Consider the following 60,948-nt stretch of genomic DNA (forward strand, 5'->3'; position numbering starts at 1 on the left):
CAAGAATTTTACTCAAGTAGAAGTACAGCTATTTCAGTCTTAATATTACTTAGAAGTTAAAGTATGGTGTCTGAAAACTACTGTCTGAAAACTACTGTGAAAAGTACAATTTAAATGTAACTGAGTACTACCCACCTCTGAAAACCATTCCCTGATATGATGTCTGTGTAATCCCTCAGTTGTCCAGGTCTGATTCACAGTAAAAGAAAAATATAAAATCTGTCAATGGGCCAAAAAGTTGTAGGGGTGAAGACATTTTGTTGCTCATCTAAGCTGCTTCTACAGTTGGTCAGATTACTGGTGGACACTCACTCCTACAACTTTTTGCCAAGTTGACAGATTTTATATTTTTCTTTTACCATTCCCTGATACTACATTTGGCAGTGTACATGTATATATATATATATATGTATATAATCTTGACTAGACTTGCACACAATACTTGTTAATCATGATGATAGTTATACAAAACAAAACACATTGATAAGCATTCATAGCGATCACCCATGAGTTCATCCATATTTCACGAGCACAGGGCCTAGAGTCCAGTTGCCATGTGTCATCATCACAACTTTTGCATCAGTAAAATATAATTGGAGTTCCATACAGTTTTCTCTGTATATCACAAATGTAAATGTTATTTATGTTATTTCATTTTTTTTTATTACTGCCAATTACATACAAACAATATGCTCATTGCTGTTGCTTTTGTGCACCAACCCCCATCTCCCTCATCTCTTGTGTACTTAAAGCAGCACAATCACTTCATCAGTCTCCTTCTTCTGCTCAGTTGCTCATCAGCGCTTCTTCATATTTTCACACAGTAAACACACAAGATGCAGCTATAAAGACTGACTTGACATAAATGAATCTTAAAATGTACTGTAAAATGAACCACAAAAGGGCAGAAATATCACTTCATATCCTAATTTGAGGATTACACTAGATGTTTCTGTCTCTTATTAAGTTCCTTTTTAAGAGTTGTAATTATAAATGTTATACTCAATATTGTAAATTTTCATCTCCAAAACAACAATTGCGGTATTATCCATTTTTCAAAATGCCTCCCTCCTCTGCACGTAGACATTACTTTGTCCTTTGTCAAGTCCTTTGCCAACAGGAGACATGTCTGCAGATATTTTCTATGTAAATGAGGAGACAAAATGCCACAGAGCCCCACATCTCCATATTTTTGTACAACAATGATGACCTTCAAGCCCAAACCAGTGCCATTTTGACTGTCAGTCACAAGACAAGACATTTACACAGGCTAAAAAGAAGTTTCTTTCCTTTTAAAAAATGTCCCTCCATTGAATATGTATGTTATACTTCACTCTTCCTAAGAACATGATCTTTTGGTGTTAATGCTTTGATGTTACCTTGTGAATTTAAAAATATCTGGTAGATTTAAGAAAAGTATAAGAAAAGTTTTTGAGCACCTGACTGCTTTCATAAATTTCTGTGTGGGTTTCCTCTTTTTAAAACATGTGTATCTATGTTTGCTTCTACCGCTATGTAAACAAATCCAGTATATTTAGCCTGTCAAAACTTGTTCCATTGCAGTAAAGACGACTGTTGACTGTTTTGGCTGTAGGTGGGCAGAGGATGTTAAAAAGTTGTATTTAGCTCTTGTGTAGGTCTGTGGGTGTCTGCAGGTATCTCTTTTAGCTTGCTGCCTATAATACCTCTCCTCCTCCCTTCATCTCCTCTTCCGCACTCCTCCTCCTCCTCCTCCTCCTCTCTCCTTCTGAGGACGTTTCTGTCTTTGCCGCGGTTCTTGTGTTGCAGAGTTTGATCCTCGGGGTGGCCTGTGTGTGACTGCTCCACTCTCTTCTGAAAGTCAAGCGCGCGCTGATATGAATAATTAAAGCGCTGGGGAAGGAAGAGGCATTCTTCTCTTTCTACAAGTCAACATCCCGACAGCACCAGCCTGTTTGTCTAAAGTTTTGCTCAAATTGTTTATGAATGTGCTTTGTGATGTCGTTTGCTTTTTTGTCCTTTTATAGCATAATCAGTCAGTACAATAAATGCAAATTAAACATTGTGGGAATACTGCAACAGCATCAACTGCCAGGTCTATTGAGAAACGGTGCAGTATTATAATTTTGTGTGAGAGTTAGAATTAAATGGGGCTGAATTATATCAATACATTTATACTCGACATCTTTTGTTATTGTGATAAAATCAAAAGTTTCTGGTGCGAGAATACAGCCCAGACACTTCATCTAAGTTTTATTATATACGTTTTTGCTATGGTACACTGTGTTTGTATTTGTTAGAAAGTGTGTTCTCTACATTTGACCCAGCCATCAGAAGTAATGGGTCGACCACAGAGCATTGCCTGGGGACCCATCTCCAGATTTTGAGCCAGTCTGTCTAATTCCTCATTCGATTAGAAGTGGTAGTAGAAAAAGTTTCAAAGGGAATTATCTTGACGATGCTTTAGAATAGGCAATAGCGTAGGACAAGGTGAGACTTTGTAGGTTATCAGCTGTGAGGGAGAAGCTATTAGAGAACAATAGAGTGGCAGTTTTAGGCTATAAATCCTCTTTTTGGGCAAAGCTAATCTAACTCAGAGCAGTTTAAATGTCTAACTTCACAGCCCAATAACTAACTTCTCTCCCTAATACCTTCAGATTGAAAATGACTTCCAGACAGACATATCTATGTTTCAAAAAATATTGTCCAGATGATTATTTTTGTAACTTCTTCCACCATCTTGAGGTAGGTTTGGTCAGTGTCAGGACTGCCTTGCCAGATGGTTTAGCATAATTTGCATGTGTTGAACTGGATGGGCCGCACGCTCAGAAAACAGTGAGTAGTGAGCCTTTCAAACTACGGTATATATTAGAATTTTAATCAATAAGTACTTGTCTAATGAGATCTTGCAGAATTTATAGTAAATAAATGCAGAAAGGTCCTTTGAGATCATAATAGATTTGTATTTAGCAGTGATTATTATGTAATGACTGTCTAATTTACAAGCTTTCTATATAGACAGCACGTCTCGAATCACAAAGGAGCTACACTGGGCTTCTTCTTTAGTCCATATCTCCCACTCCTCGTCCTTACAGCTGCCGTGACATTCGTTTTTTAATGCTCACCCGCAGCCTCTTCTTCCTACAGCAAGATAGAGGAAAAGGCCAAGGCAGAGGTTCAGTTGTGATATGAAATGTTCTGATTGCAGCCCAAGTCTCTAGTCTCCTTAAGAAAATTGAATTGACCGGCGGTTACGTCCCTGTACAGTGGGCAGTGTGACCTCCTTCACCTCTGCCTTATCTGCCCAGCCACAGACTGTCCTATTGGTGTCGCCTGAGCTCTGTGTCCTTTCTTACATCTGACAAAGTGTGCATCCACCGGCTACATTTTGAAATATAGGCCTCAGAGGAGCAAAATGCTGCATATCACTGTAGCAGAAAAGCACACCTGCTTAGGAACATCTAGTGGCTTTTTAGCTTTTTATCACTTATAACACAAGTCCTTTTTGCGATTAATTTTCTACTAACACTGCACAAAGTCTCTTATATCATACTACACTTTATTTGTTGTCATATCTCTTTATACAATGCAGTTTCTCTATAGCATATACTCACGGCTCACTTCCTGTATTCACTACCCTTCAGTGATCCATTTTCTATGCATGGTTTTAAAACTCAAAGCACATAATTGCTCCCTGTGGCCCCTTGATTTTCTAGTAATTGCTATCAATGGTTCTCACAGCCTGCTAATGTCCCTAATGCTCTAGTTTTTACCTGCGGTCATGTCCAATACAAATGAAATGAAATAGACTCAGATGATTCGCACAGCTCCCCAAAGGAACAACTCTATGTTCCTCACAGCAGGGATAGGCTGTGACTGTTCTGTGCGTTGTCTCAAGTTGTCACCAGAAAAGTTGATGTAGTGCTCTCCAGTTGATTGTTTACTGTCAGGGGCTTTCTTCTCTTGTCTATCAACAGAAACATGTGGAATCTAATCTCAGCTCTGCAGCCTCACTCAGAGCAGCACCAGCTACAGTGTGACACCACTGCTCCTGAGAGACTGCAGCATTTTGGCTTCACCTGTTGTTTTCTCTGAATCAGTTGATGATGCCATTCAGTGGCTATGGAGCACTGCAGGAGACAGGCTCAGGCTGTGCACAGACTGGCCAATAGTCTGAACAAAACAAGGACTCATTAGAAATAATAACTTTATTCTGGAAAATTTTAATTTCACAAGGGATTTGGAGGTGGCCCAAACAACAACAACATCCATATTTATTATGTCACATTAGGGTGCTAACTATTCCACTCTCCCCCAACTCAGCCCTCATTGGGCAGTGATGGAGTACCTAGCAGACAGGTGGTGCAGCAGGGGCCTGGCTCTGAGGGGGCTCTGCCAGTGTGATGTGGCTCCCTCCTGTGAAGAATGTAAAATTGATAAAAGCACATAGACAGAGGGAAAACCCTCTGACTACCTCAGTGGCTCCTGCTGCTTGTTGTTTTGGGGAAATTAATTTAATAAGTGGATCAGGAAAGTGCTGTGATGGCTGCCCAAGCTTCAATTTGCATATTAATGTAGCATGGAGCCGGCAGCCTGCAATGTTTATAGATGCAAGGCTGAGGCAACGGTCTTTAATTACCTTTAGTTTGTATGCCTTTGGAGGTGACAGAAGGAGACACTGTGCAAGCAGACAGACAATACTGTTGAAGACACTGACAATAAATACATTGTACTACATTTGCATGTTTGTTTTAAATGACACTGGTCAGCTGTCGAGAGGCTTCGGTGATACTGGTATTACCATTCAAACAACTAAATCATCATGTATTTGAGTGAAGTGATTTCATGGATATGTTCCACACAGATCAATATTTAATTGTTTGTGTTTTCGGAGCATTGCAGCTTCAATCATCAACATATAATGGATACGACACAACAAGGCCAAGTATGAGGTTGATCATAATTGCAAAGACAAATTAAATTGTCTACACTTTTGTACTTTTACATAAGAACAGGTGAGTGAATATAATACAAAGAAAGACACAGAAAACCACATTGTTTGAAGTCACATGTACTCTATGTATGTAGGTGTATGTAGGTCGAGCTCATCCCATCCCTAGTGAAGATTTTGCTGTAGCTGTTGTCGAGCAACACTTCCTTAATTTCCCCTGTTTCTGTCCCATGTTTTTTGACCCTGCTATTTCTGACAGTCATGTTCTGTCTTTGTGAAGCACAGATCCAAGTGGATGAGTCTATCTGTCAGCGCCTCTGCTTTGATCTGCAGAGTCTCGTCACAGTGACATACAGCCAGAGCAGAGCTGTGATCTGACAGTTCAAACCTGCATCTCACTTCACCTGTCACACTCTGTCTTTACATTCCTCACATCTCCTTTTGATTTTACATTGCACTGCAGTTATTTGTTACACAAAATAATGCTTTTTGGGTAATACTTAAATCTGATGGTATGATGGTAATCCTTAAATCTGAATAAATGAAAATAGTTTTTTGAATTAAACTGTTTTAGCCTCTTTAAACTGCCCAAATCTAAAATTGCCCTAAACTCTACTTTGACCATGACTGTGTTTTGTGACAATTTGTATCATTATTCATCTATGTTTCATGGCTGTTCTTAGCTTAAAGGCAGATGTAAAACCAAGAATAGGTCTAGATTTAGGCAGCTTGATATACTAACCACTACTGTGAACAATGCTCTAGCCAAGTTAGCTTGGCCAATGTCAGACTTAAAGGGAAATCAACTTTAGTGGGACTTCTACCATGTTAAAAGATTGTTCCCTCATCAAAAACATGCCTGAATTGGTTTTAGATGTATGTTTTGCCCTATTCAAGCCCTCCTTATGGTTAGCAGTACGATTCTGTCCAATGCTCAGTCTACAAGTCTACCTCACTTATGCTCCCCCACAGCAATTTTCCATATATATATAAACAAAAGCATGATAGAAATGATGACTACAACTTCACAAACCTGATGTGATGTGCATTTGTGGGATGCACGCTGATTGTGTTGTGATAGCGCTCTGAAGGGGGAGTGACTCAGTGCAGAGAGCAAAGAGCAAACAATAAGCTCATTAAAACCCTAATTTTATGGTAATCTTTTTTTTTTTTCTAATTTCAACCGTCATTATCATTCAGTGTTTGCTCTTTCTCTACACATTTGCACCATTTCTATGCAGCATGCTTTTCTTTTTACTTTGTTTTCATAAGAGATTACAAGATGTTGTTGGATATCCTGGCGTGCGGTGCTTTGATAAACACGATCCTGCTTTGTTTATGTCTAGTTTGGAGTCTGCACTCAGGGCACGGGCACAGAGGGGAGGCGAGGAGGGCTAATAAACTCTGCTTTTATAAGCCCCCGGGTCACCACATCATCTGTATGCTGCAACCAGTCCTGTCCTCACCTCACTGCACACTATCTCAGTATACGCCTGTAGGAAATTACATTCTCACCTGCAGTATTCATCACTGACTTTTAATTACATGGTTAAAAGTATAATGAACAAATTTATATAATTTATGGAAATCAGTTATGCATATTTATCATAATTTTGGAAAGAAGTTAGTAAGTAAGTAAGTAAGTAAGTAAGTAAGTAAGTAAGTAAGTTAATAGTTTTAGGAGAACTTAAAGGGCCAATATTATGTCATTTTCTGATCTATGTTATCTATATCTATATCATGTTGTTTCTTCATCACAAACAGACCTGGAGTTGTGTTTTGTTTCATTCCCACATGTTTAACACACAAACCCTGCATATAACGGTTGAGTTCTTGTCTAAAACTGAAAACACTCTGTTCCACCTTGTGATGTCATATAGTAACACAGGAAGTGCTCCAGTGTTTTTTGAAATTCCAAAAAACCTTCATTAGAATCATTTGGATGATTTCAGCCCTGGTATTGCCAATCTCTACTGAACTTAAGGTAAAAGGAGCTGTTAACTTCAAAACTACCACTTCATTACATCACAAGGTGGAACAAAGTATTATGACCTTTGTAGATGTTGACATACTACTAATAAATGTTACTCAGACATGTGTAAATGAAACAAAACAGAACTCCAGGTATGTTTTTGAAGAGGTAACAACATTTTAACATGGGTTAAAACTCACAAGGGTCAATTTGGTGTAATCCAGGACCTTTAAGCATCCCTCTTTTTCTTGTGAAACCATTGTTTATGTAATAACTGAATAATGAAGTATGTTTTAAGATTAAATTCACTATCAAGGACCAAGGACCACTCTACTAGTCAAAGTCAAAGTAGTCCCTGACATGGTGGCTGCAGTTTCATTTATTAGTATGTTTTTTTTTTTGGTTTTTTTTTATTGCTAATTTGTTTTGAAGGAATTTAAAGAGCTTCAGAAATAGCATGCCTCTTCAAAGTTCTCAGTATTGCCTTATGCTTATGCAATGCAGCAGTCTGTGAATATATTAGTTGTTTGTTAAAAATTAGCCTGGGACTGAATACATTTACATGAACAACTAATCCTGTATTTCCCATAGAAAAGAATGTGAGCGATTGTGTCTCGCTCGTTCCTGACCAGCCATTGCCTCAGCCTCCTGCAACCCCCAGAAAAGCATAAGCAGTGAAAAATGAACCCATAACTACTAAAAACTAAAATGCATTAAATTTTTTCCTCTTTCTTCAATACAGCAGTTGGACTTATAAGAAAGCAAGCAAGGCAAGGCGAGTTTATTTGTATAGCACAACTGGTACACAATGTAATTCAAAGTGCTTTACAGAATAGTAAGGATATTAAAATCACAATACAACAAATCAAAACATAAATTTGCCATATGCGCAGCTAAACAGAACCATTTTGCGCCTGGATTTAAACATTGTCAAAGTAAATACTTAGAAGAAGTGAATTGCTGCCTCTTTAAAGGAGACATATTATGCAAAATAGACTTGAATGAGCTTTTAACCATGTTATTATGTTTTTTCCCATCATTAGCTTGCTCAGAGCTGTATTTTGATTGATTCACGCATGAGTAATCCTGTATTGTCGTGAATTTGAGCTTAAAGTGCTCTGAAAATTCCTGTCACCTCCCTCCTAATCCCGCCCACTTCGCTGTACTTACTTGTGATTATTCAAAACATTCAAACACCAGGTCATATCGTGTTCAAAATATCACGTAGCCATTTTTGAGCAATAAAAACCTATAAATGAAAATCTGATGCTCGCTGCAGTGAAATGCTACAACGAAGAGGAGGAAGTCAATGGATCCGTTCCAATTGTTGAGCTGTTTTAGATCAATATTGCAGTTTACAGTGAAGAAAATGTAAAAGTTTAATGATAATACCTGGGAAAATATCTTCTTTAAGGTGTTTTTTTTTTTACTTTATGCCAAGAAACTTTTTATTTACACACATCAAATCAAATTAAACGTGCATATTTTGAATTGACACTGAATTCTATGATGCTATTCTTACTTCTGCTTTTCCCAAATCCGCTACATATGAAATGGTCTGAACATGAAAAACTCTTCCTCAGCTGCACCCAATAACCTTGAATTGAGAGCTGAATCTCTTGAGTCTGGTTTATTGCCCAAGAGCTTGATTGTCCTCATCACCGGAGCTGGACGGAAATATCATTGGTATGAAGGGGAATGATAATGCCCCATGTCACAGCCAATCTCGCTCACATACTCAATTCTTCTTGTATGCTCCAAAGGGACGGAAAAGGGAATGTGCTGTGCCATTACAGTGAAAAATAAGTTAGATAAATGGTGAATGCTGTAGAAGATCGTTATCATGTTTAAGGTCAAGTTTGTACTAGTGTGATCAGCGCTGCACAAGCTTATCAAAAAATTGTTACCTTTTTATTAGGGCTGTGTGATTTGAATCCTATTTAAATTCAGAGTGCTATAGGTGGTTTTCTGATTATAGAATGAGATGATGTCATACTCCCAGACCATTTTCCTTAATGTATTTTTTATTTTTTATAAGAAGACTCAGAAAAAGTAAAGTGACAGTGAAGTGTAGTGACCTCATTTTATTGTGTTGTTCCACAGCTCTTTTGTTCATGTCTTTATTGTTTTGGCAAATGCATCTCTATGAAGGTTTTACATGGTTGCAGCAAACATGGCGGTTTTTAGCAATAATATTTTGATATTTATCAAATGTTGTGATGTCATTTGAAACTCAGCAGTTGCCATTGCTATAAAAAAAAAGTCTAATCATGAACAATTTAATGAACAATTAGCAGTTAATGCTTTTTGTGAAGATCCATGGACTCCTGTTCTGTTTTACTTTCATGTTCCCCTCCTCATAATTGTACTATTGGTCTTCATACCATTTGGCCATTTTGCTATGCAGTAAAGTGAGGGAAAAGTGACACTGACTACTTATTCAGCTAATTGTGATGCCTTTGTTGTAATTATAATATAAATGAAAATATTCAGATGTATGATGCAGGGCATGTATTCTGTTAAATGTGTCTTCACAAATGGGGCTGCAAAAGTCCATTAGAGATAATTAACTTAAAAATGCAGTTAAGTAGGGCTGCTATCTTTGATTGTTCTCAGCTTAGCAGTTCATACATGTTAGACGAGAACTAGGGGGATTTCAGTTGAAGCATGTTCTTGTTTGATTTTGTAATTTTCATTTAAAAGAGCAGAAATATCCAAGGATGAATCATGAACTTTATCGAATCAAATGTTAGGGTTCTCTCAAGGCTTGCATGTTGTGATACTGCTCTGGCCGTGAACTTTATAACTACCTTTTTCAATTAGAGCGAGTGCATATGATGGAGCTGCTGTTTCTGACTCTGCTGTCTTAATGCTATTTGTCACAAAGATGTCTCTAAAGGTGAATATAACCTTTCAATTAAATAATCCTTCTTTCAAACTTATTCGGTCTAAGAAAATGTACTTATTCCTTAAGGACTTGCATCTGAATTACTGCTACATATAAGACTGAAGTGACCTTAAAGAAAAGAAAACGATTGAATTTGAAGTGTTTCCATGGTATCGAGTCTAAAGAAGAAAAAACTTTAACAACTGGAGGTTTTTCAGGCACTAGGGTTGTAGAAAGATTTATGTTGAACGTTTTGTATACTTTGATTACAAAAAATACATATATATTCAGTTTAGAATAAGTGCCTTGGATAAACATATACATTCTTATGAGGCTTCAAGTGGGTATAGGCTTTTTACATAGTACATACAGTAAGTCTGTCCAATTTATATTCCGATTACTTAAAATTCATTTCTTTCTTTACCAATTTTGATTTACTGACAGAGCAGGAGCGACACCCTACAAAATACATTTGAAGAGGTCCGTTTTACACTCAGTTTTTCCCAGGATTGTGCCCGAAAACCTAAAAAAGTTGTGCCCCATCATTTTACATGCCAATCATTTTTCTTGGATGGTGGATTATCACATTTTTATATAGAGCTTTTCCACCTTCAACACACTCAAAGGGATTTACATCAAGGAACCACTCACCCGTTCACACGCATATTCATACACCAGTGTACACAGACAATATAATCGCACCGCCAACCTGTGGGTTAGTGGATCTGCCTGCTCAACCAATGATGATTACCGGTATGTCAAGAGCGGGATTCAAACCGTCAACCTTCAGATCACTTCACAACCTCTCTACCAACTGAACTACTGTTTCCCCTGTCTATAACTCTTGGAAATGACAAATAAATACAATATTTTTTTAGACCTGAAATGAAAAAGCACTAAAAAAGAGAAAGAGTCTGCAAAAAAGCATCGTTACTGCCACATCCCATAAAAATTCAGAAGTTGAAATCTTAATTTGGCTTCTCCAGAACAGTGCTCGAGGCAATGCCACGTTGCAGAAAGCATGTCTTTTTCACTCCCTCAGACACAGTACTGCTTACGAAACTGTGAATGAACCATCACTTATTCCAATATATGTGACTTTTTAATACACTTGTGTGATGAAGCAGTCTGCTTTAATTGTGCATGCTCATTATTTTAACATTGCCTTTTTACCTAGTTTAGGCGAGGAGGGCTCTATCATTAAAACCTCCTGTGGTGCTATTTCTTATTTTAATTGCATGCGTTGAAAGTATATAAATATATTTTTTAAACCACACATCAAATAAAATTCCCTTTTTTGTTTGTTTTGACAGTCAAAATCTAATAATAGATTGTGTTTCAAAGATAATTTGGTATGTCCTACTATTTTCCTTAGATGAAGCATGTGTTCAATCTACACTCTATGAAAAAATATATTGCTAATCTCTTTCAGAATAAGGGTGATATGCTGTCCTTTCCTGCTGCTTGAACAAAGACTAACTGAATTATACATGTAAATAAAAGATGCATAGCTATAATAACAATTGTCTGTGTAACAATTGCAGCTTCTATCATTTTTATATTGTTATTGCATTTACTGGTACTCATGTTTTTCAGCCAGTGTATGCAGTACATTACTTGTCCTATAGTCCACATTTAGCGTGTCCCTGAACAAGCTGCATTACTGTATTGTGTGTTAAATGCCAACCACAGCTGGGTCTGAGCTCATCCGGTGCTCTTCAGTGCTGCACTTTATTGATAGAAAGGTCATCGCATATGAAAGGGATCGCCATGGTTACAGACAGACAGTAAAAGTGCTGCTTCCTATTTAATTTTACATCCTCTGTATCTAAGATGGCTGCTCCTCTCAAGCCTTGTAAAGAAAATAATGTGAAACACTGTCTTTGTACTATAAAGGTGTTCTTAATGCATTCTTTACACACTACAATGATGTTATTGTATTCATTTATCTTACATACACAGTTCTACAGTTGCTTGCTTTTCCTTTGTGCCTTGCTTTACTTAAACATATTAGACCTTGGTGTCCTTGAATAAGATTGAGTTCAACAGTGTAAAAGCTGTGTACAAGTTTCATTATTAACATAATTTCCTTTTGTTGTTTTTCTTACTGTTCATGTCTGTGCACGGCTAGATGTATTTAGTAGATGATCAAAAGCTTTCAAGGGGCCATTCGAACTGCATACCTGATTTTGAACAAAGGCATTTCCTGTGTAAACAATGCTTAAAGGTGTACTATTTAACTTTTGTAAATTATGGGGCATTCGCTACCTGCTGGTTTCCATAGAGATCAGAGTTATTGCTTTATCTGAAATGTTCCACTGTATGGTATTTGATAATTTAACGCCACTGAGACGAGCAGAAGACACTACCAAGGCCAGGTTACAGGTCTGTGGAGAGGCAACCAACTTCACATGAATGCATGATTTTCAAGTTGTTTTTTTTTTTTTTTCAATAAACACCTTTACTTGAATAAATACAAGATAGATATGTTTAAAGCCATACTTTGGAACATTCCAGGCAAAGTAATACCATCTTCATGGAGAAAACAGAAAAGTTACAAGTGCAACACAATGGCTATGTTGTATTTCCTAGTACAATGTAGTAACTTCCAACTAATTTGTTGTGTAGATTGTATTTGTCCAGTTTTGTACACAGCTGTTTTCGAGCATCACTGAGTTACAACAATTCAATATTGGCCCAGACATCTAAAGCAAACATTTGTGTCAGTGTAGAAACTGTTTTGCTAGTCCTTACACATTGTCAATATTAAACGCTTCCACTGATGGAAAATCTTGTTCAAATGAGTCGCCCATTTTTCGGTTTCCAAAACACAGCACAGAAAGAATTCTTTTTGGTTAGCACTTCTGAAGTTGTAAGAAAAATCACAATAAAAAACATTCCACACATCTGTCTTTTAATAAGCATTATTACACTTTGTCAGTATAAACCACATTTTAAGACTTCTCCAGGCAGCGATTGTTTATTACCAAAAACACAGCAGGGTTCCAAGTGAAAATAAAGCAAAGAAATACCAAGATTATATGGTAAAGACTGATATTTATTTTCTCACCACAGATAAAAAGAAGAACCATGCGGACTCATCACAGAAAGTAAAGCAAAAACAGTCCATGTCTTTGTACTTTGAAGTCGCTGTCACAGTTCGTATCAGATTCTGGATAATAACACTCTATCCAGTTTTATAAAAATCAGAGAATATGTCCCCATACACCTACCCCATAGACTTTACCCTCCAATCATTGAGTCGCGCCCAAACAATGATCACAGTATTTGAATAAGTAATTTGGTGCTTGCCTCAGTCCCCAGAAGTCTTAATAACTTGGAAGAGTGTAACGTTGTAGAGCACTTGATGTCCGTTATTCCAAGTATACAGCACTCTCTCTCTGGGGTTGTAGTCCATCATTGAAATATGCGAATACTGATTGTGAAAGGGGATATCCGTGTACTCATAAGTGGATGTATTGGTGTAATAGGCAAAGTAGATTTTGGCCCCTGCTAGATGGGAGTTGGTGACATAAAGCGTACCGCAAATCATGAACGACTCCCCAGCACTTCTTTTGGGGAAGCCAGTGTCCCAAGTCTGCAGTACTTCCAGACTTTGGGGCTCCATACGGCTGATAACGATGTTCCCCGCATTTGGGATAGTGGTGTACACAGCCCAAAGTCCATTCTCATCTGCCATTAGATCGATATCAGAAGACCCACCCCAGGAGTATGGAAAAGTGTTGTTGTAGCCAGCTCCGCTAAGACTTCTCTGGATGAGCACACTGCGAGAGCGAAAGTGGTATTTGATGATGATGTTGCTCTGATATTTGTTGTAGTACAGGGAGCCATTGAAGACGACGTGACCAGTGCCAGCCCAGGGGTGTGGTAACAGGTGCTGTACAAAATTCTGTCCCTTTATAAAGTCATTCATGGTGCGGTACTCCAGAACACGGCGTCCTTTGAAGTAGCCGTCCATGTACCAGACCTGCAGAAAAGGAGAATATAATCATTACAACCAGAGACAGGAAAAGAAGGACAAACTTTGGTAGCCTGATAGAGAGGAATTATGATGATGATTTTGCCAGGGGGAAAACGGCATTGGACAGAAGATGGAGGGACTGAAGGTGCTGATGGAGCTGCTGCTTCGTTGTTAAGATCACAGGACAGTTCAGGGTACAAAGATTTGGCTTGTATTCACTGAAAAGAGAAATACTGAAATGATTCTGTTTAAATTAAACTAAACACTGTTTTTACTTTATTATTTGAAAGACACAATAACTAACTAGTCTTACTCCGATGGACTTTTCATGCCTGATATTTGTTGTTGCATTAGCCAATGGCTCAAAATCTGCACGAAACAATGTTGCAATCTTCCATTCTTTGATCCAAAAGGAATTTCAACCAAGAAAATACACGTAATAGTAATCTTAGTAATCTTTGGTTTGTGAGCAGGACCACACTAACCTGAACATCACTTTGTAGAATATCACTTTGTCTCCCATGATCATCGTCTTCATACCTAATACATATTTACACTGCCTTGTGAGGTTGTTTTGATGTCCAATAGTGAAGCATATCTAAGCTGAAATTTAAGTAACAACACATCACAACATTTGTGCATCTTTTGAGATCGACAATTGCTGGTCCACGTTCGTGACAATAGTGATAGTATTCTTCATTATCGCCAGTAGCAACGCCTGCAGCAATAAGCATATTGTGTATGCTACTGTGTGTGCCATTGAGCTGTGCCAAATGCCTCTCTGTGTGTGCAGCACTATTGATCTCAGCTGAATGTGGGAGTGAAGACATTGCATGAGCTTTGCAGTCAACCACCGCCTGTGCTCTCTGGCCTTCCTAGTCCACAGTTACAGAAAATCAATCCATTTAGCAGCTCTATCTTTTTCCTCAAGCACTCTCAGCGGATTGCTCCTCTGACATGGGCTTCTCTCCGCCTGCGTTTCCCATATCATTCCCTCAATGCCTCGCCCAGGCACAGTTCAGCTGCAATTGATTCAATTAAACCACACTTGGCTAAGATATTTATTTTGTGCTTAACATATCAAGCTAGGCATTACTGAAGCCTAATCCACATTGAACTATTGCAACACTGGTAATTTTTCCACTTTTCCTTTTTGCTATGTCAACAAGTACAAGTCTCAAAGAAGTTACACTGTTTTTATGGAGCCTGGGGAAAAACAGTTGGACAACTATTTTGCAACTAACACTATTATAAGCAAATCCAAATGATCACCAGTATAATGCAGAACAAAATCTTGTTACTTATCTTTGTAAACTAATCATTTTGTTACTCCTGCATGTTCACATTTTTTGCATAATATTTTAAGTTCAAGACATCCTCAACTGTCCCATACGAATATTTGTTTTCTGCATTTGACCCATGCCTCTTTCAGTACAGATGGGACAACTATTTTGACTTTTGCATTTACTGTAATTCCACTCATGGCAGTTATATAATAATAATACATCAGACTTATATAGCGCTTTTGGACACTCAAAGACAATTTACAAACAAGAAGAAAAGAGTAGAAGATGGTGCTGGAAATCATGGGGGAATGTCAAATTGAACAGGTGAGTTTTTAGCTGTGATTTGAGGTGCTGCTATGAGTCGGAGTTCCTGATGGGTAGTGGGAGTGAGCTCCAGAGGGTGGGGGCAGCGGAAACGAAGGCTCGGTCCCTCAAGGTTTGCTGCTGTCCTGATAAGGGGAGTGAGGAGGTTGGTGTCAGCTGATCTGAGGTGGATTGGTTGGGACAGTGCTGATAAAGGAGTTCAGGGAGATAGGGAGGGGCCAGGTTGTGAAGGGACTTGTAGGTGATGGGGAGGACGTTTTATTAGATGCAGTATAATGCAGGAAACCAGTGGAGCTGTTTGAGGAAAGACGTGATGTGGTCTCTGGAATGAACGTGGGTGGGGAGGTGGGCGGCAGGGTTCTGGATGTATTGCATTTTAAGAGGTGGGTGGAGGGTAGACAGTGCAGAAGGCTATTGGAGTAGTCGAGTCTGGAGGTGATGAATGCCTGAATGAGGATTTCTGCAGTGGGCTGAGAGAGGGAGGGGAGAAGACGGACGATGTTGCAAAGGTGTAAAAAAAAAAGATTTTTGGTGATAGGGTGGTAGGGTCCATGATGATGCAGAGGAGGAGGGGGTAATGGTGTGGCCGTCGATAAAGAGGGAGATGTTCTGTGCCGAGGGAAGGAGAGCTTTGGGTATGTTTTGTGAGCTCTGTTTTGTTGCTGTTGCGTTTGAGGAAAGTGTGGTCCATCCAGGGTTTGATGTCAGACAGGCAGTTTGTGAAGGTGGAAAGAATGACTGGGGTAATGGATTTGGTGGAGATATAAACCGCAGTATCATCAGTGTAGCAGTGAAAATAGATGAAATGGGGAAGCATATAGATGATGAAGAGGAGGGGGCCGAGCACCGAACCTTGGGGAACAGCAGTGGTGACAGGGGAGTTATTTATGGAGATGTAGTGGTGATGGTCAGAGAGGTAGGAGGAGAACCAAGAGAGTGCAGTGTGGAAGATTCCAGTGGATTGTAGACGTTGGAGGAAAATGTCTTGGTCGAAGGTGCCAAATGCTCCACTGAGGTCGATGAGAAGAAGGATGGAGAGAGAACCAACCACTGTGCAGGCTTACCATGTAGTAGTAGTAGCACTGCAAAAATTCAAATTTCTCAATATGTGTTAACTCAATTTTGCAAGAAAATAAATATATTGCAAGGTGCTCCATACGACTGAAATTTGCTGTCTATTGGGAAAAAATGTACATTAGATTACAATATTTTTGTTTAACTTAACTGACTATTGTGTCAAAAAGTGTATTAAAATATCGCAAAACAGTCACATCTCTTCATATTGTGCAGTAGGCTGCCCTGACGTGTGTGAAATATAGTGCGAAAAAAGAGGGGATTATGAGGCATTAGGCATTGTTTCTCCTCTGCCTCTCCAATGACTCCCCTGTGCTGAACTCTGTAGTGGGAATTCAGCCAGGCCCCATTTGGAGGACATTGAGACAAAGCTGTTGTCTTATGCCTCTTAGCTTCCTCAAGGCTGCAATGTTTCTTCAAATATAATTATATAATGATCGGTGCGGGTGATGATGACAATATTGCTGATGCATCATGGGATAATGCATGAATTGATTGATGTAACAAGCCTCAAATTCCCAAGTAAATGAAGTCATAAAGATCAAGGCATTCAATCACGAACAGCACTGTATGACCTTTTCTGTCATGTAATATCTATTATCGAGGGGGTTTAAGATACAGCAGTTTTTTCCCTCAAGTCTCTTTCTTCTAGTGGTGCATAATAAAGTAAATTGATCATCATTTCTATGGGAGTATACACAGTGTTTCATCATGGAAATTCTGGCTTACTGCAACGCTTAAGACTCCACCTGAAAACATATGCACAGTGCCTCAAGATGTCTTGATTTAGAGCAAAAGGGAATCAGCCCAGGCTTTGATCCTTGTGCTACATGGTTAATGTTGCCGGTCTCGTTCTGGTTTAGTCCCAGTTTAGTCCTGATTAAGTTCCAATGTCGTTGCCGTGTAGTCCATGTGGTTTGATTCTAGCTTTGTTCTTGTACCTCCCTGATTTGATCCTTCTTTAGACCTGTTTTGTCCTTGTTTATTCCAACATGTCTCATTTCCGCTTCAGCTGAACTTGCGTCTCTATAAATTCCTCCAGTCTGTGAAAAACCATATGTCATCTTTAATCAGGCGACACCTCCACTAAATCATTTGCAGGTGGACCATCTCTCAGCACACTTCTTGGTAATTACCTCAATGATTTAGAAAACTTTAGCCCAAACAGCTCTTCATTTGTGTGTTTGATAATAAAGTGATTAATCAGAGTGGACCGGTGGTGACAGAGGGAGACCAGGATGATCGAGCAAAACGGATGCCATCCATCATTGACTCAGCTTTGCATTCCCACTTCAAGTCTGTCTGTGCTGGCTCTGCTGCGCCTGTGCAGGAGGCTCCAGTCAGGCAGAGCGCTCCGTCAGCCTCGTAAGGAACATGACAGCCAAGCAATGAGAATGTTTTTCACCTGAGCAGATCATGGAGTTGGACTGCTCTGAACAATGACTATTTTGTTGAGAGACGTGTTGCAAACAAAAAAAAAAAACAACAAAATTTTCAAAAGCACTCTTAGTAGAAGTTTTAAAACTATTTGGGAGAAGGATCTCTGTACATTTGATGATGACACATGAGAGTCAATAATGGAGGGTTTATGAGAGAGGCTCGGGGTAACACAAATATCTAAATAGGTGTTATTTTACCCCATCAAGGCCACATAATATTGGTATTGGCAGAAATGATCTATCTTGAAAGTGTCAGAGTCCCACAGGTACTTTTATACATGCTCGTCTAGAGGCTATGCTTTCTGATATGGATGAAATATTAAACTACATACAGGGCTGTCTGCCATGTCACCTGCCCAAGTCCCTTATCCCATAGATACTTTTTCTTTGTACTAGTGGAACATTTTGGTAAATTATCTGTTCTATGGTGAGATTTGAGCTGTAGAAGGTTAAATTATGAACTTCTATGACTCATTATAGACACAAACTACGTAAGTGTTGCATTTTGTTATTTATTTTTTGCCGTTCATATTTTTTGTAACAATATTCTACATTTAGCATACTTTTTTGAGGATAATTCTGCTTTATGGTTTGGTTTTAATATTACCGTTAATCGTCTGTATTTTCATGAGCAGTAAATCGCACTTTGTGACAGGCTAATGTTTGAAAATGCTTTTGTCTATTGTTTCAAATTTTGTGTGGAAGTCTTTGCTTTTGGGTTGTTTGTCCTTTGGGCCCTTCCTTTCGTTTTTATTTTATTTTGTGTAATATATTATTGAAAGATGACTTACTCTGTTGTCTGAGCTGGGGATCATAGTGTCTGTCATCCAGGAGCCAAACCTTGACCCCGAGGCTCGCACCGTGATGGGATTACTGACTCCAGTGAGCTTCCCACAACCTGCAGGCCAGACACAACAACAGTGACATTTTATTTATCGATGGTATATACACAGAACACAAGATCTGTCACATCCCATTCACACCCAATAAGTAAAACATTGCACATAAAATATTCAGGCACGATCACAATCTCAAGGGATTAAGTAACTTTCCACCAACTTCAAAGAATAAGGCATAAAGGACTACGATTTCTATTCTTAAAAAATACATTTGTTTTAAAATATTCATCAAAACACAGCCGAGAGCTCTTGTAAAACCACTCTTGTGTATATATTTTTGGTCCTGACTCACATATGCCATTTTACATCCAACTTTCCATTAACTTTCTGTATCCACGAGTTTCAGAATGATGAAACATTCGGGCTGTTGCCATAGCGATAGCAATTTAAAACAAAGTAATAAATCCTCAAATTGCATCCGTAACAGACAGATTTTTTGATTTTTATTGCACATGCTTCTATGCGCCAGACTTTTACCTATTTGCAGAAACAAGAATTTAATCTATTGAAAAACATATATTTGCAACAATATCATGAGCTCACTGCTTGCTCACTTGATTGACAATTTCTCCTAAAAGTTCACTTACACTTCTGCAGATTTAACCCCTCTCCCCTTTATTAAAACTCCGTATCAAAACGCATATGGATCTTTACACTTGAGAGGACAGTCCTTCTGGCATGTGTTCGCTGGGAGATATCAGGAGAATTGGCTCTAACGTGATTCACACACACGCAAGAGGAAATGTGGAGAATGTGTGGCTCAGATTTCCATTTCCATGCAAAGATATAGTCTGGGTGGATTACCGCTCAGAGGGAATGGTTCTGAATGGTTATGACAGCAGTGCACTGTACCTAGCTTCTGCATACAGGAGTGCAGCCTGGTTTCCAACAGCAGGACTCTCTGCCGCAGTTCTTCATAATCGTAGGCGCCCATCTCCTCCTGGATGGCCATTAGCACCAGAGACAGATTCCTCACTTCTTCTCGGAGTTTGAGGATCATTTTGGCGTCGGTTTTGTACTGTTCCAAAACAGGTAACAAGGGGAGCAGCTGGGTCACCTTGACTTTCAACTCCTGGGGGACACAGAATGTAAAGGTCAATAATGGTTGGGATAGCTTGGCTGGATAATTGCAGTTTCTTAATGACTTTCTCGTTTTTAATAACTCTAATTTATTTTTAATATAACAGGACTGTAATTTGATTGCATGATTGGTTGATTGGCCTCAGTATAATTTGCAGCCCTAAAATAATTTTAATTTGTAATAAGGTTTACATTATGACTGGGCAATAGTTCAAATTCTAATCAAGATTGAAATTTCATTGTCAATATTTGGTTATTGGCTTTTAAGAAAATTAAGAAAAATAAAAAAATTTAGATCAATATGAGGAAAACAAATCATAATTACTTTGTGCCATATCACCCAACCCTAGTTTAGATACTCACAGTTAAACCCATGACTCATGTTATGGTTAGTGAAAGTGAAAAGGCCACTTAATCCTAAAGTTCAGTCCAGGCACAGGAGCCCACAGTCTGCAGAGGAGATACAGGGCTCAGTGAAGAAATGGGTGTATCAGTAAAGTGCACTGGCCACAGCAGGGGCGGTTTCCTCCTTGTTAGGGTTTATCGTAAATCTGGTGATGGAGCAGCTCTCAGCCCCGTGGCGCCACATCATAAATCTCATTTTCCCCTTTTCAAGCCACAAAAATTCGGTCTCGTTAATCTCCCACACTCCGCCATCGGCAACTTTGAGCTCCACCCATTCATCAGCCAACCTGCACCGGTCCAATCCTACTATTGTAAAAATAGAAGCTTTTAATATGGAGTCTCATTGGATTGCAGAGATTTGCATTCAAAGTATAAGTAATGCAATGTGCACAGTTTAGACGGCGAAGACGGATGCGTTCACTAAGTTCATAAGCATCTTTATTAGGTTTACAGCCAATAGAATTACTTTGATGTAATATACGGAAGGAATGCGCAGTCAGTCATGTCTGCGCTGAAGTGCCAGCAGTGGAGAACTTTCACCATTTATCAAGGCACTTTTAATCAAACTGTTTAATGCACAATCTAATATCTATAAGAGAAATATGCAGAGGAGCAGGACAGTCCCTGACAAGGAGACAAAAAGCCCCACTGATAACAGCAGCGCAGTCTGAGCTTGTGGAGCGATAAGAAGTAAAGGCAGTGAATGTATGTAGCTTTTATGTCACGATGGACTACAGTGTGTAAAGTCAAAGAGCGGCTAAGAGAGAAGGCAGGCCAGGATGTAACGGGCAGCCGTTTAATAATTCAACAGTGTGTGAATTTGTTTAAATTTCTGCTGTGTCTAGCTCAATGACTCAGAAAGAGTTTGGGAATTAAATTGGAATGTAGCAGTGCATATGCAGCAGTCTGCCGAGAGTTGTCCTGAGTTTTATTGTCTATGAAGAGCAAAAGAGATTGTGACCCATCTGCCAAAGTTTGTGTGCGCTCACAATGAAGCACTGCATTCATTCACTACTAAACAATGACACTGACATACAACATACAACAGATCTATAACAGGTTACGCAGTTTTTATGCAGAATAAGACTGGATTTTTTGTTGTTTGTGGAAGAAATTGTTGTTCTTCAGAAATTGCAGCCTTGACGTTGTGCTAATTGCGTCCATTCAATTTGCAATTATGGTTCGACTGTGTTTGATCTTGCGGTTGTATAGAACCTTGTGCTGAAGGCAAACAATTACCTGAAAGCCCTTTGGATTGAGGCTGCGCGGGTTATCAGAGGCCACCTTCAGCTTCCCGTCCACCACCTTCATTAGACTCTCAGTGTTCCTCACGTACTGGAGGTCTCTGTATGTCCGCAGGTCCAGCACCTCCATGGACTGGCTGATGTTCTGGACCTGTTCAACACAGTAATGAAGAGTGAGATGCAAATCAACGTCACACATTTTCATTATCTTTTTTAAAATGCAAACTCAACACTCAACTTTACTTATTTTTGTTGTCCTTTCGCTAATGTGTGTTGTTTTTGTTTCTAGTAATTAGTGTCAAGTCGTGATCACACACACTTAAATCGTCACATCTTTTACTTCTAATATTGTACACAAACACAAAATCTTGTTTTACCATTCGCCAAGAGATTCACAAATTCTGTGTAATATTGTATTGGGTCCAATCCAAAACAGCTTGTTGAACATAGTTATTGGTTGAGTTATATGGCAATTAATGTATTGGATTGCACACTATTAAAAGAATAACTTTTGTAACTGATAATAAATTAGCCCATTTGGATCAGTGTGGAATAGTTTTTATAGAAGATACAATATATAATGCAATATTGGGACTGAAGAATTGTGAATTAAAAAGTATAATTCACAATTTACTATACTATGTTAACGCTATACATCTTCCTACTAGAATATTCCAGCAGTATCCATTGAATATTTGTAGTACACGCTCTTCTTTTCCCCAGTCAGGGAGCACAGAACATATTATAATTTGTGTTTCTTTTAAATCATATTAAATGTCTAGTTCAAGGATGTTACTCCATAGTTGTATTTGCAAATCACGGCTTAACACGGTGACACTTTTCCTAATTTATTAAAATATACCATTATTTATTCAGTAAATCACTAAGTCAGAGTTGTTCTCAACAATTTATTTCCTCCAGGGCGGTGGCAGTTGGACACACAGTAATTATGCCCACGTTAATATTTACAGCTTGCAAATGAAGTCAGTTTTCTAAAGTATATTGGGATGCGAGATAGCTCACATTGCCCTGAAGTCAATAGTTTTTACACTGTTAATTTTTACTAAGTATGTTGCTTGCTCATTGCTGTACAACCCACTCTGTTGCTGCATAACAAGCCTACTGTTCCTTACGCCCCCTCATCGCCTGCACACAGCACCAACTTACTCCTGACAGAGATGCACGACACGGGGCTAGTGGTCCTATATAGTACGTGTATGGGTACGCCTGCCTGTCCGTATAAAGGGGCAAACAGCATCCCCAGTTCAAAATAAAACACATATTTGAAGTTATTGACTGAAACATAACAAAAATGTAACAAGTGGCATATTTCTGAGGTCATGGTTTGGCATGAAGTTTGTTTTGCACCATTTGCCAGTTAGCTCTATGACGGCCCCCTCACAGTTACTTTGCATTCAGCCTACTGTTCCCACTCCCAGCTCCTCTCCCACGACTCAGACGCCGACCGGGGAACGTTTGATCTCTGTGAACATTTGCTTCAACAACTGAAAGTTAATATGACATCAGTGTATAGGGGAGGTAGTTGAGAAAGAGAGGACGTATGTAACAAGAAGCACTCAATGAACACAGACCCCCCACCAAGGCAATTTATTGGCTCATGTATGTTGAGCTCTGGCATCTACCGCAGCTATATGCAGTCTAGAGGTGCGTTCACAGTTGGGACAAAAGTGAAACTAAACCAGTGAGATACAGGGCTAGAACAAAACCTATAATAAAGTCCAGATTAGGATCAACTTCAAAAACGAAGATTTAACCAGAACAAGTGTAAACTCACAGCATTGTGTTACCTTAAAACTGACACACTGTGCAGTTTATAGGCCTTTACGCATCCCACACTGGTTCAGGGGTATATGCTCCATCAGACAGATCCCCAGTCACACAGTTGTCTAATATTTGTTCCATCCCTGACCCTTGTGCTTCTTTGTCTTCTCTTTTGATTTCTATAAGTGTCTTGACTAGTCCAGGTTTAGTGTAGCTGCTGTTTAGTTTCCATCTATGTGACCAAACTTAACAAACATATATTAAAAAAGATTAATGAAATGTGGCTTAATCGTTGCACATGTTGTTCAACAAATGAAAGACTAAAAATGAACAGAAGGGACAAGATCCAAGCTCCAAATTAAACAGTTTGTATTTAATTTATTCATTCTGACACCTTGTGAATGGAGTAGCTGCCGGGACATCTCACGAGAATACAAACTCCTTCACAATCAGATTACAAATAATAAACTATTTGGTGTCTAACTTGTGGCAAGTGTTTTTAATTTTTATTCCAGTCTCACGTAGGTCAAAATACAGAGTTATTTTTTCCTATGTGCATGGTTGCGTCGCACTGTTGTCCTTCAGGCTCCGCAGCATTGTTTGTCTGCACAGAGGCTCTCAGCAGTTACTCGTTTACATTCTTTGAACATTGTGGCTTTGACATTGTTAGCATACCCTCGGCTCTTTGTGTCCAGGGGAGTTGGTCTATTCCGGCTCTTTAAAGAATAAGGATGCGTTATAAAAGTGGGTTCATTTGAGGATGTTCTGACAGGGATGGCATCTCACACTCACTTGGGCATGACTCAGTACAGCTGACCACAGGAGTTCTAATTAAGCTGGACTAAATGGAAGCACTTGCTATGCATCTTATAGGCGCTTTTAGAGGGCAAGAGCGGGCTAAGAGATGAAATAACGAATACAAAAATATCATAACTTTGCCAACAGTTTTGCTAACCACTAATAACAGTAAAAGGCCAGTAATGTTTCAGCATTACTGCATTTTGCTTTAAGGAGAGTCACTTTTACCTTACATAACCTTTCAAGTTTTTGTAACTAAAAGTTTCCTCATTCAGTAATAATAAAATGAGCCACTATGGTAATTCCTTAAATATAATGCTACTGTAATACTATTACTGCTACTACCATGACTACCACTACTACTACTACCACAACTACCACTACTGCTACTACTACTACCACTACTATTACTACTACAACTACCACTACTAGTACCACTACTGCTACTACTACTACTACCACAACTACCACTACTATTACTATCACTATTACTACTACTACTTGTCCAATTGTCTACCACTACTACTTCTACTACTACTACTATTTCTACTACTACTACTACTACTTGTCCGATTGTCTGCTACTACTAGCAGTCCACATAATCACTAACTTGAATGGATTTTAGTGGTAATGCTGTGTTTTTGTCTGCACAAGACATTATTGTACATGTACTGTATATAGTTTCTCATGAATGTATAATATTTAGCTTATTAAGGTGTAGGCTGTGATTATGGGTAGATGTGGTGTACGAGTACTGTATTGTGAATGTATGTACTGTAAGTTTGTGAGAGACCTGGTGATCTGAGGGCAGTGATCTATGGATGAGTTTTAAGATATGATAAGATAAGATATAAGATATTTTTTCCAGCAAGGGACAAAGGATGAAAATTAGCACTGGCTATAATCCTGCATATTTACAGGTGTGGGATTCGTTCCCCATGCCTCTGTTCTTAATATGCATTGTCCCTTCATTAAATAATAAGCAAACAAACAAACAAACAAACAAACAAACAAACCTACAACTACTACTACTACTACTACTTGTCCAATTATCTACTACTAGTACTACTACCACTACCACTATTACTACTACCACAACCACTACCACTGCTACTACTACTACTACTACTACTACTACTACTACCATTTGACATTAAAAAAGTTAAATACAAAAACTCGTTGCCCACCGCATGCACTTTAACCTGACACTCAAACACAAGCGAAAAAATGTTTTTTGTTGTGTAAGGTGTAAAAGGAAGTGAGGCAGACATAACTGAGAAAGTGAATCTGTTTTATAGATTTTTGTGTCTCATAGATTTGTCTCTGTCCTGAAGGATCGGCTGGATTTTTATTTACCACACCCCTCACCATGAGACACTGTTTCACTGAACCCTTATTGGAGACTGTTTCCATTTTAGTTTTGGTGTATCATCTTATTATTTTCACATGGGCTGGTCTTGTATGTTTACTCATGTTATGTATTAGACAAGAGAGCGGCAGAAAATTACATTTGCATACACACATCACAGTAGGACAGCTCTCAATTAAGATACAGCATGTTTCCAATTATTACAGAGAAAAAAAATGATATATAACATAACAGTATACCGTAACTGTATTTGTTTTGAATTAGTATTACTCTAGATAAGTGTATGCAATTTTCATGTAACATAGTCACTCAATACATTGTTATTTGTAAGTTTTTAAAGCGCTCAAGTCCTCAATTTGAGTTTTATTTAATACTCAAGTTACCAAAAATGATGTGCCTTAAGTGAGTCCAAGGAATTAACCCTAAATATAACCGTATATATAACAGAAACACACAATAAACACACGCACAGTACTTTAGAGGTTGAGGCTGCAACACATTATTCTATGCTTGCTTAATATTTATCTCAGTCAATGTATGAAGTCCTTGCCAAAAAGTACAACATTATATTCAGAGGTAAAAGTGATTCAGCGTTAAATGGTGTAAATGCAGGTGAAGTTAGGACTGATGGTGTGTATCAGTGTAGAGTTTGTGTACGCGTGTGTCCGTGTGTATGTGAGCGTGTCGTGTCTGGTGATGCTATGGACAGCTGTCACCTTCTCCATGAGCTGCCGGAGCTGTCTGCTGCGTGGGTCTCTGTTACACATGTTCTGAGCCGGTGCCACCACAGTACAGATACACTTCCCATCTGCGTCCTGCGCCGAGCTGTAGATCTGCCAGCCCTCCTCGGGACTGGGGTACAGGCCCTGCAACCAAACACATATTTCAATCAGGAGAGCCAAATGAGTCATAGTTTAGAGAATAATTGATCTTCGGTGCCAAATGGCTGCACAACTTTTTTTAGACTGTCAAGTTTTACGATTACTGCGAGAAGAAACATCTCGGGTTTATTCGCAAACACATTATCATACCTCAGTCTAGTATGTGACCATCAAATGTAAAACAACCTGCCACTACAAGCAAAACCAGCCATAAATATGCATTACCTGAAACAATATACAAAACAAAGACATTGCTCTGGGTTTCAGCATCTTGTTACTGCATATGCAACATTTTGAAGATATTTTCTCTATTCAAAAGGTCTAATACTTTGATTGGTAAATTGCTAATCGGCAGCAACTACTTTTGAATAAATGCATCTTAAAATCTCTATTGACTTAACATTAGGCTAGCTGAAAATTATATCAAGTATGACACACACTCTCGAGTTCAATGAAATCAAGGTTTCTGAATGAAAAAGTTACTATGACATACACAGCACGATACAAAAGGACTTTGCTCTTCCCGCTCTTCACTCGCATTTCATTTCATGTTAGCATTCATCCTATCAAATAAAGCCTACGGCGGAAAATAACTTGAAACGGGCTTTGGTTGTTAGACCCTGGAAGGTAGAGATGTTTGAGATGCAATGAATGGAGAGAACGGAGAGGATTTTTTTTTTTTTTAGGAATCCTTTTGGTTGAGCAGCAAAGTTATCTGACAGATGGCAGGAGGTTAGGTTGAGGGTAGGAAAAGTTGAATACCTGTTTCGGCGTCATTCAAAGTAAGAAAAAATAACAGGGAAATTGTATGCAGACTATATATACTGTTGTTTATGCATGGATTTCAGAATGTCTATGGTTTGACACAATATTTCACCCTGTCAGCACATATCAACAGCAAAATACAAAAACTTTTAAAACATTTCTTAACTAATCCATCTATATAACAAGTGTCGCAGATGGTAAAACGTCTCTCTTCTTAGTATCGTGATTAGTCAGGCTCATTTCGGCACCATTAGTTAGCTGCAGTCACATTTTCTATACAGCACACACACTCCCTCTTTTGGCCTTGTCAAAAGTTACTCCTTCTGAAATTTAATTAAGAACTATTGATTTATCCAAGTCCTCAAAGTCGTTCACAGTCAAAATATAGATGAGACTGTAATAAAACGCTGAAGAGGTACTGACTCTCGAAGGTGGATTTTGTTCATACCTGGATTTGGCAATTTGGCTTTGGAACAGTTTATTCAATAAGCATCAAAGCCTTTATATCTCACATTTACAGTGAATTATGATGTAGAAAATTGCTTAATCCTTCTGGCTTAAAAAATCTATCAAGGAATTGGGATGCAGCCATTGCGATACCATATACAAACTACGAAAACAAACTTCAAAAGAATCACCAAAGATTAGAGGGAAAAAAATGTGATTGGGATTAGATTTTGATTTATAAACTTCACACGTAAATAAGAATTGACAAAAAGACTGAAATATGAAATGAAAAACTACTCCAAGAATCCCACACATTTCAGAACTATATGGTTTGCAGCTTTCCTACAGAATAAAACAGGATATTTCGCTGTTGTGGAGTAAACACCATTGCAATTCGCTAATTACGCCCATTCTAATTTAGTTTTTGATTCAATTGCAGTTAATCCTGCAGCTCTACTAAAGATAAACACATAAAATAACTGAAACGGAGCACTTGGGGGTTGTAACCGACTTGAAACTGTAGGTAAATGTCAGGCTTATCTAGAGTCTAGACGAAAAGAGAAGAAGAGGGAATCCTACAGAGCAGCGCGAAGACAGAGAAGTTAATAAGTTTGGACACAGAAAGGAAATAGAGCTGTTCAGGATCGATAATGCTGCACGATACCAGTGGGGGAGGGGCAGACCTAGGCAGACTTGATAGGAGTATAGATGTCTCTCTCCAGCTAATCCAATTCAAAGTAATCTCTGTATTGGAAATGCACAGGCGCACACACACATGCATAGACTACAGAACAACCCCATTCTCACTGCATCTAAACACATATAAAACTAAATGTAATGACGACAAGAGGAATGGCCATTTTGGTTTCATGAAATTAAAGACCTATCTGCATAAGTGGGTGGAATGAGGAAGTGAGGACGCTGCCCTCTCTTTGCTCCGGTTCACATTAAAAAGTCTTAAGGGAGGAGAAAACGGTGCGGTTGGAGTTTTAACTAGTCGCCACCGCGTGTACTGTCACATTTCGTCAGTCCAAACGATCCCCAGGCACCGTGCCCCCCACTTTTTACCCCGCTCCCCCTTGTTTCTCTTATGAGCCTGCTGCTGTTTATGTCTGCTTTCTGAATTTACAATGGAATTTACTGTGTTTGTGTGAGCTACGGGAAAGTAAAGTAGTTTATGTTGTTAAAGGCTATCAAAGCCATCACATTCATAAAGGGGTTACAAGCCAGTACTTATGCCAGACCCAAAGAAGGTATACAAAGCTAGTCAATACTAAATACTCTTTTTAATGTGTGTTTTTTTTTTTTCCCTCAACTTATTATAGCAGGGAAAATGGGAAAAGGAATACAATAATGAAGTATATTGATGCCAAATGAGCACATGGACATGCTGATTTCTAAAAGTACCACTATTACATCGACCACCTGCTTGTTTCCGTAGACGTGTTATTAGTTTGCCAAGAATCTTCTCAATATAGCATTAAACCTTTCTATCAATGGAGGGAACCACCCACCAGAAATGTTACACAGTGAATCATTAAAGCGAAATCTAATTTGAAGCAATATTTCCAAGTAATTCACCCGGGTGCATATTAATGAGAAATGGTCTGCGCAGTAACAGTGAATGAACAATGAAAGTTACCCCCGTTCTTCAGACTCATTCTCGTCTCTTTACGCCCAAATAGACCTGACACTCTAAAAAATGATGGGCTCTGCGTTTCAATTACCATTTCATTATTCTCCACTGTTTTAGAGCGTCACTTCAGGCACATACAGGCTTTTCTGTCAGCACCTTTCCTGTCATTCTTCAGCGCTCTACAAGGCAATTGGGATGCCTGTCTGTGGAGGCCAAAGATGAAGGCGTGAATGAGACAAAGAGGCAGTCGGATCTCAACCCGTTTCTTTGAAGATTTTTGATGCGTTTTTTCTTTATGTCGTCACCTGGGGCGCTATTCTGATCCTTGTCTATTCACCTGGTGCAGATCTGCAGCTGATCCCTGTAAGACTTGCTCTATATAAACTTTATGGTTTAGCATATTGGTACACAGGTATTCATAACACCCAGATGTGTTTGCTGTTGTAGAAGTAGGGCATATATATATTGTCGCTGTCAAAATACACCATATTCTTTCATTACACCTTATAAAGACGTTATTGCTGCCGTGTTTTACCAAAGATTTGCAACCCTTGAGGCCAAAGTTAAATCATTATAACATACAATGACTGCTTTGGTATATCTTCAAAAAAAACTTCATTACTTTTTGAGTTATTGCTAAAAAAAACCTTCCAGATAACAAGTTCAACCTTAGTAGCGGAATACATTTGAATTTCAATGTCAAACTGAATATGCAATTATAATTAAACCTAAAATGTCAAATCATTTCAGATGAGGATGAGACAGCGCTGGCCTGTGTCTCCTCCAGTTCAGGTGGATCACATTAAAAAGTCTTAAGGGAGGAGAGGAAAAGGGGAAATTCAATGTCACCTTGTAAATTCAATAATTAAACCTAAAATGTGAAAAAGAATTGTGCATGTTGGCAGGGTTGGGTAACTACTGCTCTGTGACATTGTAAAGATGATTTAACAATGCACCAGATTGTCTATCATTTCAAATAGTTATTAGTCACTGTCAGTGGTCAGTTGGCTGCTGTTTTATTTCTGGGAAACAATAAACTATATAATGGCTATTGAATGTGTGTGATAGTCACTTTATTCTCTTATGGGTAGACTCCAGTCCCATAAGCTCCTACAGCCACCTGCCTTCACTATAATGTAATCTATATGTGGGGGGTGATCTGCCTACGCGCCGCAAATCCCCTTGAGGCTGAGAGCTTTCCTTTGAAAATGGATGTATAAGGGTCTGTCCATTTGCCATATTGCTTTTCTCCTTCCAAGACATAACCGTTATTAGAGTCACACTGATTTGACAATAGGTTACATAGTGGGCTGCAATATGCAACTCATTCAGAATCCTATATAGGGGTAATATGCAACCCCTTCATACTTTAGTGCGCATGCTGGGTATTTCTTATGCTCATTTACCAAGTTGGGAGGATTGCACAGGCCTCTTTCCTCTTCATTAATGTTTCATAGAAGCTGTGCTGAAATTAACCGCGTATTTGAATCAGTTCCAGCTTTATTACCACCCTCCTACCCATTTGGCTCCAACTTCACCATTCACATTTTAGACCATTCAAAACTCTGGCAAAAATGTGATTCTTAAATGCAAATGCGCTTTGTCGTATTGTGCTCTCTTGTGCCAGAAGATCTCAGAAGAAGAACATATAAACAACCCGTCTCTTGGGGTACAGCTGAATAGCAGTCTATTTGAATAGGTTTTGAAACCATGCCTTTATGTAAATATAATTAAGTCCTTTCTCTGCATGGGTCATTGACATTGGTTCATTTAACATAGCATTCACGCAGAGTAAACTTGGTTGCATCAACTCATTAAAAACAGAAAATAACAAACAACTGGGAGTCTAATATTAGCAGTGGGCAGACATGCAAGGAATACATTTGCACGTTGCATGTGGCGCAGGTACCAAAGGTTATTTCAGAGGTACTGTAAGGTCTTCTGTGTTGTAAAAATGAGTCGTTTAGTTCAGTGTTGTTTTGGGTGAGGCGTACATTTAAGATGTAAGCCTGTTTTAGTCATTGATTAAGGCTGGTTTAATATCAGAAGCCCTTTCATCTGTTCTATATGTCCACAGCCCACTGCACTAAAATGTGTTAGCAAGCAGCACATCTGTAGTCTTCTTTTCTCAGTTTTATCTCTCCGTCCCAAATATTCACCAATTAGAAGTGAGGGATGAAACTGCATATTTAAGTCGTAGATTTGAAACTGAAACTGTCATGGCCGCTCTGCAGAAGCCCATTAGAGAATAGGACAGCGGCGATGGAAGCAACAGAAAACCACAGGGGGCTGAGGCAGTTACTCACCAGGAAAGAAGCAAGAATTTTAGCATGTCCCTTCCCCTCTCTGTACATCAGGCAGAATCATCCCTGCCCAAAATTACACTGTACCCATTTTGCTTACCCACGTCGCAATACATGAAAGGAGGGGCATCGGATATTAAAAATATTTGTGATGATTCTGTGAGTGAATTTCGAGAGGCTAAAATAAATGCATTAACAATACACGTACAGTATGCAGTTTGTTTTGGCACACTTGGATATATCAACACTAATATATCATGTAGAGTTGGGCTGAGTAAAAACACATTGCTCTTTGTTTCTGTCAAGTCACCAAAGCCCTGCCAGTCTGTGTCCTGAAGATAACCTCTATAACATCCACTGCTCCCAACAGACAAAGGTAAAGTTACAGATTTTCACTTGAGGGAGGTTTGTGGTTTGACAGGAGAGAGAGATGGCTCTAATTTCCTGTAGCTTTGTTGAATACCGACTTTGTGCTACATTAAAAAAAAAAAAAAAAAAAAAACAACCACAAGAAAAATCCCTGCTGCTAGAGGGAAACAGGAGATAGAGCGCCTGCTGAAATAACGCCTTTTGGACAACTCATCCTCAAATTAGAGCCGACACTCCAAAATTAAGAGACTATGGAAAAGTTCAAAAATGTTTCATGTCATTGAACAAATGTAATGCTTTGTCATTTTTAATAATTACCAGGCGTCAGAGAGACTTTCCCTTGTCCAATTACGCATTAAAGATACTTAAATCACTGAAGAGAGGTACCGGATGGACTTCCTCTGGCGATTCATTACGCGGAGTCTGAGCAAGGCAGCCGTAAAGCCCCAGTCAAATGAGATCATAAATCTGTAGCACACTACTTTATGAGCATGACAGAAAGTCTATTATAACTTTCATAAGCAGCACGCACAGGGGCCAGGGGTAGCAGCATGGACATGGATATATCTGACCCATGTGTAAGAAGGTACTATATAGCTCACTGTATATCTGAGAGATCACAGAATATAAAGGAAGGTACTGTTGAGATAAGTCATGAGGTGTGAAAATGAAAAATCAAACTTGTTCTTCAGTCAAATGTTCATCCTATGTGATAATAAAAGTCACCACTCTGAGGCGCTATTATAAATGACCCATAAATATGCACTCATCTATTTTTCATTGATTAAACTGTTTGTCAGGGTTGTTTTTGAGGTACAAAGAAAAGCATTTGTGGAAAACTGGAGACTCTAACAGCATAGTATCCAATAATCAACTTGTTTCTACCTATTCCAAGCCGATATTTGTTTTAGCTGTTAATGTAATGCTCTTTTATTGGCTTAGCGATTAGTGTTCGTCATATTCAGGGCAAAGTTGGACAGAACATTTCCTTAACTATCGCTTTACTTTTTTCAACTTGTTCCTTAACTTTTTTTCTAAGCTGTGGGTGCTGACTTGCTTGAACTTTTCCTGTCTTGCAAACTATTTTTAACATCCTTGCCCTGCTCCGAGCAAACAGTGTTGTGCCTTCAAGACATGAGCTACAGTTTCTTGAATATACCCTATAAACACACAAACTCAGGAGTTACACGCACACACACACACGCACACACACTCTCGTCTAATAAATGATGTGTCCATTGGCCAGCTGTTGGGGTTTCGAATGCAACCCAGCCAGGTCTCACCCAAGGAAAAGCGATTACTACAATGAGCGCCGCGTGGTTGCCAGTTAATAATATGACTCATAAACTCATCGCGCTGCCCTCCCTGCTGCCTCCTCTTTCCTCCCTGCTGCTTTCAGCTTACTCCCTCCCTCCTTCCATCTATCCATCCATCCATCCATCCATCCTTGATCTTTCTCATTCTCAACTGCAACCTGCCCACTCCAATCTGGCACATGTTTGACTGACAGTGGAGCAGGGGACTGACTTGTTACCAGGGTTTAGTTAAAACTTTTATTGCTTTTGGACCTTTTATAGAGTGAGAAACAAAAAAAAAAAAAAAAAACATTTGGCAAAGGATTTAACTGTTAGACTGGGAGCAGGAGGAAGACTATTAAGGCTGGCACTTATAGGTGAACAAGACAAGACAGAATAAAGCTCAGGTTCAATTTGACTTTAATCTGGATCGTTATAGCCGTGTTCTGCTCTTAAAGTGTCTAGTTTTAAAAGATGAATAATCCAAACATTATGACTACTAACTGATGCCATATAGAAGTTTGTAATGAAGCATATATACAGTATTTTGGCCTAAATGTTTATATCGTATACTAGGGTAAGAGACTTGAGTTCACTGCATAAGGGCCAAGGAACAGTGGTGAAATTGTAACAACAAAAGGCTCCAGTTATTTAGGTGATCTGATAATAATTTAATCCCAATCCCAGTCACCCGAAATATTTCAAATCTCATCTGCACTAAATCATTGTGTGCACAACCAGCATCTGTGACATTGGTTGAACTTGAACAGCTGTAAAAACTTGGCAAAAGCATTATTTTGTCTCCAGATTGCCCTAACTTGAATGCTGGACAGAAGCGCCACATCTTAACAAGAATGACACTAAAGCTTTTATACCTTTTGGTGCAAGTTGCTGTCACTGTGCCCGCTGGAAAAAAAACAAAAAAACATTTGGCAAACCACTCTTTGGCTGTTAGCTGGGAGCAGAAGAGCTCGATTAAGGCTGGCACTTAGCGGGAAAGGGAGGTGAGAGCCGCGAGAAAACAGTGCGTAAACTGTTAACTCCCTGCTAGGTCTTCATTAGAGGAAAATATGGATTACCGAAGTCTGTTACTAAACCCTCGAAAGAGCAAAGCAATACATCCCAGTTAAGTTTCGTTCTGTTTTCAAACTAATCAACTATGTCTAATGATTGTGTGGATGGTGCTAAAGGATCAATCTTGTTTTGTTTACACCTATAATTAGATTCTTTACATAAGCGCTAATATTACAAATGTCCTTAACAAGATTACAAGATTGACTTTCAATGTTGTTTGCTGCGGCACACTGTCCATTCAGCAGAGGACACCTGTCAAAGTTTAAAACAACTCAAATAAATTATAAGAAACAGGTAGTAAACGTGTAAGTAAGTGCACAAATAAAAACCTGAGCCACTGTTGTGTAGTGCTTAATCTATTGTCAAAAATCAATTTTTACAACGGCCTTTATGGGATTGAATAGTGGATGTTATAAAGTTTACAGTGCTGTGGACAGACAGTGCCTGGGTGCGGAGAGGTGACCCCAATCATTTTCGGGCTCTGTTGATACGGCGTCTTCAGATGGGGCAATATTTTCTCTTGCTTCATAGCTCTCTTAAGTCATATACCAAAGCGACAACACTGTCTGCCCTTCAGAATAGGACATTTCACTCAAGCTTTTTGATTTCTTATTACTTTACACAATGGTGACTTTTTGGGGTACAGCTATAAAGGTTACACATACAATAGGATATGTAGTGATATACAGTACCCAAAAATGACCTTTTTTATCACGATTCATTCAGTTAGTGTCTTTATATATGCAATTATGAGGTAATTAAGGCTGCTTGCTTTTTCTTAGAGTTCATACTTCACTCTGATTGGTCAAATCCACCTGTCACTCACTCACGATCACGATGTAGGCTGAACAATAGGAAGAATGAGTTGCATTTAACAGAGAAGCACTTAATGGTAACAGCTATTTAGTAACAACCTCACCAAAATAACATATTGTCACAGGGAGATCAAGATTTGATTTTGACACCATATTGCCCAGTCCTAATATACATGTACATATACACATACATATACACATACATATACACATACATATATACTTATACTGTTAATGCATTTGAGATACAGTCTTAATTTAACAGTGTAAGTATCAACGACCAAACCTGACAAAACTGGATGAGTTTTGGCAATGTATAACTACATCTGGTAACATTTTATTGGAAAAAGGCCAAGATGTTATTCATGTGAGCTGTATTTTAAGGCTAGAGGCATTTCCACCCACTTATTATTTTTAGCATCTGGGCATCATGACCACAGATTTTTTTACACTATACCAAGAATACGTTTATGTAACACTTCATTGATTCATGGGTCAAATTTGTTCGAAAGTGTTCAGTATTTTGAGGCTGAAGCTGATTATTTGGAATTAGTTGTATTGGGCACTATATATTATTGTTGTGTCGTATGAAGCCAGTGTATTTTGGCATATTCTGCAAATCAGTAGCAAATTTCAGCACATTTGATAATACAGCTAAAATGGCATATGTTCCAAAGCTCTGTGTACTTCCAATCATGGCTGACTAACAGTGTTTCTCTATAGAGTATATATGTTACTAGATGTGGTATAGACTTGCCCAAAGCTTAATTGAACATGCCAGACCAGTGTCAGTGTGTCAGCCTTGCTCTGCTCATTAAAAAATACAGTTTTGCTCGGCCTAGATGTGCTCGAGTGGGCAGGCGGCGCTGAGTGGCACCACAGTCAGTCAGCTGTGCTCCTGGATCAGCTGTTTAGACACGAGAAACGCAGAAGCTACTGAAGCAGACTTGGAAAATAGCTGTGAGCTGGGCCACGCATGGGTGCCACAGAAGAGAGAAGAACAGTGCAATGGCCACTGGCGGACTAGCACCAAGTGTCAAAACGCTCTGGTTTGATTATCTTTGATTGGTGCTCAAAACGTTATCTGAGTCATAATAGCTGCACACTTCATCACACACAAATGTGTCATTAAAAGTGATGGGGCTTTGAGGCGAGGATTCATATTAAAACATGATTTGGTGTTATTGTTTATGACGACAGGATCTTCTCATCTCAAAGGAGAGACGTTTTCCATCAAACCACCTCAATTATATGAAACTTTGATGAAACTTACTTCAATAGCACACTTTCTCTCCTCAGTACTTATGAATGAGGGCTGCTTCAAGGAATATATCCTCCAGATACAGCTCTATTGTAGTTCATCTTTTGAAGTGCAAATGATGGTGCCTTGATTAAAACTTTGATACCAAACAATGTTATGAAACCCTTTCAGCACTACTGTGCCTTTAACCACCTAATGAGATTATCTTGTGGAAAATGTGTGAATTTGGATAAAGAAGAAAGCCAAATCCAATTACTAATGCACACCTTGCTGCAAATAAAGACGGCAAATGGCAGAATGTTGTTTTCCAATAAACAATGCAAAATGATGAAAGTGGTTCTCAGACAGATGGACCTTTACTCATGAGAGCAGCCCGCTTTAAGACAACTCGCTGTGAATATTTGAACCAAATCACTGCATGAAGTGAGCATGCAAGCACACACAGACACAGATGGTTCTACCCCTCTTGGGACGTTTAATTTCTCTTAATCATTTTAACAGACAAGGGCTGTGTTGAATGAGACTGAGCCAACAAAGACATAGGAGGCAATCATTGACTGCAGATGCACAAGTTAATTAGCAATTCCATCACTTGAGATTTTTGTTTGATTAAGAGCATCCCTGGCCCATCTCAAAACTTCCAAAGGCATGCATAATGCTATACTTCAATACCACAGTAACAGGCTGCACCTCACTATCCTGCCCCAGCAGCCTCTAAATGAGAGCTGCTTCCCTCAGCCCAGAGCACCCTGACACATCACATCAGTCTGAACATCACTCAGAGCACCCTGCTATCCGTCAAGTTGGCAAAAACATATGATTTATCCCAGCCATCCCCAATGCAGTTTCTTTCCTTTTTAATGCCATTTACCACCTTCTTTGTTACACATAATCTAACTATGACACGCAACCTCACTAGACTTTGCTCACAACTGTATATGCACATACCATATACCCATGGTGAAAATGAATGAAAGAATAAACGGATATTTTTTTTTTTTTTTACTGATAACTTTTAATAACATTCAAACAACACTACCTGACGCTAATGAAGTGATACCCATCAACATGTGTTACATACTTCACAGGCTATGGTACTGCTCATACATCATTTTTTGTCATATTTTACTAAAACAATCTCTAACTTACTATTACTAACTTGTATATTTCTATTTTTTGATACTACTGATAAATAAACAGAAAATGCCACTAAATGGAAGTAATACATACGCTGACGATTCTTTCAGAGGTGCCACCCCTGGAGATGCTGGTGCCATTAAGTCCCACGAGAGAGGGGAGAGTCTGGGACATCCAGTTGGTGACCATGGCCATAGTACTGAGCACCGCCCCGATCTTCAGCATGGGGACACTCATGTTGTCAGCCTCCCTTTGGGCTTCCCCGTGCCCTGCCCTGCCCTACCTTACACCGGACCCCACTCTCGCCCCTGCAATTCCTATAGGCACAGTGAAGCAGCCAGCCAGATCAGCGTGGTAGCTTTCAATGCACCGTGACTGAGCTCATCCACCAAAGGGACAGCTGGAGACCGGTGAGAGGAAAAATGCTCACATCCAGAGGCACCGCGACTGCCTCCCCCCTTTCTACCCCTCCCTCTCGCTCATCCCTACTCCCCCCTCATCTCTCTCTTTCTCTCTCTCTCTCCCATCAGCTTCCTCAAGATGCAGGGCTGCGCATTGGCTGCCTCTTCCCCTCCCAGTCAGCCTCGGCTCTATTCTTGCCAGCCCATTTTTTTCCTTTATCAATGCTTGGCTCTTATTTCCTCTGACATTTCCCTGTTTTTCTGTGACTCATATGGTGGTGTGGCAGGGCTGCAACATCATAAAGGAGCTATGAAGATCAAGGGTAGCAAGAGCTCATGAGGCTGTACACAATGACATATAGCCACTGTTGTAGACTGATAGTATCCACAGAGATATAGTACTGGCCAGGGGCATTGTGGGAGTTGTGGTCACATAAGAAGCCAGATTAATCAAACAGATGTGAGGGGGCCCTGACAGCTAATCTTGTTTATTTTCTTTATAATACATTACTTCGCACTTATGCCTGGAGCTGATTTCAGATTTTAGTTAATTTCAGTGTCTTCTTAACTATTGATATTTTAGAATCACAGTACTACGTTGAATACTAAGTTGGTCTTGGTCATCTAGTTGGACTAAACTGCCTGCTATGACTCTCTTGCAGGGGGTTCTATTCACTGCAAATGCACATGTAAGCATATTTACTCAATTCTTTAAAATTAATCATAGTTTTTTACTTGTGTCCTTGCAACAACTTTGAGCAGTGTGCTATTGTGTCATTAAATAGCCAAACAGCCATGCATTATAATGACGGAGTAGCTGCCGAGACAAAATGCCCAGGTCATCTCTCCCTCACTCTCTCTGTGCCTCCAGGTCTGCTGACTTATTCATTTTGTCAGTGGTGGATGGTGTGCCCGCCCCGGCTGCCACACTGCCTGAGTGATAGGGGCTCCTCGTGTGGGGTGTATGCTGAACTCTTATGAGAAGAGACAGCTTTCTGTGCCCCATCCAGAATCTGTCAGCCCTCCTCAGTTCACCTGTTGGCTTCAACGTCACCCATAAGTCTGTCAGGCTCAGTGAGGGCGATTCATAAGGACACACTGCTCCCTTGTGGTTAAATAAAGAATTGCATGTACTCTACCGCTGTAAGACCAGACAAATCTACTGCTACAGATGTGTGTTCTGGACTCAACAAATGAACAAGTAAAAATATATGATGGTCACAGTTTATACGGATCAGAAAGGAGATGATTAATGTATCATCTCTGATCACTTTAACAATAATTTAAAAGGGCCTATTTTAACACAACACATGCTCTTATCAGGTTGTGTTTTATAGCCAAAAAACAGGTAATATGTACGAATTCACTGAACTATAACGATAACGGTGTACAACACTAAACGCTTTTTGCAACAATCAATTAACATGAAGTGAGTGTCCCGTTAATGCAATAACGCCTTTGTCCACATGGGAGCAGCAAAGACCTATAATTGTCCTCTCTGCGCTGTTAGAATCTGGTGTCAGACTAAGTAGATTAAAGTGACAGTCCATTAAAATGCTGGTAATTAAAGCAATTAATTATTGATTGGGGAGCGCAACCTTCCTGTGTACAGTCTGATTGTAGCCATGCACTGTGATAAATGATTAATACTGCAGGGGATTTCAACCTGTTGTTTCAAGTGATCAAGGCTGTGTCATTTCTCAGTCTTCCAGGTCTGATCCCTAGTAAAAGCCAAAGGTAAATTTGTCAACTGGACAAAAAGTTGCTTTTTGCTGCTCATCCAAGGCTGGTCAGATTGTTGGTGGACACTGCCTTATATCTATCTGCACGGAGGAGTTAACAAAACTGAAACTGTAAACAGCTATTGTTTACACTTTTATCTTAAATGGGCCTATATTCAGTTTTATTGGGCCTAATGGTTCACTCTATTATTCTCTTTGTATCCTTGTTTGCTTTGGGTCTGATGATGGAGTTATATTTTGGGGACAGATGATATAAGACCCCATTCCTGTTCAAGGAAGGATTGTCTTGCCTAACAAAAATTGCTTCTTCAACTCTCCTCTCAAACCATTTCTTTGAAGAAATAGTTTGTCTGACCAAAACTGAAGAAGTGTCTTGGATGAGCAACAAGATGTCTTTACTCCTACGACTTTTTGTTCAGTTGACAGACTTAACTTTGGCTTTTACTATTTACACTATTTCAAGTGATCAAATAAACTGCTACATCTGAACCTATGTGTCCCTGGAAGCACAATATGCCTGTTATAACACCTCATCAAATTATCTCAGCAAATATAGACCTTGGACTAGAAATAGCCACAATAAGGCAGGAACACACTGCATACAAAGGAAGAGAGAAAAGACTTATAGATGTCTTTGGATGGAGGAAAGGACCTAGTGACACTGAATAGACAATAATCTAACTCTAACTCACCACTGCTGCTTACCACAGTCTGAAACATTAATTATGTCTCACATTTGCAACAATGCAAAGTCAATTTTTTCCAAGTAAGACAATTGCTAAAATTGTCAGTTTGTTCTATCAGCCTTTTGTGCTTCCTAATCAACCTACATTGTCTATTTCTTTGCAGCCATAGTTACAGTAATGTGCACAAAATGTGCTCAGGTCAAATGCCAGTCTTTGTAAAGAGATGGCCATAGGAACAATGTGTGTAATTGTCATGCTGAGGACAATGTGCTATATATGCCAGTGCGGTGGTGTGTGCCAGTCCACTGTCTAATCACAGAGTGTGCTGGCAGAACAAGCTCTCATTAAATATCAGCCAGAGACCGTTTAACCTGTATTCATTTAATGCCTTTTGATTAATTTTCACAGCATTTCCTCGTCAGTTCCATTTTAATAATTGGCCAGACTAATTTTGTCTGCATCCTGCTTTATCATTATCATCCATTCTCAGTCACTTTTGTCCTCTCATTCTCTGTTTTTTATTTAGCCCTGCTCCCTGTCCCTGTCTCTTCTGGCTGGCTGCTGGCAATGGGTGAAAATATCATATCATGGGTTTCTATTTTACCCTGCGTGTGTCCTCTGCAACACTATTTCAGTCTCATGCTTTGTTACAGCTTTCATCTTTCCTTTTACATGTTTGTTAGCTGCATTTTTCAGGCAGTTTGCTCTACAGACGTGCTGTGCGGTATTTTTTTCATCATATTTTTTGTCATTTTCAGTTAAAGGTTCATAAACAGCTGAATCTCTTCTTCTTTCCTCCCTGCCTGTGGGTATGCTCTATAAAGGGCACTTTTAATCAGTTCAAATGGTGAAAATGCCCAACAACTGCAGAGCCGGCAACATTTGTGCACACCCATGGATGGCACTAGAGCTCCACGCAGCCCTCAGGCCATAAGGACAAGTTATGACTGAGAAAACCATACTGGGAGGCTAGCATGGTTTAAAACAAATGCTATATGAAGATCTCGTCCACATATAAGGAAGATCTCCTGAGATTTTTTTTTTCATGCTTTTCCTTTTGGATAGCACAAAAAAGTGCTGGTGAGTTAGTCTCTTGAGATTGAGAAAGTGTGGTTTCAAAAAAGCAATGCAGCAAAGACAGGAAAAATATGAAATAAAAACAAAAAAAATGAGAAAAATATTGTGAACTCGGTTGCAGAATTTATTTATTGAGTCAAAATCTTGTCCTGTCTCTTTCTTAGGGGCTGCATCTTGTGTCAAGCCTTGTCTTGTTGGAATTGTGTCTCATCCCATCCATGGTAGTTATGTTCAAAATTGTGGATCCTTGTTCAATATTGTGTATCCTTGTTCTTAAATTGATTAAATCTCCTATTGTATTATTACTATTATATGTTATTTCCTCCCTTAAGTAAAGTACATGATGTAATTATTTCTACACTTAGCTTTCAGATTCCTGTTATATGCAACATGCCCATTCTAAAGATGTAATATTTTGTTTTAAATTATTAATCGCTATGGCAATGTTCCTAATTTATCCTCATTCTGAAACCCATGCACAGGCTATTGTATACTGCGGAGAAGATTGTAATATGTGACTTCTCACTGAATCCTAGTTGCGTTATGTTTTTTCCAGTTGAGACGCAGAACCAAATGACACCTCTTGTAATTATCTTGGTTGTAGAAATGCAGTGCTGTGTGGCTGCGGTGTTGGTGCTGCATTCAAAACCCTGGCTGCTCTCGTCTGTCTCTGAGAATACTGGCCATTTTGTCTGAGTCATAACTCATTAATTAGATGATGGACACGTCCGCCTGCCGCCTTCAAAAAGCATCAGGATCAACATTAGTGTAAACAAACCGTAACCTCATTACCATGGCAACCCTGTGCATAGCATAAATAGGCTGTACCCCTGAGTTTAGGCTGTGGATAGTGTTTTGACATAGTGTTAGAAGTATTAAGATGATTAATGATTAGATTTTGTACCAGGCAGGCTCACCTACTATACAGTCAACACATGCATGCGGTGACCTCTGCATGCTAATCTGGAGTACTCATTCCATCACTGCTAATAAATTCACTGTTTTCAGGCACATTCACTGCAGACTGAGGAGTACTGTAGCTTACAAATATAACCGACTGTACAGAAATGATGACATGGCATTTGGGCTTTAACCTAATTTTATTTTTTCTAGATGCTCTCTACAATGATCTCTCCGGCTGACTACTACATAGTACAAGAGAGTACTGCATGCATTTTGAAGCACATATTTAAACACGAGAGCAGCAAAATGTATTCTTATAAAAAGCTATAACAAATCAGCTAGTGTGACCAATGAAGACCACGTTATAAGAGATGACAAACTTATTACACATTTAAGAAACACACTTGGTAATGCAGGTCTTAAAGGAGACATGTTATGACTTTTATCAACTTTAAATTGTGTTTAATGGCGTTCGATCATCATTTCTCAGTTATATTTCTATTGATTCACCCACCCCGTATCCCCGTCCATTTCACTGTATTTATTGTGATTATTCAAAAAAAAAAGCCAACAGAAAAGCTAGTAAATTAAAATCTGCTGCTTGTTTCACTAGGAAGAAACAGGGCCAATTAGTTTTGTAATTTTAAAGAGTTCATGAACCCATTTCTATTATTAAGCCATTTTAGATCAATATTGAAGTTTAGAATGAACAAATGTAAATAAATGGTTTATGCATGTTATAGTTTATCACTAAATAGCCCAAATCTAACATGTCTCATATTAATAAGCAGGTGCAGAAATGTGTGTATGCAGTTAAATAATGACGTAACACCTTAACAACAAATTAAATGTACACAAAAAATACCAAAAAAATTAAATAAAAATACACAAATGTGAACATAATTTAGATTAGCTCATAATGGATGACAGAATTCTTCATAAACAGAATTCATTCATTCATTGCAGGGATAATTTGTGCATCGATGTAATGCATGCATCTGCACATGTCTCCCCATGTGTCTGCGTACTGTTCTCTCATTGATTTTTGTCATGTTTCAGCCTCTCTCCGTGTGTCCGTGTGTGCTTGCCTGAGCAGAGCTGTCTCTCCACTGCTCTCTGAAGCCTGCACAGCTCTAATGGTGGGATCTGTCATGGAGCTGGGTGAGCTGTGACAGGGACATGACAAGACACTGGACTCTGGGCTTAGACTCTACTGAACCGAGGCCAAAATCTGGATCAAAACAGCTTAACAGCACCAGGCCTATCCCAATACTGCTTAACTACAATAACATCTGTTAACAGGTGAGAGGCGGGGGGTCCAGTGGGAACACACAGGAAGGAAAGTCAATAGTGAAACTGTGAATGCCAGACTGCATTGACTGTAACGTACAACACAATGAAATACATAAGACCGTGCATGCACCTTCTTCACCCATTTCAATCACACACTGGAAGCCTTGAAGAGTGTCTAAAAATAAGAAGCTAAAATAGAGAAAAAAAATATATAGTCTCTGATTTTTGATTTAATGTTGGCCTTTGTAAGATTACTTTGCTGAACAGATGACAGCTGCTTTGAAAATTACTTTTTTCATTTCTCAAAAAACATTCATGACTTTTTTCAGTATTTTGTTTTCTTGTAATGAACAAAAAGAAAATTTTAAAGATCTCCACTAGTTGTTATCCCTTCTGCTAAACACGTGGTACCCAGATATAAAATCAGCTCAAAAATATGGTATGTTACTAATAAATCAAACAAAATAAACAAAAACACTGTGAACGTTGGTTTACTAAGTTTGGTGGACTAGCGCTTGAAAATGTGTAGTTTCACATCAGTCATGGTAGTTTGTGGAAAAATGGTGAAAGGAGCAATGAGTTTTATAATCATCATTTAACAAAATATAGAGATATATAGCAAAATTATTTCCTTTTTTTTATAAATATAAAAAACAGTCAAGATTTTTAGTAAAATTGTAAATATAATGACGCAAACTGCATTTTATTATTTTTTTTTAAATGCATACTCTAACCAGTCATTTGCACTCAGGTTAAAAATGCTAACCAGGTAATTGTACTGAGCAGTGGCAGGAGCTAATCAACAGTAGATTTTGCAGCAGACCCTGTTCACTTAAGCCTCCCCTGTTACCCACATTGAACTTTGGTATTCGGATTGATTGCTGCTGATTACTCCCTTGATTACAATCCACATAGTCAATGGGAGGTTATACAATGTTATATCTTGGGTATTTTCCATGAACAAGTCTTATATGCTGGAATATGAGATCGCTCAATCACACATAAGCAAGGCTGTAGCACATTTAGCTTGAAGCACGCTAAAGAAAAGCCTTGATCATTGCAATAGTTCAGAATGCCACAGAACGGCAATCAGCTGCTGTGGTGGTGCATTTTGGGTAACAGCACGAATCTACCCAGCTCCGAACCGATGCCAACCGCACCATCTGAATACAACCCCGCACGCTGCTTCCTGTCGCAAAATGTGCCCAGATGAATTGCCCACCCACATCTCATCCATACTTATGAATCTGCACAATTACTATAATAATTTCCTGGTTTATACAGTACAACCACCTGATTACTACGCCCCCCCTTTTACCAAAATCATAATTTTTCACGAGCAACTGTGGCATCCTGACCTTTTCTACCATCCAGCTAATCAAACATTCTCTGTGTGGCCTATGGGAAGCTATTCCTGTAAGTGAAATAATTACTGCCGCAAATTGGGAGCCCTCAGACCAGCACAAAGGTAGCCAGGGCTCAAAGAAGGACTGTTAATTGAGGCTACTTCGCGTAGCCGCTGGCCTCTTCAGAATGCCCTTCAACCAACTTGTGTTGTCAGCAGGAAGCATCTCATTTGTTACACCAACTTTTCTACACATCACTGCAGGACACCGATGCTTTGAGATTATATATAAAAGCGGTTTGAAAATAGATGCACGCGTGTTTGGACGGTTAAAGTATGCCCTCATTGATCTAAAGTTTCAAACTGAAGTTAGGGGTGAGTGATATTGACAAAATAAATATATATCTTTTGCAATAACTAGATAATGATATTCAGACGATGTTATCAGTTTTTTGATATATCACCCTCCTTTTGTTATAGTCATTTGGATCACAACTGGTATTTGAATTACATCTTAACAAACTATAACGTAAGGGCGGTGAACGTTTCCCCATAAACACCAAGGTTGACAGTTTGATTCAGTTTCAGAGCATGCTGTTGTTGTGCCATTGGACAATACACTGTTGCTTGTAAATAAATACGTGTTCAGAGAGGGGCCAGAAAAGCAGATTGGCGTCCCTGTTTTCACCCCAAGAGGTTACGTATCACCACATCTAGACCCGAGCTTAGACTACTAGTACTATATTACTACTATATATGACGCTGCAGTGCTTTCTACAGGATCACATCTATAAACATGTCTACCAACTCCACCATTTGAATATGTTAAACATCTGATAAACTGCTAAAAAATATTTTAAATAAATAGTTCCTTTCTTCTCAAACTGAATGTGACTGAACATCTTGCATTCATTACAATTTGGACAGAGTCATAGTCAAATTTCTGTTGTGAATGCTGTAAGGCCAGTGTGTTTGGCCAAAGATTTGAACTGAAATAAATAAATAAACTAGAACTACTCCAATTCTTTATGCAGATTAATTAACATCCGCTAACAATGGCCACAGTACACATTTGTGAAGGGCCAGAGTGTGTTTCGCATATATCCTCTTTGTGCACTCTGACTAAAGTCTCACCAAAAGCCCATTTGTGTCCTGTCTGCAGGTCATTATGCTCCGAGAGGCTGTAACATTTAATTAGGGAGACATTATTAGAACAACACAGGCCCACTGAGCAGAAGCACTGAGAAATCCCAAAACTAGCCCCTAACTCAATTTTACAGACACAAAGTTATGGGATAATGCGGTTAGGACAAGGGGGTGAACTAATTAGTGTGTGTGATTATGGACAGCAGGTATCTCACAAAATTAGACCTATTTGAGTCTATATCTTAACTAAAAAACTAAACAATACAGATGAAAGGATGATTTAGCTAGACTTTGTGTTTAAATCCAGGCTTAAAGAACTAAATCAGACTTAAAAAGTATTCTACCGGGGCTAAACCAGTCCTCAGAAGTAAACCTGGACTACCCCAAAGAACATGGACTTAATGAGGATAAGTCAGACTAAACCAATTAAAAAATACAAAAAACTGAAGGACACCCTCAAAGAAAGATGTTGTTTGTTTTTTTTTCCCTCAAGAGGTTTCTCTATTTTTATAAACCCAACCCAAAACATGCACTATAAGTAATACACTACAGAGGTCCTGATCAAGACAAGCTCAACATCTGGAGACGGGTCCCTGAGTGCTGAACTGTGGTGCCAATGCTCCAGGTTGTCTATTAACAAAACTAAACCAGGACCTAGACTAAAGTGGTCTGAAGTGGTCTAAAACCTTAAGCCATAAAAAGTATGCTCCACCATGAGGGCTCCACCAGTAGTCCCTGTACTGCAATTTGAACTAACAGCTATGAAATAATAATGAAATCAAACAAACAGCCTTTTGTTGTCTGGTTTAGCACGATCCTGCTACAATAATGCCAATTCATGTATCAGCAACATGGCATCGCGTAAAGCCCCTGATCCTCTCGCTGATTACACAAACAACAAGATGGAAAAAATATCAACAAAGTGGAGAAAATGAGCTGAGCGAGGACAAACTAGAGGTCTGCGTGTTGAATATTTTAAGGCAGTAATATTCACGGCAGATGAGAAGTGATGGGAGGCAGGGGAGAGAGAGATGGGGTAGACCTTAATGGGGTGGAGTGGCCGCACAGGCTGCTACCGCTCCACAGGGGGCTCCACTGGATCATCACGCTCAATCTCACAGCCAGAGATGGACTGCTCGACACTGCAGCAATATGAACACTACAGAGTCAGGGACAAGGCCACTGGTGTCACACTGAAAAATTGCTTTTCAGTCAGGTATAGTTTATATAGTTGCAGTGTGTGTGTTATTTAATTGTCTTTAGCAGGAGCATAAATATCGCCGTGGAGATGATGAAATGCCTTTCACTTTGGCACTGCTCATAATATATATGTGCTCCGCGTGAGTGACAATGATAAGAGACATTTCATTTGTTAACTGTTCAAGCAGAAAAAGAGATGGTAAAATGTTATTTAATGTAATTTTTGTTCAACTTCAAAATTCACCTGCGTTTGTTTGTATGTATTCTAAAGTTCATTAAGTCATATTCATTAGTTTAATTTATTCTGATTTTTAAATATTGTAAACATCTGTTTTATGCTACTTTTAGAATGTATGTAATGAGTTTTAAGTAGTTGTTTTTTCAGATTCTCATGGGCTGATTTAATGTGTTTTCGAAGCTCTCTTGGACTGGACTATAGATACTGAAACACAGCCCAGCTCTGTACAGGATTAGATAGACAGAATTACATTTAATGAGCACTGAGACAGTGACACGTTCTGGGGACGTTCTGCCACCCACAGATTAAATCACTCATTTAAATTTTAATGAGCCCCTCTCAAGGACCCACTTCTGCACAACATTTGTGTATGAATGCCCATTGTAAAAACCAAAGGCTCAGGAGAACGGAGGGACCTGCTTTATGATATGTGGGAGTTCTACTGGACCAATTATTCAAATTATCTTTGACATAGTTCAGTTTACCAATGCATTTGTTACAATATGACTGCAGCTCATTAGAAAGAGAAAGTGCCATGTCTGAACACAGAGGAGAGTTTTGCACATTGCAATTGCAGACATTGATATTCTCAGTCAGAGTCAAAGTGCTGGTGTAGAGCTCATGTTGGAGAGAGCACAGGGAGATGAGAGCGGGGCCTGAGAGGCCGAAGCCTGAGGCAGGCGGCTTAAAGAGGAAGACCTCTGCTGAATACCTATTCAACACTTCACCATTAGTGCGACTGAAGCACTCAGCGGAGCCACAAAACAACAATGCTCCCTGCATTAGGCTTCACACATAACTAACTCCGACTGTTGTTGTCTGTGTATTACAAAAGACTGTATTTTTTATTATAAGGTATAAAGGATATGTGTTTTCCATATATTCCTGCATGAAGGTGTGCTATTGTCTTGAAAGCTTCTCTTTCTCTTTTCTGATTTTCTGTCATCCCTCAGCCTCACTTGCTGCTGCTTCACTCCAGAGCATCAGGAGGCACATGTCACTGTTCTGTCCTGATCCTGCCTGTATCGATTAAACAATGTGAAGCTAATTAAAGACAATCTGAGACGAGTGTGTGTGTCAGACAGACACTAAACCAGAGTGAAGGAGCAATAGGCCCTCTCATTATTATTCTGGCCGCTCCTCCAAAAGCACAGACAATAGCACTTCTGGCACAGTCCCATGACTGTCTACCTCTGCTTGGATCACTGTCCACAATCACCTTTTGTTTTTTTTCACTAACTCCACTCTTTTTTATCAGCTCTGTCCTGTCGTCCTCACATACAATTATTTTCAACATCAGCATCTCCAGAATTTAAGATAACATGAAGCAAAATCCACAAATAATCAAATATTCATCCAATAATCCAACATACACACACAGAGCACAAAATAACAAGTCACTGTTTGATAGAAATCTATGAAGCACAATACACACTATGTGTTCACTGCAGAAGATTATTTGAAACACATATTCCAAAGCTACTGCTACCTCAGCTCTGCAGACTGTATTTGTATATAGTACTGCCAGTGTATAAAGTGTATTTCATTCTAAACTTATATCGGGTTCAGACTGGGTGTATAGAAGGAAGGGAATTTTATAGGATTTATAGTTTTCTGAAGATAGTGTTAACGCAAAATATACTTTTGTATATTTTTACAAAATATTGTGTTCAGTATTGAGCTAAACGATCCCACTGATTTCATATCCTGCTGTGGTGGAAGTCCCATTTATTTTCCCCACATACCATAGACCCCACTGACATGACCGAGGTGGGGTAAATAATGTCCAAAAACACACATTTAAATCAAAAATGCTCCTAGCATGCTTTCAAACTTTAAATATATGTACTACATAGAGAGAGAGAGTATAAAAGTTTATGTCCTCTCTTTAAAAATGAAATGAAAATGGAGGAAAATGAAATTTACCTTGAGATCCTCATGGAGGGTGGTCATTGTTGAACACCATAACAACCATTTCTCCCTGAACTTATGGTCAGTCACTAACAGTGGTCTTGCCTAAAGTGCCTCCAATTAAAATTTTTCATCCTCATTGAATGGTTGCACATTTTTCTCCTTTATGGGTTAAAGATGAAGTACCCAACCTTTTTCTCATACATGAGGAAATCTGTTTTCTCCTCAGAAAGTGTAGTGTAAATGCAGAACTTTGTGACCAAAATCAGAGGGGTAGACGCTATCTTTATCTATTTTATCTAATTATAAAACATTTTATCTGATGCAAACTTGAGCCATGTGAGTCACTATATGACGCTGGCATGAGAACTGATTGGCTGTCCTAGGGTGGTCCATTCTGTTTCACTTTTCTCTCTGAAAAAGCTATTCTAAAGCTGTGCTAGTGGCTAAATAATCCTTGCATGTGAATCCTATAGTGATGTGGCAAAGGTTTGTGAGAGCTAGGGACTAGTTAGATACATTTAAATACATTCTATTTTTTTCTCTCTTTGAAAATCAGATACTCCAGGTTTAAGCTTTATGTTATACTGTGCATTTCCCTTATACTCAGATATTAAGATAATGGCTCCATGTATAGTTCCAGATGTGCCACATCACACTGTCCCTGTGCATGTGAATATTTGTGAACTTAGTCTATTCCTCCGGGGTTAAAATCATGCTGCATAATTCAATGTAAGCTGGTGTTTCCTGCTCTGAAGCATCTTGTTATCTCCCCTCTCCCACATCCAGTGTCTCTATCAAAGAAGCTCTACCTTGCTCTCCATGGCTCAGTGCGGTGCCGCTCCTCCTGCCTGCTTGATATGCAGTCTCGTCTGAGAGACTGGAGCCTTAAGCCTTGGTGCACAAGTGGCTGAGACTAGTATCCCACTCATCAATAGCACCAGTGAGTGGCTGCGACAGCGTCACATGGACACAGCATCCAACTGAACGCTTCCTCCTGCTTTAGCCACACATCAGACCACTCTTTCTTTTCCCTACCAAAAGCTGAAATGTTTGTCAGTTTCAACATATATGAGACAATGCTGCTATAAACTGCATACAGGATTGTGTTAAATAATAAAGTAGTGACCAAGTAGAATACAGTTACATATAATTTGAATTTGAATATGTTTTAAACTGTGGCTGGTTAAAAAATGTGACAACTCTCTGTAATCTTTGTAACAGTTCCAAGCCTGGCTAAATATACTTTATTTTTTCTATTATCTTTCTTGAAATGGTTGTTTTGGATTATTAACGGCAACTGCAACTGCAATTGAGTCAAAATACCAACTCTTCCGAAAGTCAATCTGCAATCCAAAATACAGGAATAAGCTGAAAAACAGGACATCCAGGATGATATTTCTCTATATTTGTGTACAGGTTTATATCAGTCTGGTCCCCACACCCTCTCAAGCAGTGTTCAGATATAATCGTGCACTCAGATTTGTTTTTTTCACTGATACATGTGGAACGAAGGAGCTCATTGGTTGCCTATGATTTACAAATAAAATAACATCTATTTTGTTGTGTACTTTGCCCATTGATTCCGTAGAAATCCACAATGTTTTTCCGTCCTTTATTTTTTTTTTCCTTTATTTTTTTCCTACACTGCGGACCATGAGTGTCCCAAATTCGCTAATGCACCTGTCAGTCACGGCCATTTGAAAACGGGGAGATTCACCGGTGACCAAACTCACATCTTTGTAAAGAAGAAGTGTGTATTCTGGATCCCAGGCAAGAAAACCAATATAGATCTCTATAAAAAGCCATATCTGTTGCCATTACTTTCGTAACAGTTTTCAGAAGTATTTATTAGATCCTTACCAACGTCTTTAACTTGGCTGAGATTTGTGCGAGTTTAAACATGAACTCAGTGACTCTCTGAAGGAAAGCAGATTTCCCTGGAGTGTGGTTTGTTGTCCGGTTATGTGACATGGAGCAGGTGGAGGCACAATCTCTGTCTGCGGTTTGCTCACACATATAATGCCTTTCCCAGATATGAGAGTTGTGATAAAATGGGAGGAGAGCACTGTTCAAGTAGCAGCTTGCCCAATCTCCTTCAGTCTTATGAAAGCTTTTGTATCAGCAGAGGAAGAAGAGGAGCTCTAGGCGCCACACAGCCATATTTATATTCCAATCTTCTACACAGAAACCCACATTGCCAGGCTCATAAAAGATTCATCGAGCAGGGGGAAAGCAAGGTCGTACAGAAAACTGGTCAGGAGGTGCCTCACTGCAATGCAAAAGCCCAGATGGACGTTGGGCAGGTCTCTTGGTAGCAGTATCAGGGGAGAAAGAGCCGCAATTTTAGCCTTATTAGTGGTGGCGGGGTCTGAACCTGACAATCTGATCCAACGAGTCCGTCCTCTAATTGGCACCTGTCACTCAGTCTGACTGCAGATAAATCGCTCCATGTTCTCAGGCATTGATCCCATGTTTGTTTGGGCCTCAGCGTGGATTACACTGCTGACAATGTTTGTGAATTGGAAAAGAAAAGGCAAACGTACAGACAGTAAGTCTAGATCGGAAATGAGTCCCCTAGAATATGAAGCCTGAACACAAAGAAAGCCTGCTCTGCTCTCTAACTCCATTATTCTGTGATATCTTATTCTTAACTAATACCACTGGCGCCAGAGTTTTCAAAATACAGACAGATAGAGTAGAGATGAGAAAGGGTGCTGTGCTTCCATGAAATGAGTCGCCACAGGATTTCTCAGATCTATGTTTCTGATGCTGCACCTGCATTTAGCTATTTGTGTTCTGGTGTTTTTCTTTGTAATTGAATAGCCCAAATGGTCATTTGGAAACGTAAATAAGCACTCCAGGAGGAACATGTGATCATTCTCTCAGTCTACTGTCATTAGATATGCATGTGCTTTGCCTTTAGAAGCTAAATTACATTGTGTGGTACTGCACTAGTAGTTACGGTTACTGTTACTGTTGTAGTAATTGCATGACTTCTTGATACCTTATACTATAACTTACTATTTGAATATTATTTAAACAAAGTCCAGCATTTTGTTGCCCTGTCCTCCTCTTTATATTGGTAAACTGGAGAGCAAAGGGGGTCAAGGCAAAGACAATGGGCCGTGTGTTGTTGGTGTTGTCAAGAGAAATGTCACTCTTGCTCAGAGTCAGAGAGTGAAACCTCTGTGAGTCCTGCAGCCTGCAGCACACCACCAGTGATATTATCCCACCAGCCGAGCTCCACCCGCTGTAAATTACTAATAGTATAATGTACAACACCGGTGTTTCATATGCTGTGATAATCAGTCAACTGTGAACAGCTTCCACCACTGTTACCATCTAACTGTGCAAAATGAATCATTGGTGGAAAAAACACTTCATTCATTCATTTCTCCACATCCCCCTGACATTAAGCTTTAGGCGAGTGCTTCCTGGACAGTGGCCAACCATCATTTACGGGCAATTTATCACTAATTATTTGAATCTATTGGTATGATACAATCACTATAAAGGATGCATTAGTTAGGTGTTGACTCATAGCTGCTGCTAAAGAGAACACATGTAGTTAAAGAAGCAAAGTGAAGTGCAAACACAAATGTTGAATCAAAGCGAAATGTTTAAAAAGACACGATGGGCTGCGTTAGTCGACACATTGAAGTACGTGCCTCCCATTTTCAGTTTGCTGTCATACTGGGTTAGTTTCTTTAATAAAAGGCACAACAACGACAGCAGTGCCATTTAAACATCCACTCACTCCATAAAAGTGGCATAACTAAAATAATCAATATTTATTTGCAAAAAGAAGCTGGTGAGAAGCATTAAATCTGGAATTTAGTCATGTTCGTGTGTGTTTTTTGATAATACACTGCAGCACTAGTGACAGCATGAAGAGGCTGTGACCTGGCCTTAAGTCTAGCTCCATAATCATACACTGTAATAGTCATTTTTGGGCAGCAGGCTTTGGGGTGGCACAGCAAAACAACATAGGCCATTTATAAAAGCGCACATCCCTTCAGCGGTTTATGGTCAGTCAGAATAATGAGTGGTTAGAGTGGATTTAACTCAGAGAGAATGTTATACGACTTCACTGGTGACCGTAATCTGGGCTATGTCCTCTAAAGTAGATACTGAATATTCCAAAAGATTCCATCAAAGTTATGTTTTAGGTATAAGTAATTTTCAACTACAATTTCATCTCATCAATGATAAATGTCCAAATATATCTGTTAAATAGATATTATTAAAGTAGTTGTAGAGTAATGCACTGTGACAGTCCATGAGTGTTCTAACAAGCAGCATCTCTATACCAATGTTAGGGGCACACAGACACACCCTCTGTATCATAGGGGATGTTCTAACAGGTAGCATCTCTATACCATAGGGGGTGTAACCGCTGCAGCATCACAGTAATCAGGCCAATGACCCAACACTCCTCTGTCCAGGCCCCCATCTGTCACCTATTACACACAGGCCACTCTGCTTTCACGCTCTATACGGACAGTGCACCGTTAAAGCCACTGCTATTTCACCCCGGAACCATTCCACCATCATTACCCCTGTATGAAACCAAACGTCACATTTAAAGACTGACCCAGAAAAAGGGGCTACATTTAAAAACCTGCACCTTGCACTTTATAGCAGCTCTATTATGTCCTTAATAGTTAGTAATTACCTCCTCAGGACATATGCATTTTTACTTAAGAACAGATTTAAATTGCTCTCTCAGCTGCCATGTATTTGGTGCTATTTGATAAAGATTAACATTCACATTTGTACCGTATCAGTGGTGGAAGAAATGCTCTTTCTGTTCTGTTACTTAAGTAAAAGTACAGATACTCAAGTAAAAGTAAAAGTATCACATGGAAAAATCTAGTAATATTAAAGTACATATTTAAAAATGTACTCAATATATTTCACATATATTCTGAGGTCTTATAAAGCTTCAAATGTATTGATTTTGATAAACTGTGCTGAATTTTCTTAAACAGAAACAACAGAATCAATATTTTTTCTAGCTGTTTTTATTTGTATTTTTTAGTTTGCTCAAAGTACGATCGCGTTAAAAATAAACCCTCAGCCTTTTCAGCAGGTCTCAAGCTATAATAAAAATACTTTTATTTTTCAGTGTGTAGTTCAAAAATATAGTGAAGGTGAAAGTACAGATACCTGCTCTCAAATGTAGTGAAGTAAAACTAAAATGATCCACAAATGTAGTGAAGTAAAACTAAAATGATCCACTTGAATCTACTTAAAATAGTGTTAGTGTTAGTATCTAGTATTTAGAGATGAATAGATATTAAAAATAGCATTATGTAGCTTTACTGGTGGTGGGGGGTCTGTTACTGTTACTGTCTCACGCATTCCCCATCAGAAAAGTTACATAGTGCTTCTTCATCAGGTCTAAATGTTATTGATAGTCTAATGCAAAACTGACCTATGACACATGCTCATCTACAAATAGTTTTCTTCAGCTCAAGGACAGAATCAAGGCACGCGGCGCTCCACTCCACACGCCGCATACATATTATCACCACGTATTGTTAATGAATTCATATCACATGTGCACAAACACGCCTCTGATTAGAAAGTGCCAATCACCTCGCACCAAATCAATCAGATGAGCCGCTATATTGTCACAAAACCTCCTTTCGTTGGCGCTGTTCATCTTTTCTTATTCAAGTATTTTTGTGCAATAGATTTCTTTTCAGACTTACACAATGCGCTATCATTGTCGTCACCCCGCACTCATCCAGGCTTTAGTCTAATCAGTCATGACACAAGCACATACTATTCAGCCTCCTCCAGTAGCACAAGATCAGATGTAATGCAACCTCATTATGTGTGGCTGATTGTCAAGCAGCACCTTTGTATATTAAAATGGAGTGTATTGGGTTAGACTGTGTAACCCGGTCTACTTGTCTTCACATCTCAAAAGGACCATGTTACTGAGTGATAATCTCTAAAATATAGAGAGGTTCAAATCCTTCTAAATTTAAATGTAAATTGTATGGCCTTTTGTTTTCATAGAGCCTGTTGGGAGCACTTGATCTGGACAAATGTATTAGCTTCACGTTATGAGATTTAGTCCAGATAGTTTCCACTCCACACAGCATCTTAAAAGCATGACAGAAATTGCTCAGTAATGGACTTTTTCATAATAATCAGCTTGTTGAGGCAGAAGAGGTGGACACGAAGTAGACAAAGTTAAATTTAACCAGCACAGATAAACCAAAGGCTGTAATGTAAAACTGTAGTTCATCCTGTTGAATATTTCAGCTGATAAAACTGCTCTGGCCATCATGCTCAGATGGAGATTTATGCTTGTACCACATAAGGCATCGGCCCTCTCATTATCTGACGTGATTTATAATTCAATATTTGTCATTGTGACAAGCAGCAGACTTCTGGAGAATCTGAAGGTGATTATAACAGTGTGTGTGTTCCCATCGATGACAGATTTACACCACTCCTGCTGATTCTCATTTGTTGGACTCTCTAATAGGACTGGACAGCTTTGGCAAAACAAACCCTGCTTCTACCAAGTGTCCTTTGTACAAGAGGACATTGGCAAGCGCCTGAATGTACTTTTTACATACGTATTTCAATTTAAAATGATATCATCATTGTAGACAACCATTATACGTGAGTTTTGTTCCAGCAGGTAACACCATAAATAGCCTGTGCTGCTGCTAAAATAAGACAGAAATGCCCCTTCACACTTGAGACAGGAGAGTAGAGTTGGGTTGTCAAAAGTACTAAAGATCAGATACTAGTCGATACTAAAAATACTATGTAAAGTGGATACTCATTTACTAAAAAAGTCACATTCACAGGACAAAAATGAACCTTTCTTGAACAAATTTAGAGGGATTTTGAGCTGTATCTGAACAATTATAAGACACATAGACTGGTATGCACACATGGACCACTAAGGAACATACTTGGATGACAGGGATTGCACAGATACACATGCTAATATAAAAGAAAGTACTATTATTGGTGATCAAATCAGATTCTATTGTCTAAAGTGTTTTAATTATCATTTTCGTATTGAGTATCAAGTATTGAGTATCAAGTATTGAGTCTATTCCTTGGTATCTAAATCGAGTCTGAAATGTTAGTGTCGTGGCAACACTGGTGTTTGGTGCTGCTCCTCACATTGACCCGACATGTGGAGCTGATTTTAGAGCCAGGGTCACTGTCCTTTACATGGACTGTCTAAATCTGCAGGAGCTGGACTAGAGCCAGAGCAGCTGTCTGCCTCTGCCTCAGCTCAGTCCTGCTGTGCCTCACTCATGGACATACTTCAGTGCCCCTCACAGCAAGCAATTCTGAAAATATTTGTCCTAATCTAAACTAGAATTATAATCGAGAAAACAACAAATAAAGTCTTACATTTATTTACAGCACTAGACCACCATATAATTAGCTCTGTCTAAATGAGCTCCCAGTGCTAAACGTTGCTTTAACAGTTACGTGATTAACAAATCCTTATTCTTGTGTACTTTAGTATTCAGGTTTCTTCTGTAAATCTACTAACATCAGTGTGTTTCTTGAGCAGCATCTCAAAGATCCACCATGAGCCAGAACAACTTAAAGGGCTCCTAGTGACTCCACACTCGTTTTTTTGTCAACTTTCTTGCACAAAGTCTTGTCTTTTCTTTGACAGTGCTAAGCAATTATATTTCTTTTTCCGTCTGCACTTGGGTCTTTGAACATCGGAACAAAGCAAGTGTTCGCTGAGCTTCTGCAATATGTCACACTGGCCATGCTTTACCCTCACACATGACGAGGCTGCTTTCTGACCCACATCTCTATGGCATTTGACTGGTCTGTAATTACCCTGGAAACTTGGGCATGAAACAGGCAAAACATGGTTGATTTGTCTGAACAATTAATATGCAGATTTATTATTATCATTTTTTATACATATGCATATAGTACAAATAGATTTTTCAATATATTTGTTAAAAATCATGTAATATACAGTACATATTTGACTCAGGGACACAGTCTGTGCTGTTTTAAATACAAAGAACTGGTCACAAAGACATGTGTCAAGGTCAACATAACTCTAAGTTCTATCTATAGCACCCTGTACCCTGTGGATAAAGTCAGTTTAATAACAACATGCCACAATATTACCACTTCTCTGTCTCATTACACCTGTGTAAATATTTAATAAACCCTAGTAACACCACACACAGAAATACACAACTCAACATAAGTGAGAGAGTTTCACCAGATGTTGCCGAAAGGAAAAAAGTCATCAATTCTTTATGTCTGCAGTTGCAATGTGCAGCCGCGTCATATTTTCTTTTAGTGCACTAAATATTTCATGGAAACATTTGTAACAGATTGTCCCCCAGGGCCAATTACCATATGAGACAAGTGAAGATGCAGTGTGGTTTAGGCTCTGGAGCTGTGACACAAATCATCAGGTTAAAATCTGCTTAATCTGCTGTTTTTCTTCTAAATAACCAAATGGTCATTTTGTGTGCATGTATTTAGTTTGTTATTTAATGTGTAGTTAAATATGGATATTTTTGGAAACCATTTTCAACAATCTGTTTTCTATAACAGGACTGTGCAAAAAGTACAATATCAATGTTGAGTGGTATTGTGGGAACATAATATGACAAAATGGTTCACTTAGGCCTTAAATGAAATGATGTTGTGACCAAATAAATGCATTTGTGCTGCATCAGTGGCTCACATCAGTCTCTCTCTACCTTTTTCTCTGTGTAACTATCATGTCACAAGTGGTTTGGTTCTGATTCAGCCCTAAATTTAGACCTGGTTTTGTCTTCTTATGTAAGTTTTGACCCCAGTATATTGTATTTTTCCATCAGTTAGGCCTTAACCTCACCTGGATCCCAAGTTTTCTTTGGCAATTACATTTATTCGTGTGATATTCTAGATATTTACTGCATATTTCAGACCTAGTGCTTCTAAGCCTTTCCTCCACCCCCTCTCCTACATACACAGTGATTAGACCACATCTTCAGTAGTGTTTAAAGGGCAAAGCCAGTGTCCACTCGTCCGATATGGCACATAAAACAGTCAGGCTTGAGATACATATTCAACATGACCTTTAGTGTTTCAACATACCCTATCGCAGTCCATCTAACTCAAATGGGACAAATTGTAAAAATGCTTATTAAATAAATATAGACTGAATGTAATCAGTCCATGCTTCCCTAGAGCTGTATTGTTAAGGACTACAGAGACTTGCTGTAGTGTCTGCCTCGCCCCCCATTTTATCTCATCCACTTAAGTGTAATATGTTGTTCATTGTTACTGGAGCAGCTTTGAATAAATTGCTAAATGATGCCAAGGAAGGCCATAAGAATAATGCAAGAACTGTCCGTGGTGCTTAATCTACTCAGGAAGCAAAGGCTCTGTCCATGGTGCTGAAATCTTCTGTTTAAGCCTTATACTTTAAAAATGTAAAAATAGAGCTTTGTAATGTATTCCAATGGATAGCCTAGCTGCTCTACTGCCCAAACTAACCTGGCTGACTTCATTTTACGTTTTTTTTTTTTTCTGGGTCAAATACTTTACCATCTTTCAGTTTAATTTTCAGTTTCCACACCTCTGACATGCGGTACATCAAATACTATATTTGTCAAGAAGATGGCTTTTTTCCCTCCACCAGTCCTCTCATTACGCATGCTTTCATTTCAAGCACATAGACAGTTATTGTCTCTCAAAGGGGTCAATACCAACAACGATTTTTGTATTTATAAGTATGCAGATGCCAAGTGATACACCATTAAGCTCCGACATATGCCACAACTCTTAGCTGCAAGGAAATCCACGCACACTTGTTACTACTCAACGTTAATTCACATTTCTACCACGTTTTAGGGGATTATAGACAGACATCGCACGCAACAACTCCAAGTGCAAAAAATTGTGCTCGTATTTGGTCTAACGCAAAGTTGCAGGCTTCGCAGTTCCGTCAGCAATTCAGCAACAATGGGTTTTCGCTTTTCTGTAAATGATGTGGTTTTATTCATGCAGCACAGCGAGGCAACTTTTCCACTATTCTCATTCATTCAAAGCATGCACCAGTCAGTTCTTACCTTGCAGGGCACGGCAACTAACATCACAAGTAGAAACATAGCACTGAAAAGATGCATTCCGGTCGAAATGATAGCGTCCTGGCTGGCACTGCACTTCTTCCTCGCAGTTTCTTGCTCTCCCTCGTCCCTTTTTTTCACTGGGGCGGTTTCTTGAAAGACTGGGGGATTTCTTTAACGCTGTGTCGGTGTCTGTGCGCCACCAACCGCATCACTGGGAAGCACGGATCTTGCCTTCGGTGTCTTAGCCAAGCAAACGCACCCAGCCGCGTGCGCTAACATTGAACAATCAAATAAGCTTTCTTCTCCTAGTGGTAAAAGTCGGTGTGAGCGGTCGCCCTGTACACAGAGCCGCGTCAGTCCTGCACAATAGCGACAGGCAGCGCTGGTGGACAGGAGAGCAGAGGAGAGGAGCGGAGGGGAGAGTCGCAGAGGTTGGAGAGGTGAATGCTGTGATTGCGAGGTGCTGACGCTAGGAGCAGCACAACTATATATTTGAACCTGGGTGGAACAGAAGTGACAAACCAATGTGCAAAGTTAATTCATAATTAGCCTGATCAATGCAAAATAACATCACGTTTTTCTATTAATCATCTGCGTTTTCATATAGAGCTGTTAAGTCGTTTTATTATGACAGAAACGGCGCATGTTGCAAAAGCCAGAAGATAATGCCTGTCAAATCTGTATTAATACCATCTCCACTGCATGACGCATATCCAATTAGTGGACGTCAAATAGAGGGATTCGTTGGGGTTTAGTGGAAAGACAGGACCGGACTTTCCCCCATCATCATAATGTAGATAAGTAATGCCTCAGAGTGAGATAACAATGCGTTGATGGTTAAGAATTTAAGGTGATTTAGCGCCTTCTGGTATTTTATCTGCGCCTTGTAACGAGATTAACATGTGGCACTGCTTTTCTTGGTTCAAAAACATATTAAGAATAATTCAAGCTTAGTACCTGCTCAGTTAATGGGTTAAGGTGTCTTGTATCCACCTGCAGTTATACATTTACTTATATACTGTACTTCTAGTTTCCATTGTGTTGTTGTTAAAGGTCACAGAAGCTATTTGTTTTCTGCAGATTTAAAGAGTTGCACAATATATGAGGGATTTTGTCTTTTATTTGGGCTTCCCCTCGGGGGTGGCAACAGCAAATATACTGTATCTGTAAATGCATGCATGTTGTTTTGATAAATGGTTTGCTTCAGATGTCCTTCTTGGTAAAAAACAACAACAAAAAACATTTATTCAAGCTTCGTACAGGCACAAACACTACATTACCTTGTGACTGCTGCGGGTAAGCCTTAATATTACATTTTATAGTAAGTTTAAGACCTAATTTTCCATAACAAGCTAAATATTTTCAATACTAATTCAAATTCTGACTAATACAGAAACTGTATTATGTTAAATAATGACCAGGCAGAGTTTTTGCTTGATTCCCAGTGGCCAGAACAGC

At 39.1% G+C, this 60,948-nt stretch overlaps 1 protein-coding gene across 2 annotated transcripts; it reads right to left on the reverse strand.

The window, feature by feature from the left end:
* Positions 1-12,379: 12,379 nt before the first annotated feature.
* olfm2a (olfactomedin 2a) lies at positions 12,380-59,800 on the reverse strand. 2 transcript variants are annotated; one of them, XM_033971765.2, is made up of 6 exons: positions 37,548-37,852; positions 26,188-26,337; positions 21,518-21,673; positions 19,646-19,865; positions 18,686-18,792; positions 12,380-13,777 (listed from the first exon to the last, which is right to left on the reverse strand). In XM_033971765.2, exons 1-6 carry the CDS (start codon positions 37,689-37,691, stop codon positions 13,103-13,105), a joined length of 1,452 nt encoding a protein of 483 aa, XP_033827656.1. In that variant the 5' UTR covers positions 37,692-37,852; the 3' UTR covers positions 12,380-13,102. The 2 variants fall into 2 exon arrangements, with proteins under 2 accessions (XP_033827656.1, XP_033827657.1); XM_033971766.2 differs by lacking the exon at positions 37,548-37,852 and adding an exon at positions 59,491-59,800 and having other exon boundaries at positions 12,682-13,777.
* Between the last annotated feature and the right edge of the window lie 1,148 nt (positions 59,801-60,948).

This window comes from Periophthalmus magnuspinnatus, chromosome 8 (genome assembly GCF_009829125.3).
Source record: "Periophthalmus magnuspinnatus isolate fPerMag1 chromosome 8, fPerMag1.2.pri, whole genome shotgun sequence".
In the NCBI taxonomy this organism is placed as follows: Eukaryota; Metazoa; Chordata; class Actinopteri; order Gobiiformes; family Gobiidae; genus Periophthalmus; species Periophthalmus magnuspinnatus.

What these genes read in the sequence shown, in the direction of transcription:
- olfm2a (XM_033971765.2), bottom strand. Translation starts at nt 37,691, where the DNA reads ATGAGTGTCCCCATGCTGAAGATCGGGGCGGTGCTCAGTACTATGGCC. An exon ending in TCCGGCAGCTCATGGAGAAG is followed by an intron (nt 21,674 to 26,187) that starts GTGACAGCTGTC and finishes TGTGTTGAACAG; the next exon opens with GTCCAGAACATCAGCCAGTC. An exon ending in TCCCCAGCTCAGACAACAGA is followed by an intron (nt 13,778 to 18,685) that starts GTAAGTCATCTT and finishes CCTTTTCTGCAG; the next exon opens with GTCTGGTACATGGACGGCTA.